Below are 72,089 nucleotides of genomic sequence, written 5' to 3' on the forward strand. Positions count from 1 at the left end.
AAATGAAAATTTATTTGAAATCTCAACTTTTTATTTGGTTATATCTCGAAAGCGGAAAATCCGCAAATTAAATTTCGAATGGAGGTATTATCCTCAAATCAGGAGGAATTATTTTAGATATGGTGGATAATACTTTTGCTAATACAGTGTAGGCCCACCAAAATGGAAATCTTTTTTCTTCGGAAAATTCTTAATTTTTATGATTTTTAGTAAAAACTTAAAAATTTTAGTTTAGTAAAAAGGTATATTCATAATCCTCAAACGAGGAGGAATTAAAGATATGATTATATAGTGGTTTTATAGCTTTTGATATTTACAAAAAGGAAATAAACACTTTGGTGCGGCGCCGAAAATTTTTATTTTTTATAACTCTAAAACGGAAAATCCGCAAATGAAATTTCGAATGGAGGGATTTTCTTACGTCGGAAGCAATCATTTTAGATATACATTACAATACAGATAATACTTTTGCAAATACAGTTTAGGACCACCAAAATGGAAAATTTTTTTCTTCGGAAAATTTTTAAGCTTTATGATTTTTAGTTTAAACCAGGTCTATTCGTAATCCTCAAACCAGAAGAAATTAAATGATATGGTTATTGTTATTTTTACAGCTTTTAATAAATATCCCGATAATGGAAATATATACTTTGGCGCTGTCCCGAGAAATTTCATTTTGATATAACTTAAAAATGGAATATACGCAAATGAAATTTCAAAGGAGGAGTTATTTAAGGAGGAAATTTCAAAGGAGGACCTTTAAGTAAGGAGGAGTAATTTTGACTATGGTACATACTACTTTTAGCCTTACAGTTTAGGTTTACCAAAAGTGAAAATTATTCTGGCATTCTTTTGCCCCTACAGTATAGGCAACCAACATTAAAAACGTTTTTCCTTTATAACATTTTCAATTTTCACAATTTTCAATTAAAACCAGTTTATTCATATTCCGCAAACGAGGTGCAATTTTTTGATATGGTTATTTAGTGACTTTACGGCATTTTATACCCTGAAAATCGACATTTATTTTTAGCGCTGCGCCGAAATCTCCACTTTTGATTTGCTTATATCTCGAAAACGGAAACTCCGCAAATGAAATTTTGAATGGTGCAATTATCCGCAAACGAGGTGCAATTTTTTGAGCTATGGTAGAAGTCAAAATAACGACTTTGAAAAAACCGTTTCGCTAACTTTATGACGCTCTTTGATCGACTAAAAGCACACAAGCTGTCACCAACAAAAATGACAAATATATGATTACCGTCATGGGACGATAACTGGGCGATACAATTACGAACATGCGCACAACAAACGGTACAAGTAGTTTCGTGACGGTTTGAACAAACCTATAGTGACAGCCTTTACAAGGTTCCATCAGTCCATCCCAAAAATTTGGCAACACTGAGCGGATATGTCAATGTCAAATTTAAATTGATTGACTGTTGACTTTTGACTTTCTATAAATAAATAAATATTTATGTATGAATTTGTAACAAAACAAACATGTAATAAGTCCTTTTGTTTATTATACATATATAATAATTATTACCAATGAATATAAACGCACGAAATTGGTGATATTACTAAAGTAAACAAAATAAAGTTTAATCAAATGGATGTAAAACAAGAAATTAGCGAGGGTGCTTGTAAAACAGAAACCGATAATCATGAGCTGTGTGGTTTTTCTTTGGACACCTGCAAAATTGAAATTAAACAGGAACCCAAGAAAGAAAATACGTACGATGATACCTTTGATTATTTAGACTTAAAGGAATACCCTATAAAGACGGAAATAGATGATGCTGATGAGTTTAAACTTACACCCCATGAAGAAAAAGAAAGATATGAAAAAGGTAAATACAAAAAAGAGTGGTGTGTTCTATCAACGAATAAGGACAGCTTTTAAGTATCTAAATTCGTTGGTTTCATTTTATATTAAGTATTTACTAGGCCAGTGATGGGCAAACTTTATTAATGGGGGATTAAAGAAATTCTATAGGAGGGCCAGAATTAAAACAAATGCATTTTGTATTAAGGCGGGTTGACATTACTAGTGAATAACGAACGTGCCTCACGCTTACGTATTTTAACCCTGCTATTGTTAGATATTTTATTATCTATTTTCAAACTCGAGCAGTGCATTTGTATCTATGCATTGCATAAATACAAATGTACTGCTCGAGTTTGAAAATAGATAATAAAATATCTAACAATAGCAGGGTTAAAATATGTAAGCGTGAGGCACGTTCGTTATTGTTAGATATTTTATTATCTATTTTCAAACTCGAGCAGTGCATTTGTATCTATGCATTGCATAAATACAAATGTACTGCTCGAGTTTGAAAATAGATAATAAAATATCTAACAATAGCATGGGCAAAATACGTAAGCGTGAGCCACGTTCGTTATTCACTAGTAATGTCAACCCGCCTTTAAAGCTGTATGTATACTATCCATGTGGATGGACCCACGGCGGGCCAGAATAAATAATTTTACAGGAGTTGGCTCGTGGGCTGTACTTTGCCCATCACTGTAGTAGGCTGTTCAATAAGTTTTGCAGTTTGATAAGAAAAACACAGTTTTATTGTGCGAAATACATTTTATTATTCAGTAGGTATATGTAGTCTCCTTACATATACACTTCTTCCTACAAGATTCCAATTTATAAATTCCATCCCTCAAGTGAGAATCTGGAAGGGTCACAAAATATGCTTCCTCAACTGTTATGACCTCATCATTTGATGAAAAACCCTTTCCATACATGATTTTTTTAGGTATTGAAATCGTCTGGTGAATACAGTTGATGCTCCAACATTTCGAACTTTAATTCATAGACTTTAGCCATTGTCAAAATGCTCATATAACATGGTGCATTGTCCTGATGAGAAAGGATTCTTTTTATGATCTTTTCTTTTGAGATATTGTGCTTACCATGTTCACACTGCCATTAGAAATCATGATTATTACCAGTGCTGTTTTTGTAACAATAGAGGTTCCGGTACGCAATGTTTTGGGGGTCTGGGGAGGGTTCATAAAGGGGGTCTGCCTCCGGGAAAACTTTTTAAATTTAGCCTCAATAAGGGCGTTTTAAAACTATTTGGTAGCGAGGAAGAAATTCAGGAATTTGTTTATAATTTGGTTGTTTTTTAGGTTTTTGTCCCAAGAGGTGCCGGTACGGCGTACCGGTGCGTACCGTCACAAAAACAGCACTGATTATTCCTATACTGAACAACAATTATCTTTACCCCCACTTAAGAACCGTCGCGATATGTCAGGTGCTATATTTATATATAAGATCATACATGGATTTATTGATTGTCCAAACCTGTTAAATCACATTAACTTTAATGTTCCAAACCAAGTTCTACGTTACCACAATGTTTTCAACATTCCTTTCCACAGAACAACATATGGCATTCATAACCCATTGGATAGATACATGGGGCTATTAAATGAATTTGATTATGATATTTTCAATTTAACTTTATCTCGGTTCAAAAGATCTCTTGCTTTGTGATATATATGTATGGTATTGTTGAATTTTGTTTTTTTTTTTTTTTATTTATTTATACGGGCAAGCCCAATTCGGTAATACATTAATAAGATATTGATAATTACAGTGTTGAATATATAAGAATAAAATGAGAGAGTACAAAACATTTAAAAAGACATGACAAAGTAAAATAATTACAAAACATTAATTACTAACAAATAACAAGGTTATGACATTGCTAAATATTTAATTTGGTTAAATGGTTCTTAAAAACATCAACAGAGTTACCAAAAAGTAAAAGGTCACCTAGGGAGTTAGCAAGTCTTAGTGTTCTAGGAACAAAAGTAAAATATGAGTAATTATATCTATGAAAAGAAATATGAAAGGTTTGAATTTGTCTTGTTGATCGTGGTGGAACAAACAACAATATTTTAGCAAGGAGTTCAGGGCAGTAATATATGCCATTGATAATATTAAACAATACTGTAAGATCTTTACGCTTCCTACGGACATCCAGAGAAGAGATATTCAAAAATCGTTCCATATCTGTATAATTATAATTATAATAATAATTGTTATTATATTTTGTATGTTTTTAGTATGTAGTGAACTTTTTAAATGTAACTTTTGTTATTGTTTTTACACTATAGGTAATTTATGTTTTGAAACCTAACTGATATTGTATTGTAATTTAACTGTCAATGGGGTATCCCGCGTTTTAAATAAATAAATAAATAAATATAAAGATGGAAGGGTTAAAATTCTGTGATCTTTGAAGTAACTTCTGCAATGTGTTGTTCTTCTGAGGCCAAACAGATACCTTATTGCTCTTTTTTGTAATTTAAAAATAACATCTAATTGGGCAGCTGTACTAGAACCCCAAAAAGGAAGACCATATCGAAGATGATACTCGAACAAGGAAAAATATGTTAGTTTAGAAGATGCTAAATTGAGTTCTTTCGAAACAGATCTTATAGCACAGCAGGCTGAGACGAATTTTATGAAGAAAATTTTTTGGGCAGGAGGGTTGCAAAAGGACTAAGGGAGTATATAGATATACAAACATGTAATGAAAATAATGAAATTTTCATAATTTTCTGAGGCCTGCCAACTTAATCTATATATACAATAGCACTAAAGGCCTTAGAGGCCCATGGCTTGAAAAGTTTGTTTTTTTCTTTCTTCATTTTCACGTTTCTTTATGTGCTGAGCTCTTCTCTGGCTTGATATGTGATTTTCCTCCATTCCTTCCTGTCACTCATTTTTCTTTTTTGGCCCTCTAGCCCCATTCTTTCCAAATCTTTTTCGACGTCTTGCTTCCATCTATTTTTCGGCCTTCCTCTTCTCTTTCTTGAAGTTATAGTGTAGTTTAGTACCTTTTTTTGGAGTCCTCGTGTTTGGCATCCTTTCAATGTGACCTCGCCATCTAAGTCTCTGAGCCTTTATCACTCCTATTATATTAGGTTGGTTGTATAATTGCTTTAACTCATCATTTGATCTTCTTATCCATAAACCGTCCCTTATTTTTCCTCCATATATCTTCCTTAGTATTTTCCTTTCCCAGATCTCCAGTAAATTTTGTTCATTTTTTGTCATTGTCCATGTCTCACTGCAGTATGTTACTATTGGCTGTATAGTTGTTTTGTATAGCTGTACTTTTGCCCTTCTTGATAGAAACTTGCTTTTCAACATTACATTAAGCGCATGTACACTTCTATTGCCTGCCATTATTCTAGCTTGTATTTCTTCTTTAATGATAGGTTTACGTGATATTATTGCCCCTAGGTATGTAAATCTTTCTACCATTTCGAATTCGTATGATGTTCCTTCTTCTACTTCTACTTTAAACTTTTGACCATTCCTAAACTGACCATCTGTCCACTCCATACATTTTGTTTTAGTTGAATTTATATATAGTCCCATTTTCTTCGCTGCTGTTACTATTCTCTGTACCATCTCCTGTAGCTCTTTTTTTCCTCTTGCCAGTAACACCACATCATCCGCAAACGCCAAAACTTGGTGTCTTCTTTGATATATGAGTCCTTCTCTATTGATTTTTGCTTCTCGCATTATTTTTTCTAGGCATAAGTTGAAGAGTAAAGATGACAGAGGATCGCCCTGTCTTAATCCTTCGTTTACTATAAATTTTTCTGATGATGGATTGTTTATTTTGATTCTGTTTTCTGTATTCTTCAGAGTGAGATGTATCATGTTACGTAGCTTTCTGCTAACTCCCAATTCCTCAAGCGCCTCTTTTAATTTCTTCCTCTTTATTCTATCGTATGCTTGTTGGAAGTCGATGAATAGTGCTATCGTTGGTAGGTTGTGTTCATAGCTTTCTGCTTGTAATTCTCTGATTACGAATACTTGGTCCGTTGTGCTTCTCCCTCTTCTAAATCCGCACTGATATTCGCCTATTATATTTTCAGCTTCTTTTTCAAGTTTGTCTTTTATTGATTTTCCTAGGATTTTGTATACGGTATTTAGTAAAGCTATTCCTCTGTAATTACTGCATTCTGTTTTGTCGCCTTTTTTATGTAATGGGCAGATAATTGCTTCCTTCCAGTCCTCTGGTATTCATTCTTTTAACCATATATCTTTTATGATTTTGTGTATCCAATCATTCAGCAATTTTCCACCATATTTCATCATCTCTGCTGTTATGTTATCGCTTCCAGGGCATTTGTTGTTTTTAAGATTTCTAATTATTTCCTCGATTTGTTCTTTGCTCGGTGGATTATCTTCTATGTCTTCTAACTGTTCATTTTCTGTCTCTGCTTCTATGGATTCATTTTGGTTTGGCTTATTCTTGCCATTTAGTAATTCGTCAAAATACTCTTTCCATCTCTCTACTATTTCTGCTTCGCCGCTTATATTATCTCCAGCTTTGTTTTTAACGAATATGGGTTTTTGCTGGTATCCTCTTTTCTCGTTTCTGGCACCTTGATACAGGTTTTTTATTTCTTTATTTCTGTAGTTCTCTTCTATTTCTTTTAGCTTATTATCTAAGTGTTTTCTCTTCTTTTCTCTCAACAACCTCTTTACTTTTTGTCTTTGTTCTATATATCTATCATGCGTCTCTGTTGTTTCTTTCTTGATCATTTCCATCCTTAATGATTGTCTTAGTTCTATTTCTTTTTGGCACTCTATGTCGAACCACTCCTTCCTCTTTTTAATCTCTTGTTTATTACATTCTTTTGCTGCTTTGTTCATTACTTGCTTTATGATTTCCCAGTTGTTCTCCGTTTGTTCTTCTATTTGTATCTTTTTTAGTTCCCTTTCCATTGTTTCTCTGTATGTTTCTTGCTCTTTTTTTGTTGCAAACCGAATTGGTTTATTTATACATTTCTTTTCTTTTATTTTGTTTTTGTTTTCAGGTATCAGTTGCTTCATTTTGATACCCACCATGTAATGGTCGGAGTCGGCATCTGGTCCTCTGTATGTTCTAATCTTCTTTATACATTGCTGCTCTTCTTTTTCGATCAGCACGTGATCTATTTGGTTTTTGGTCTTTCTATCTGGCGATATCCATGTTTCCTTGTGTATTTCTTTTCTTTCGAAATATGTGCTCATTATGATCATATTTTTTTCTCTTGCAAAATCTATGAGGAACTGTCCGTTTTCATTAGTTTCATTGTGTTTGCTATGTTTTCCTATTGTCGGTCTAAATACTTCTTCCTTCCCTATTTTGGCATTTGCGTCGCCTAAAATAATTTTCATGTCGTATCTGGGTATACTTTCGATTGTTCTATTTAGTTCACTGTAAAAAGATTCTTTGACATCATTATCTTTTTCTTCAGATGGTGCGTGAATATTTATGAGAGTGATTTTTTGGTATTTTCCCTTGATCCTGATACTACATATTCGATCTGATATTGGTTTGAATTCTACTATTGCTTCCTTTAGTTCTTTTCGTAGCATAAAACCTGTGCCTAGTGTTCTATTCTTTCCGCCGCTATTAAAAAACACTGTATCTTCTATTTCTAATATATCATTTCCCAGCTGTTTCGTCTCCTGCAAGGCTACTATGTCAAATTGGAACTTTTCGGTTTCTCTCGCTAGATGTTTAAGTTTACCTTCTCTATATGTGCCTCTTACATTCCATGTTCCTAAAAGTAAGTGTTCTTTTCGACATGTTCTCTTGTGTTTTTGTCCGGTTTTCATTTTTTTTCTCTTTTGTCCTTTTTTTGAATTATCGTTATCCTTTTTCTGTACTTGTGTCGTCATCGTTATTCCCATGGTACAATTGTCTGCTAGTTTTTTGATGTTGTTTTGATCATTTTTCCTTCTTTGTCGTTCCACTTCCATTCGTTGTTGTTTACCCATATTTTTTTTACTCCAATCTTGACTTCATTTCCTTTGTTTCTTTCTTCCTGAGCAATGTTTCTAATTGTTTTCTGTATTTCTCGTTCTCTTATGGTTGCATCTTCGTTAATATATACCTTCAGCCCTCTTATTTCTTTTAACTTATACTTTTTTTCCATTATTTTTCTTTTTTTTTCTTGGTTTTCTAATTCAATGAGGCATGTTTTTTCTCCTAGCTTGTGAGCATTCCTTATTTTAACCTCTACTCCTAAGTGTTGTTTGATGAAATTGTTAGTTGTTTCTTTTAACCCTGCTTGTTCATATGTGTCTATCCTTAGACCGTTCATGACTACGTTATTTATTCGTCGGTGTTTTTCCATAACTTCCATGTGGTTTGTTATTTCTCTGAGTTCCTCCTTGATTTCTATATTCTCTTGTTTTAGTTCCGCATTTTCTTTTCTCAGCGCTCTGTTTTCTATAATGAGCTTTTCTATTGCTTCCTTGCTTTCTTTTTGATTTCTTTTTATTTCCTTAATGTCATCGGTGAGGTGGCTCATCATTATTAATAATTGATCAATTTTTGTTTCTTCATTTCTTTTCTCTTGATTTTTTGTTGGTGTTCTCGAGAACTTTTTGCTCTTTCTAAAAATATCATCTTCCTCGTTATCCATATATCTGTCCTTCCTTTTTGACCCTCCTTCTGACTGTGTGTCATCACTGTCTAAAGTTTCCAGATACCTTTCCATTTTCCGGCGCCAAACACTGTCTTCCACCTCAAAAGTGCAGAGAAGACAGCGTTTACCGTATTTATTTTGTATATTTATTATCGGTTGTTATTTTCTGTGGTTACCTGGAAAATCTACTCACAACGGCAACGTCGCAATTTCATCGGCCAGAGTTTCGTGTCTACGTTTTGTTGTTAAACAGGCTTAACAATTTTAGCGATCTTACTTTTTGTATGTCCTTGGTTCTATTTTGATGTTATTTCACCGATTTTAATGTTTTTAATTATCACTAACCTTAACTTAATGTCTTATATTGTTCACTGGATACTTTTAATAACTTATTTCCCGTTACAACTCTCAAAAATTGAGTTTATTGCAGACGGTAAATACAATATTTGTTTTCGTTTTGACTGCCGTGTTGCCAATCCGCCAACTTAATCAATTAAACATAATTATTTGAAAATGATTGAAAAAAATGTTGGCATGACGTCTCCTAATGTTTAACTTTAAAATTCTGTGGAAAATTTTCACCCTGGTTCCGTGATTTTCTGAGTCATAAAATAAATTTTATTATAAAATAAATAATTTAAGTAGACATTGATTAAAATGGCAGCATGTTTAGTTACACCTTTTTTCCTATACATAGTTAAAAAATGTGTAAGAAAATTCTTGGCAAGTTACACGATTTTCTAAGTCATGCCATTTTGCACATATCTCAAGAATGTTACTATAAAGCTCTTTACAAAGAGGCAGGATGGTTGTGTAGTTATTTCATATATAAAAATAAAATTAGTCTGTAAAATTATTGCTGGTTGTTATACAAACATATTCATATCACCACAATTTTCTGAGTCATGACATATCAAGTATGCTTAAAAAACACTAATCTAAAACCGTTTACAACGTGACAAGATAATCGCAAAGATATTTAATACATAAAAATTAATTTTTATATCGTTAAAACAATCGTACGGTATTAAATATTATTTTCCCTAGTAATGTCTCGGATTTTTACACACCTTTCAAATCTAATACCAAACTGTAAGATCTTTATTTTAAGCGATTAGATCATATATTTAAGTAAACGTAATAAAGGTAATAGGAAGAAAATCAATAATTTTACAATTAATTGGTTGTAGTAGGGATTGTACCTATTATACAGGGTGTCCAGAAACTCTTCTAACAAACGAAGCCCGGAGATTCCTCAGATAATTTTAAGAAAATTTAACTCAATTCACCTAGTCCGAAAATGCTTCCTAGAGAAGCTAAAACTCTTTAAAGATGGCGTATTGTAATTAGTTTCTTTAAAATAGCCCCAGAACACTTGGTACAATTGGTACACCTATTTATCTTTCAGAGATAAATCGATTCCATCAATTGTCAATTTTTAGTACCGGTTATAGGCGTCCGTTTAAGGTAGGGAAACGGATATTTTATCGCATAACTTTTCTGTGTTTAACTTTTAAGCATTTTTGACACTTGATTATTAAACTATGGGGTATTCTTGTACTAAAAGGTACTCTTGCTTTAAGTCGGTAGGATACGCCAGGTTCTAGCAAAAACGATTTGAAAAGTTTTGCGGTTTTTGAATTTGAAAAAAAAAATAAAAAAACTATATAGAAAAACTAAAACTGGTACGTTTATTTATCTTCCAGAGATGAATCGATTTTATCAATTGTGAATTTCTAGTATCGGTCATAGGCGTCCGTCATGGGTAGATCAACGAAATCTCATAACTTGCTTTAATTTTTAAGCATTTTTGACAGTAGAATATTAAATTACGAGGTATCCTAGTACTAAAAGTTACTCTTGCTTTAAGTCGATAAATACACCGTTTTTTTATTTTTTTTATTAAAATTTTTCGCATTTATTAAAATAACTTTTATTTATTAAAAGTTATGCGATAAAATAACCGTTGTCCTGCCCAAAACGGACTCCTATGACCGGTACTAGAGATTCGCAATTGATGGAATCGATTTATCTCTGGAAGATAAAAAGGCGGACCAGTTTTTGTGTATCGAAATGGAAGCGTTCTGGAGATATAAAAAACTAATTAAGGCGCCATCTTCAAAGAGCTCTAGCTCCCTTAGGAAACATTTTTGGATTAGGTGAATTGTGTTAAATTGTCTTAAAATGATCTTAGGAATCTTAAAATTATATACAGAGTGTTCCATTAAAAAAACATAAGTTTGTGTCGCCCTGTATGTTAGAAAATATTTTTAAATTATGATCCTATCTTTGCCCCACGTTTTACCTAAATAACTTTTTTTCGTATCTTACGACAAACGAGCAATTGGACTTTGTCACACTAATGCCCCACCCTGTATGCGAAATAACTATAAAACCATCCTGCCTCTTTCTAAATAGACTTATATTAAGATTCTTGAAACATATGCAAAATGGCATGACTCAGAGCATCGTGGAATTTTTCCCGAGTTTTCTTATAAATCTAGGACTCCTGCCGTCTTACTAGAACCGTTTAACCTTCCTGGCTAGTACCGAAAAAGTATTGATTGTATTTGAGTATTAAAACTTTTTAAAGGCAGGACTCGAAAATCACGGAATCAGGGTGAAAATTTTCCGCAGAATTTTCCAAGCGACAAGTATACTTAAACATTAGGAGACGTCATGCCAATATTTTTTTGATCGTTTTGAAATAAATATGTTTAATTTATTTAGTTGACAGGACCGAGAAAATCATGAAAATTTCATTATTTTCCTTACATGTTTGTATACATATATACTCCGTTAGCCCGTTTGCAACCCTCCTCAAAAAATTTTCTTCATAAAATCGATAGTATCCTGTCATTCTACGGATATGGCAGGACTCAGGAATTCATCGCAAAACCCTATTTTTATTTTTTGGGAAAATCTAGTTTTTACAGGAAAATGTCACAGGAAATTTGTGGATGTTTCCACAGATTGTAAGTACTTCGTCTACCCTTCCAGTATTGCAAAAGGCAGGACTGAGAAAATCGTGGCTGAACTTCTGTATAATATCTCCCGGTCTATTTGTTATCCAAAGTACCTATACAAAATGTAATATGAAATATCTTTACGTCTGGCCCCCCTAAATAAAAATTTTTATATGGGCGCCCGGGGGTCCAGAAGATGACGTGCTATAGCAGACCTACCCCCCGGGCACCAGGTGCTCCGGAGGTTCTGATGGCGTAATCGTTTTCGGCGACTCCATAAACCTCCAAGTAAACTGTTTGCATGAATTTAGCGCTGATAGCCCTCGAACCTTCAGATGACTTGCCTTAGCAGTGGCCATGGGCACCAGGTGCTCCGGGGGTAGAATTAGGGGAAGAAATTATTTAGAAATTAAACACTGCTACTTTGCTAAATTTGTATAAGTGTTGATCGCAAAATGAAACTTTTATAATGAAATTCAAACTATTCATTGATCATATAACAAAGAAAGAATTAGTTCAATTATTTCCCAATAATTTTGTTTAGTCCGGATCTAGATTATTCTTGTGATTAGAAGTTGGGTGGTTTGGATTTTAAATGAGAGATATCTATGTCAAATATCAAAAAATATACAAGGTGGTTCTAAAGTTATACTTCCAGAAAGACATGGTCAAAATCGATAAAACACCCTGTAACTCAGTTATAAAAATCATTAAGGCAATAAATGTTGTATATCTAGAACCGCCTTAGTGACCTCTATTTACAATTTAAGTATTCCCGTTTCTCAATGAAACACCCTGTATATTTGCGGCAAATACCGTGCTTAAATAAGTGCGAATGTGGTATAGGGGGGTAGGAATATGGTTTGAAAATTTTGAATTTTCGATTTTTTTTATTATTTTGTATGAAAATACATAATTTCAAAAATATTCTCTGAAAATTTCAGTTTGACCGTAGAAAAACTACTAGAAATATAGCATGTTTAATATCCCTACCTTTCAGAGAAACGTTCAACAGCTGTTCCATTTTCTTTTGTAAATTACTCTGCGATTTAAAAATATATTCCAATGTGCATCACTTTACGATTTGACAGACAGAAGAAATTGAAAATAAAAGTTGTCAAAACTAAACGTGTTTTTCTCAAAACTGCTCAACTGCTTTTTATAGGCGGTGGACATTCTAACTCAAAAGCTACTTGACAGATCCACCTGAAATTTTTCATATATTTTCTTTAGAGGTAACAATAACAAATGTGTTGATTTTCACTATTTCGGTATTTTCACTTCTGAGTGATATCAAAAACGCAAAAATCGTCAAAACTAAAAAAAAACTCGACAGTGTTATTTCGGAAAACTCATAAGCTAATAAAATATTTTTGAATTTTTTGTTTCATATGATCCAATAACGAGTTCTGATGTCTACTGAAAAATACATTTTGTTTAGGTGCCGATAAAAATTTGCCACCGTTGGCTTATTTTTCAATAGTTCGTCTTGAAACATTTTTTTCGGATATTCTTTGAATTGTACTGAATATGTTTATTTAATTTAAAAATAAAATAATTCTACCATAGTTTCAAACAAATTAAAAAAAAATTACTTAACATCACACCCCCCCCCCCCCTAAATCTCTTTTAGTCACGACGATTTTCCAATACCATATCCTATATTTTTTCTACGATTTCTGGTGTTATTGCTGTTTTTGGACATCCTTGACGTAGACCGTCTTCAAGACTTGTATGACCAAGTTTAAATTCAGCAACCCATCTTTCTATTGTACTAATTGGAGGCAAAGAGTCCTTATACAGTTTCAACATTCGTTCATGAAGTACCCCGCACAACCCTTATGTAAATTAGGTCCCAGTGGATTTAATTAATATTTTGGGAAAATACCCTTTGAAGCATTCTGATAAAAAGTTCTCATGGGCACATCTCGATCGTATGGAGGATTTTCAAGATATAGAGGCACAAACTCGGAAAGTCTGGCGTTTCGAGAGTTTTCGGTACTAAATTGATGCAAGCGGATTACTCTTGCGTTTTTGGAGTTGCTGAACACGAATATGACTTAGATAAAATACTCTGGAGTATCTAGTAACCACGATGAATAACACTATCAAAATATAATATAGTATACCGATCTTAAAATAAATGAAGGAAAAACATTGTCAGATATAAATTGAGTTTATGTTTAAATAATTAAAACAATTGAATAGCATAACATAGTTATTTTAATAAAAATATACAAATAGCAAAAAAAACTTTTCACCAATTTGGACGCTTTCTTTGAACAGCAACTCAGAAAACCTCCGAGTCCTCGGTGTGTACCAATCCTTTTGCGTCAAGTTAGTACCAAAAACTCTCGAAACTCCAGAAGATGACGTGCCTTAGGCGATAGGTGCTCTGGTGTCTGTTCTGATGGCGTATTCATGTTCAGCAACTCCAAAAAGCCATGAGTAATCCATTTGTATCAATTTAATGCCAAAAACTCTCGAAACTCGAGAAGATGAATAACCTTAGGCACCAGGTGCTCTGTGGGTCGGATCTTATGGCGTATTAGCGTTCAGCGACCACAAAAAGCCATGAGTAATCCGTTTTTATCAATTTAATGCCGAAAACCCTCGAAACTCCAAAAGATGACGTGCCGTAGGCACAATGTGATTCGTGGGTCGGATCTGAGAGTGTATGCATGTTCAGCAACCCCAAAAACCTAAGAGTAATCCACTTGATTCCTCCGAAACTCCAGACGATAACATGTCTTGGGCACCAGGTGCAACTGTGTCTGTGCTGATTACATATTCGTGTTCAGCAACCCCTAAACCTTTAACTAATCCGTTTGCATTAATGTAATACCGAAGACCCTCGAAACTCCAGGACCTTGGAACCATGGTTTCATTGACCTTGGAAACCAGGTGCTCCGGGGAGTCGGTTCTGGTGGCATACTCGTGTTTCTTCTTCTTAAAGTTCCCTCTCCTATCGGAGGTTGGATATCATAAATGCTATGGTCACTTTGTGACCACGAAAAAAAAAAGCACGAAACAGATCAGAATAGAGAAGAATCCTGGAACATGCCAAGACCCAGAAAGGGTTGTCGAGCCAGTGATGATGATGATGGTCACTTTGTTGGCTGCTGCTCTGAATAGTTGTAAGGAACTACAGTTAAACCATTCTCTAAGGTTCCTCAGCCAGGAGATGCGTCTTCTTCCTATGCTTCTTCTTCCTTGGATCCTTCCTTGCATAATAATTCTCAGCAACTCATATTTTTCTCCTCTTAGCCCAGTAAATGAACGGAAAATTCGGCGATACCGTGTAATTTTCAGGGGCAACTCCGAATTGCATGAAAATTTGGATTTAGGTTCTACTTACCCTCCACTTCAAAGTTGAAATTGTGCCGTTGGTTGCTTTTACTTGTAGGCTATTGATTATGTAGGTACTATAGAAAGGAACTACAACGTTAACGGGGTTTTATTATTTCATATGGTCAATGAATCTCTATATATGAAAAAACCTCGGAGTGCTACCATTTAAAGGGGTGCGTTTTTGAGAAATGGGTGAATTAGTCCCTGGGCACAGGTTACATTAGGGTGAGTTCTATGCACTTTTGGTACAAACACGTCTACATAAAAATTGTTCCTGGTTAAATTTCCTATCTAAATATAACCTTTTAAAGTCAAAGATACTTTTTTTTACAAAAATATATTCAAAAGAAAAAGCACAAAGAATCCCAAAAGAAAGAAATTTTGTTTTTTGTCCCATAACTTTTGTCCACGGGGATATAGGTATAGACATTGCTTCACAGAAAAAAAACTTACATATTTTGTCTTTAAAATGATGTTTAGAAGAGGTGATTAGGATTTACAGTTTTCGAAATATGATGTTTCAAAGTTCGCCACTCACAGCAATTTTGGGCAATTTTCCTTGTTATTTCGCAAATATTGTTCTGTAACTTTTTTCTACGTAACTTTAGGCATATGCAATGGTACATGTAAGAGGAATAGAAATCAATTACCTTTAAAATGTTCTACTGTATAATGTTGTACGACTTCTTTTAAAGAGGTGTTCTTTTTCAAGACATACTTTTAACGAGTTTTTATATTTTTTACGATTATTTTTTAAATTTGCCATTATAACTTATCCTTTCTACATTTAGGTATATATTATATAATAAAAAAGAAAGATTATTCTGTTTACTTTAAAATGGTGTATTATAAAAAATTCTAGGATTATTTTTGAATAAGATATGCTTTTTCAAAATGTAATAAGTACTTGCAACGATTTTTGATTTTATGATTATTTTTTAAATTCCTCATTATAACTTTTTTATGTGATTGTATGTAATGATTGAATCATATTTTTTATAGGTAATACTTTGGATTCACTTGACTCGGCCGGGCAAACTTCAAAATATGGATTAATTTCAATATTTACTGTCAAAACTCCTGCACCACAAGCTTTGCTTGAATAAATAGCATGTAAATGTACCAAGGATGTACAAAAAACTGCGGTTGTAGGAAGATAGGAATTAGTTGTTCAATATTCTGCAAAGGGTGCATGTGCATGGGTACTAATTGTGGAAACTCTAAGATAACTGAGGTGTCAGAGGAAGATATTGAAGCTAATGCTAACGAAGAGATGGACTTTGATTTTGAAAATTTTTTAAAAGTCAACGTTTAAATAATTTTAACTAAAGTGATGTTTTCTAAGACTAAGTTTATGTAATTTTTGTAAAAGAAATAATTTTAAATAATAGAGGTACAAAAATATCAAAGAATAACTCGGTTTCCATTACATATTTAAATACAGATGATACACCATTTTAAAGAACAGAAAGTAAGCCCTCTTTATTGAGCAATATATAGTATATTCATGTACAAGAAAAAAAAAGTTATAATGAGAAATTTCAAAAATAATCGTAAAAAATGTAAAAAATAATATTTTTTTTATTAGGTATTATATAATATATAATATAATTAATATAATATATGATATATACTATATATAATATAATATTATATAATATGTAATATATTATACATTAATATTATTTTATTTTTATATTATATTATGAAAAATCGTTAAAAGTATAAAACCTTGAAAAACCATAATATCTTTTAAAAAAGTCGTACAACGTTATACAGTAGACCATTTTAAAGGAAATTGATTTCTATTCCTATTACGTGTACCATTACATATACCTAAAGTTACGTAGAAAAAAGTTACAGAACAATATTTGCGAAATAACAAGGAAAATTGCCCAAAATTGCTGTGAGTGGCGAACTTTGAAAAATCATATTTCAAAAACTATAAATCCTAATTACCTCTACTGAACAAAATTTTAAAGAATAAATATGTAGGTTTTTTTCTGTAAACCAATGTATATACCTATATCCTCGTGGACAAAAGTTATGGGACAAAAACAAAATTTCTTTCTTTTGGGTTTCTTTGTGCTTTTTCTTTTGAATATATTTTTGTAAAAAAAAGTATCATTGACTTTGAAAAGTGATATTTAGATAGGAAATTTAACCAGGAACAATTTTTATGTAGATAAATTTGTACCAAAAGTGCATAGAACTCTCCCTAATGTAACCTGTGCCCAGGGACTAATTCGCCCATTTCTCAAAAACGCACCACTTTAAATGGTAGCACTCCGCGGTTTTTTAATATATAGATGTCCATTGACCATATGAAATAATAAAACTGCGTTAACGTTGTAGTTCCTTTTAGCTATCTTATTTTGAATATAATCAATAGCCTATTGGGGGGCGACAGTCACCCCTTCTCGGGGGTGAACAAACATACGTTCAAGATAAGACCGGAAATGGATAAATTGACTGATTTTAAGCAAATTTTGTTCTATAGAGTTTTTTGCGTAAGCCAATACTTTTTGAGTTATTTACCATTGAAAATGTTGATTTTTCGACAAAAAAAACTACGTTTTCAGACAGTTTTTCGCAAATAACTCAAAAAGTAAATATTTTATCGAAAAAAATATCCTCAGCAAAAGTGTAGCTTATAAAAAACCCAAAAAAATGGTGTATCAGTAAAGTCTATCAATCAAATAAAAACAACGATGTAGCTCATGAAAAATACGTTCTTATTCGTCTAATTCCAAATCGAATATTTCAAGGTGAAATCACCGAAAAATTAAGCACTTTTCGGGAAAAACCCATTTAAACTTTTTTAAAGTGTTTACAAAAAGCTTTGTTTTAATTGTTAACAACAGTTTTAGCATTAAAAATAAGCGAGTTACGCTCAAAATAAAGTTGGCCCTCTTTTTTTGTAAAAAATCATGAAAATCTCGCCGTGTTTAGCTCCCCAAATGAAATTAATCGCTACCGCTTTACAAACAATTTACTTACCTATCTATTTTTTATATGATCTGTCAGTCTCACCGGTTTAAAGTGTTTATTTTTGAAAGGGTTATAATTGAGAAAGCTTGAATGGGTCACTAATCACGAGTGTATGCAAATTTTGAACAGAAATATCTTAACCAATTTTTGTCTTACTGAGAAACAAAATGAAAGTAGCATATTTATAATAGCAAAACCTACATTTTTTTACTCTTTAAGATTTTTCTTATCACTAATACTTTTTAAGTTATTTTGAAAAAATTAAATTTTTCAAAAATTTTTAGGAATTTTTTTTTTATTATAAAACCAAATGTTTTTAAAAATAAGCACTTCAAACCAATCAATAGAGTTTTTTTTTTTTTGTGACTTTAGCACTTAGCTATTTAGCCAGATACAACTTGATAATAATTAATACTAATACAAAAAAAAACTATTAAACCTAATACAAATTATTAAAAAGAAAAACATATTATTCTAATTTACTTAATACTAAATAAAAAAGTGTCTATCTATACCTACTATTGCAAACAGATCAAAATTGTCAAAAGAAAAAAAAAACCTCTTAAAAATTACTAAAAGACATTACTATAAATAGGGAAAAGGAGGGAAAATAAACAATTGGGTAAAAAAAAGGTTAACGAAATTGGCTAAAATTGATTACAGACATACATTTGTACTATGTATAAATTTGATTAGACAATCATATACTCTTTTGTCATTAGTAGCCAATAGGTTATTTATTTGGTACGGAGGAAATATTTGCAGCGTTTGCAAGCTGCTTAAAAGAGTTCCTGTATGCTGAATATATTTGGAACAGTTAAAAAAGATATGATTAAGATCTCCTTGTTCTTGACATGTTTCACATAAGTCTGAATTGTAAATTTTGATTTTAGCAAGATGAGTAGGATAACAAGCATGACCAAATCTCAATCTTATTAAGGTTGTTATATATTTACGGATGTTACTAAATTTCTTAAACCATCTCGAATTTGGGATTTGTGGTTGTATATAAATATATTGTGTTGTTGAGTGGTTACAAAAAGTTTGCCAATAAGTTTTCCAACGATCTATTTGATTTCTTTTAGAGATACAAAAAGTGTCAGGAATACAAATTCTCTCCTCTGGTACAATTTCAGCTGAAGAGGTTATTGCAGCTTTAGCTAAAGAATCAACATGCTCATTATATTTTATACCAACATGAGCTTTTACCCAAATAAAATTAGTAGATTTATTTTTATTTTTAAGCTTGACAAGCATGTTCTTAATTTGGTAAATGAAAGGATTAGAATTATAATTGGGTAATTTTGAATTTTTGAGAGATAATAAAACTGACAATGAATCGGATATTATTAACACTGAATTATTGTTTAAACTATCGAAATATATCAAGGATTCAAGAATTGCAATTGCTTCTGCACTAAAAATTGAGCAATTAGAAGGTAATTTGAACATTTTTTCTGTTGACTTAGATGGAATGTAGAAAGCACATCCGGTCCCTTCCGATGTTTTGGATGCATCTGTATAGATTACAGTTGCTTTGGGCCATTTGTCTATACAGGAATTCAAGATGCATGAATCTAATAATGAACTATTATAATATGTAGGTATACGTATATCAGGTTCATAAAAAAATGCGAAATAGTCGTTAGTATCAAGGTTGTTGATATTGTTGATATACTTATTGTTGCACATGGTTCTAAAGGCTGTACACAGGGTTGGTGTATTTTTATGAGTCCAGTAACTGTTTGTTAGATCATCTGTGTTTAGTGAGCTTATGCTAGAATATAATGAATTATTGATACATGCAATTTTCACAACAAATTTTTCACTCAGATAATCTCTTCTAAAATTCAAGGGAGGTTCTAAAGCTTCAACATGCAATGGTGCTATTGGAGTAGACTTCATTGCTCCCATACAGATACGTAGAACAGTACGTTGAAATACATCAATTTTATTTAAAATTTGTTTACTTGCTGATCCATAAAGTATACATCCATAGTCCAGAATAGATCTGATGTAAGATTTGTAAAATAGTAAAGCTGTTTCTACATCAGCTCCCCACCAAGTTTTAGAAATGGATTTTAAAAAGTTTAGACCTTTATTGCTTTTGTCAAGCATATACTCGATGTGTAATTTCCAAGTTAGCTTTTGATCTAGAAACATGCCTAGATACTTTATTGACTTGCAGAAATTTAAAGTTTGGCCATTTAATAAAATAGTATTTGTGTTAGGAATATTATGTTGTGAAAAAATACACAATTAGATTTACTAGTGGATAAATTAAAACCATTTTCACAAAACCATTTTGAGAAATATTCATGTAATTTTCTTAAGATTGTAAGGGAGGATTCATATTTTGTCCTTTCTGTATATATGAGGAAGTCATCCGCATATTGGATTGTTTTGTAAGTAATACTTGGTGCATTAAGGCTATGAAAATCAGCCGTATACAAATTAAAAAGAAAAGGGCTTAAGACTGATCCCTGAGGTAATCCCCAACTATTATAACGTGGTCCAAGAAGTTCATTTTTATGGTTTCTAACGTATAGGCGTCTATCAGTGTAGAAATTAAGAATAGTTTGTGCTAGTTTTATGGGTATTTGAAACTGATTGATCATTTTGTCTTTTAATCGAGGTAAACACACACTGTCATAAGCGCCTTCTATATCTAGTGATAAAGTAGGCAAATAATTATTTCTAGAAAAATTACCCTGTATGTCCGCTACAAGTGTAGCTAAAGCATCTAAAGCTCCACATCCTCGTCTGTATCCAAATTGATTGTTTGGTAGTAACTTTTTAGTATGGACCCACAAAATCAATAGAGTTAAAATAGATGGTAAAGCCAAACGATTAATTTCATTCAGGGTGCTAAATAGAGGGAGGTTTTCACAATTTTTTTTTACCAAAAAAAAGGGGCCAACTTTTTTTTCAGTGTAACTCGTTTATTTTTGATGCTGTAAACTTTTGTAAAAAAACAAATAAGATTTTTTTCGATACTTTAAAAATGTTAATAAGGTTTTCCCGAAAAACGCTTCTGTCTTCGGTGATTTCGCGTTGAATTATTCGATTTGGAATTAGACGAATAAGAACGCTTCTACTCAATTTGTAGACTTTACTGGTACACCATTTTTTTCGATTTTTTATAGGCTACACTTTTGCTAAAATATTTTTTTTCGATAAAATATTTACTTTTTGAGTTATTTGGGAAAAACGGTCTGAAAACGTAGTTTTTTTGTCGAAAAATCAACATTTTAAATCGCGAATAACTCGAAAAGTATTGACTTACGTAAAAAACTTTATGGAACAAAAGGTGCTTAAAATAAGTAAATTTATCCATTTTCTGCCCTATTTTAAACAGGCGTTTTTCACCCACCGAGAAGGGGTAAATGTCACCCCCCAAGTAAAAGCAACCAACGGCACAATTTCATCTTTGAAGTGGAGAGTAAGTAGAACCTAAATCCAAATTTTCATGCAATTCGGAGTTGCCCCTGGAAATTACACTCCAAAACGGTCATTTATTGGGCTATTTGGTAATGTGACCCAAATATTCCAGTTTTCTAGTTTTTATACTCGTGTTTGGCGACCTCAAAAAGCCTCCAGTAATTCATTTACATCAATTAAATACCGAAAACCATCGAAACTCTAGAAGATGACGGCGCTTGCAGTGACCCTGACCACCACGTGCTCCGGAGGTCAATTCTAATGACATATTCGTGTTTAGCGATCCCAAAAACGCATGAGTAATCTGTTTATATCAATTTAATGCCGAAAACCCTCGAAACTCTAGAAGATGACGTCCGTTGAAGGTCAAGGTCAAAGTAAAGGTCGCCATTGGATAGCCAGGAAAAAATCCTAGACTACTAGTACTTTTCTTGGATCCAAACTTCTACATGTTGCCAGATAACCAGTAACTCAGGGAATTGGTATACCCAGTAAATCTTATAGTTTTCCGAGCTTGTGCCTCTATATCTTGAAAATCTTCTATACGATCGAGTTATGCCCTTGAGAACTTTTCATCACAATGCTTCAAATAGTATTTTCCCAAAGTATGAACTAAATTCACTGGGACCTAATTTCCATAAGGTTTGTGCGGGGTACTTTCCTTTGCTTTTGAACCTTTCAAAAATAAAAATTCGATCACTGCATGACACTTGATTGTTTTCCATTGTAAAAAAATACTGTGACACGTCAATACTAAATGGCTTGTAAATAAAGAATGAATTGACAGATTGAAATGAAACTTCACATATGTTCTTATGAAGAGTATACCAACATAAAATAAAATTAGGGTAGTAGCAATGTCCTCTATTATTGAACCACGAAACTTATTAAACAGCCTAGGAGTTGCACGATTTTCAATAAATTATTAAAAAGGACACATTTTTCAGTACTAAGTAGTTGAATAAAAGGGTAGGGTGTTTATTGATATGAAATTTATATCAATGAAATCTGTTTTATTTCCTTATGATTGTACAATGGATTTTTATTGGGGGCAAACATTATTTTTCATGTAATTTCCACTTAAAATGTCTTATTTTTAAAAGCGACTCCTATTTTATACCACTAAACAACAAAAATGAAACTAATGTTTCAGATGCTCAAGAAGGGCAATTCTAACCAGACCAGTGTTGCCATAGTTATTCTAATATGATTTGTTATGAAAAAGAAAATTAGCAGATTTTTAGTTAAATATTTTAACATTTTATTCTTAAGCTTGTCATGCATGGCGAGCTATCTGGGCATGGGGAACGAGCCTGCATACACGCAATTATAATATATATTATAGAGCGATATTTATGTAATGATTTAATATAATACATCTATAATATTAAGAGATTTAATATAATACTCTAAACAGCAAAATTAACGCACCACCTTAAAAATGGGACCTTTTGATGTCTTGAATTTTCTAAAGCTGTCCTTCGATTTTAGTGATTAGTATGTTACAGCCTTATTTTTTAAGAATATCGTTGTAGTAATACTGTTGCTGGACAGGTAAATGTCATTCTAAACCGGATGTAACAATCATACTCTGTTTTTTCCTCAAAGTTCGGAACACCCTGTGGAATATTCTAGCATATATAAAATATCGAAATTAAAACTAAATTGTAGCCTTAAGGCGGGTATACATATGCGCTCTGCTCGGTGTGCGAGCCGCTCGCGCGCAGCATATTTGTTAGATTAGTACGTGTTTTCAGGTGGCACACAAACGGCTCGCACACGGCGCACCACGATCTAACTTCTGTCGGCTTTTCAACAAATGCTTTGATGGTTCGCAATACGTATTTGGACGGGTTTGCGAGTGGTTTGTTGGTTTTGGGGCGCCTGAGTTGAATATTTGTTAGTAATGGAGTGTTAGGAAGGAAATATCAAACTTATTGATGTTTACCGTGGAAAGTGAAAATGAGATGATGACATTGAATATATTTAAACATGTTAGCTTGGACGTATTTGGACGGGTTTGCGAGTGGTTTGTTGGTTTTGGGGCGCCTGAGTTGAATATTTGTTAGTAATGGAGTGTTAGGAAGGAAATATCAAACTTATTGATGTTTACCGTGGAAAGTGAAAATGAGATGATGACATTGAATATATTTAAACATGTTAGCTTGCAACCCCCAACTTGTAACCAACTTGCAACCATCTTGCAACCAATTTGCATCCAACTTGCAACCAATTTGCAACCAACTTGCAACCAATTTGCAACCATCTTGCAACCAATTTCCAACCAACTTGCAACCAATTTGCAACCAACTTGCAACCAACTTGCAACCAACTTGCAACCAACTTGCAACCAACTTGCAACTCAACTTGCAACCAATCGGAATGAAACCAAACACTTCTCGATGAGAATCGGAGAAGCTACTCCCGACGTCGGCCGATATCGGATCTGATCAGATCGGAGAAAAACGGATCCAATAGGGCTTTTCATCGATTGTCATTTGTTTCGAGCTTCTGTCATGTGTCACATAATATTAATATATCTACGCCATACGTCTTTGGTTTCTATCATTGTTATTACCAATAACGTATGACGTAGATATATTAATATTATGTGACACATGACAGAAGCTCGAAACAAATGACTGTGAATGAAAAGCCCTATGTAGGCACCCACAATTAATACTAATTATCTACAATTACTAAATGTTCGTAAGTTTCCTCTGGATCGCGGAAGGTTCGTCAAAATGAAAAATTTTAACGAACATTAACCGCGCCACGAACGCGCGACGCTCACACGGCGCGGATATGTATTTCCGCCTTTAGGCTTTCTTAACATTTTGTTTTTTGATTTATTCGCTTATGTTGGAGAATAAAAATTAGGTACACGTCGCGTCATAAAAACTGGTACAACTCTTATAACCGAAAATCGTGTTTTTCAAGTTGTGTAAGTTGATCTTGTCAAATATGTCATTCTAATTTCTAGGGCAACGTTGCCAATTCAACGAAAATATTATATCAAACTAGGTAAAAACAGGGCTGTGCGACAGACCGCAAGTGACAGTCAGTCACATTTATTTAAATATGCATCCTAAAAAAATTTTCTCCTAAAGAATTTGTTCATTTTTAACAAAAAAAAAAAGAATGTGTGTACTTTGTACGCACGTAAGAAGTTATACTTCTATTATTATTAAAGAGTTTACTTATATTTTATTTAAATATTAAACTAATTTTAATACTACTTCCCAAAATTTTTTATTAAAACAATACCAAAAATAAAAAAAATAAAAGAATAAAACACACACAAACACATTGAAAAATGCCGCAAAGAAATGATTTCTGAACAATAATTGTTGGCAACATTTTAACTAAATACGCATTTTCTGAAAAAAAAATATATAACAAATATACTTACAATCATAACATGTATTAAAAAAATAAAAAAAATAAGAACTTGCACTGGGATTCGAACCCGCGTTTATTCGGGTGCTTAGGATTTGAAGTCGAAGCCTCTACTCATTTAGCCACTTACACGTACTGTCATGTGCGAAGATAGACCAACCGAATGTTTTACTGTTTGACAGTAAGAGGGGAGCAGTGTAACGAAAGAGAACTCTTGACCGACCTCCGTATAACGGTACACAACTCGAGACGTGTAAGAATGACGCTATCGAATGTTCAAGGCGGCGGCGGAGGGGTATAGAGTGTTCGAGAACGTACCTCAAGTAGGCGTGACGAGCTGATAGCTAGAGATGAGCGTGGATTGTTCCAGAATAATGGCTGGGCTATAAATAGGAACGGATTTTGTAAATAAGTTTAGTTTAAACTAGAGTTTGTAAAAGAAAACTTGTATAAATAAATTAATAAAGTCGTATATAAATACGAATAGCTCGTTTGATTATTACAATATATTAGATGAGGATTGGTAGAAAATTTGTTGGTAATCAATTTATGTAAATCAAAGCATTACCTACTAGATAGGTACATACATTTTCCAAATAGGTAAGTACTTATGTAATTTTTTATTACAATACTGAAACATTTACAATAATTACTTACCTGTTGCTTTTAAAAACTATTTAAAAAGTCACTACAATTCAAGTTTTTTTCTCTGTCCTCACAACAATAAAAACTAATATACACAACATTTGTCTACCCATAACCGACATATTGAACACTTGTTGACAGTTCATTGTAATTACCCAATCAGAGCCCGTATAACGTTTGAGCTGCGCTCAGGACCAAGACTTTTGATGAATTCGCGCACATAAATTTACTCCCAACGCGCCTAAAGAAGTATAACTTAAAAAAATGTTTTTGGACGGTTTTTCGCAAATAACTCAAAAAGTTAATACACTAAGCGTCAAAATTATCGCATCACCTTAAAAATGGGACATTTTTAATGTCTCATATTTCCTAAACCTGTTGTTCGAATTTAGTGATTTTTTTAATATGTTATAGCTTTATTCTTCAAGAATATCGACGTAATAATATTGTTGCTAAACAGATAAGTGTCATTATAGGTATACCGGGTGTAACAATGATAGTGTGTTAGTTAGGCCATCCTAACATTTTGCTTTTTGATTCATTCGCTTATGTTGGATAATAAAAAAAGTTAGGTACTTTAACAACTAGCAACGTTCTTCATCAATACAGAGTGTTTCTAAGTGCGACAAACTTTAACGGGTAATTCTGCATGAAAAATAATGACCGTTTACTTTATAAACATGTGTCCGCAAATGCTTCGTTTCCGAGATACGGGATGTTGAATTTTTCTTACAAACTGACGATTTATTTATTGCTCTAAAACCGGTTGATATATGCAAATTAAATTTGGTAGCTTTTAAGAGGTAGTTATTGCGCATTTTTTGAGGTACAATTAAGAATTTTATATTCACCATTAGCGTGCATACGGGTCATATTACCCGTATGCACGCCAATGGTGAATATAAAATTCTTAATTGTATGCCAAAAAATGGGCAATAACTACCTCTTAAAACCTACCAAATTTCAGTTGCATATCTCAACCGGTTTTAGAGCAATAAATAAATCGTCAGTTTGTAAGAAAAAATTCAACATCCCGTATTTCGGAAACGAAGCATTTGCGGACATATGTGTATAAAGCAAACTGTCATTATTTTTTCATGCAGAATTACCCCTTAAAGTTTGTCGCACTTATTTAGAAACACCCTGTATTGATGAAAAACGTTGCTAGTTGTTAAAGTACCTAACTTTTTTATTATCCAACATAAGCGAATGAATCAAAAAGCAAAATGTTTAGATGGCCTAAGGATACAGTTGAGTTTTAATTTCAATATTTTATATACGCTAGAATATTCCACAGGGTGTTCCAAACTTTGAGGAAAAAACACACTATCATTGTTACACCCGGCATACAATGAAACTTATCTGTTTAGCAACAATATTATTACATCGATATTCTTGAAGAATAAAGCTATAACATATTAAAACAATCACTAAAATCGAACAACAGGTTTAGGAAATATGAGACATTACAAATGTCCCATTTTTAAGGTGATGCGATAATTTTGACGCTGAGTGTATTTTATCGAAAAAAATATTCTTGTTTATGTTGTTTAAACGGTGAAGTTTTATTAAAAAACAAAAATAAACCTATTTTTAAGCACTTTAAAAAAGTTGTAATGAGTTTTCCACGAAAAGTGCTTCGTTTTTTGGGTATTTCACGTTGAAATATTCGATTTGGAATTTGACGAAGAACCTAAATTTCATTAGCTACAACTCTGCTTCTACTGGGTGGACAGACTTCTTACATACACCATTTTTTTTACTTTTTTTATATGCTATATTTTTGACATTTTGATATTTTGATATTTTTTCGATAAAATACTTACTTTTTGAGTTATTTGCGAAAATCCATCCAAAAACATGTTTTGTTTTTTGTTAAAAATGAATATCTTCACTCGAAAAGTATTGACTTGGTGAAAAAACTCTATAAAACAAAAGTAGCTTATAATTAGTCATTTTATCCAATTCCGGACTTATTTTGAATGTATAGGTATTTTTCACCCCCGAGAAGTGGGTATTCCCCTCCATTTTTGTAAATTGTAGAATTGTAAACTTTTTCTTACATAATAATAGACAATTTCAACTACAGTCGGAAAAATGAAAGATTACCCATTAACGATCACATCAATCACTTATTTTGTATTTGCCGTCTTTTTCTATAACAAACGTTTGTTATTTATAGAAAAAGACAGCAAATAAAAAATAAGTGATTGATGTGATCGTTCATGGGTATTATATATTCCCAAATTTTCATTATTTTTTTATTTTTGAGGTTTTCGTAAAGTTTTGTGTACTTTGATCGGGCTATACGCTCTGAGCTTTGCTGGTGTCGCTCCTAGCGGTTACTAATTCAACTTTCACCGGTAATTTTTAAATTTATTATTTAATTGTTATCGCTTAATATTTACAACGCAAAAAAGTAATTAAATCGTAATCGATTTTTTTAAGACGTTGCTAATCATTTTGACGTTCTATTGATAAAATATGAATTTCTTAGTTCGGATACTTTCACAGTTATCGTGTAGATGGCGCTAAGATTAATTTATAATTAATATTATGGAACATTAAAAAAACTTAAATTCAGTATTTAAAACGTAAGTATATTTAAGGTAAAAATATATATCACAACTTTGACCAACTAATATTTTTTATAATTATTGTTTTTAATTTTAAATTAATCACTTTGACATATATGTCAAATTTCCGGTAAACGTCTACAGACTTGTCACTACTGGCGCTCGCGACTTTGTAAATATCCCCTCTACGTACGAGCTCACAGCGTATACGCCCTACATGTAACTTTTCAATGAACTAATGTTAATAGTGATTTAATATATAATCATAATTTCAGGTTTCTTTTACGAAGATTCACAAGTAGATGTCTACGATGTACTAAAAGAAGAACACCTTATAGCTAACCACTTAAAGCAATATTTGGCTGAGACTATGAAGTTAAGCCCTACAGAGAAACTTTTCGCTTGCAAAATTTGCCCTAAACAATATTCTACAAAGAATGATTTGAAACTACATAAGAGACTGCACTCTGGCGAAAAAATCATTACGTGTACACTGTGCTCTAAACAGTTTTTAAACGATTCACTATTGAAAGTTCATATGAGAGTTCACACTGGAGAAAAACCTTATGCATGTGAAATCTGCTCAAAACGATTTTCATCAAGTTATTCAGTACAACAACATAATATGATTCACACCGGCGAAAAACCGTTCGTTTGTAAATGTTGCAGCAAAGAGTTCGCAAGAAACACGGCCCTAAAAAGACACATGGGAGTACACACGGCAGAAAAACCGTTCATGTGTGAAATATGTTGCAAACAATTCTCACAGCGCTCCTACCTAAAAGACCACATAAGAGTTCACACTAGAGAAAAACGTTTTACGTGTGCAATCTGCAGCAAACGATTTACCACCAGTTTTTATTTAAAATTACACACGAGGATTCACTCCGAAGAAAAAGGCTTTAAATGTAACATTTGCTCCAAACACTGTATAACAAAAACTGTTTTAAAAGTCCACGAAAGGATACATACTGGTGAAAGAACCTTCACGTGCAAGATATGTAGTAAACAGTTTGGACAAAATTGCAATCTACAATCACATCTAAGAGTGCACACCGGAGAAAAACCTTATCGGTGTGAAGTTTGCTTGAAACAGCTTTCACACAGTTTTAGTCTAACAAAACATATGAGAATACACAATGGGAAAATATCGCCTGTGTGTGAAATTTGCAACAAAGAATTTTCATCAAAGAAGCATTTAAAAGAACATATGAAAACGCATACTGAAAAAAAAACCTTTTGCTTGTGAAATATGCCCCAAACAGTTTTCACGGAAGTTTCATTTGAAAAAGAACGCCAAAACGCATACTGGGCAAAGTGTTGACATCTAAAGCCGGACTGAAATGACTCATGTACTTGGCGAATAATCGTCACTTGCGTATACTTGCCATGCCGTGTGAGTGTGTTACTCGTACAATTATTTGTCACTCGTTGGTTTTCCATTTCTTGTCGGTAAAAATGACCCGAGTCAAAGGGATCACTATGAGTCGTACACTTCCCACGTACATACTTGTCTATACTTGCAAAGTCACTAAAACGAAATGTATAAATAATTTGCATTTACAAATAAATGATTTTCAAATACACCACCTAGAAAGTTGATAGTTTTTGCATTGTGTTTAGGATGATCTCAGGAAAAAGTCTACAATAGAAAAATGAGTGAAAATGCATAATTAATAATTGCATTTTAAAGTGCATAACATGCATGCAGAAGTGCCTAAACATATCAAAATAAGCATATTAAGAGGCAACTTTTATTACTCCTATTTACTGTTTTCGGAGTCGCTGAACCTGACTACGCCATCAGAACCTACCCCCGGAGCACCTGGTGCCCATGGTCACTGCTAAGGCAAGTCATCTGAAGGTTCAAGGGCTATCAGCGCTAAATTCATGCAAACAGTTTACTTAGAGGTTTATGGAGTCGCCGAAAACGAATACGCCATCAGAACCTATCCCCCGGAGCACCTGGTGCCCGGGGGGGTAGGTCTGCTATAGCACGTCATCTTCTGGACCCCCGGGCGCCCATATAAAAATTTTTATTTAGGAGGGGCTAGACGTAAAGATATTTCATATTACATTTTGTATAGGTACTTTGGATAACAAATAGACCGGGAGATATTATACAGAAGTTCAGCCACGATTTTCTCAGTCCTGCCTTTTGCAATACTGGAAGGGTAGACGAAGTACTTACAATCTGTGGAAACATCCACAAATTTCCTTTGACATTTTCCTGTAAAAACTAGATTTTCCCAAATATAAAAATAGGGTTTTGCGATGAATTTCTGAGTCCTGCCATATCCGTAGAATGACAGGATACTATCGATTTTATGAAGAAAATTTTTTGGGCAGGAGGGTTGCAAACGGGCTAACGGAGTATATATGTATACAAATATGTAAGGAAAATAATGAAATTTTCATGATTTTCTCGGTCCTGTCAACTAAATAAATTAAACATATTTATTTCAAAACGATCAAAAAAATATTGGCATGACGTCTCCTAATGTTTCGCTTGGAAAATTCTGCGGAAAATTTTCACCCTGATTGCGTGACTTCTGAGTCCTGCCTTTAAAAAGTTTTAATACTCAAATGCAATCAATACTTTTTCGGTACTCGGCAGGAAGGTTAAACGGTTCTAGTAAGACGTCAAGAGTCCTAAATTTATAAGAAAACTCGGGAAAAATTCCACGATGTTCTGAGTCATGCCATTTTGCATATGTTTCAAGAATCTTAATATAAGTCTATTTAGAAAGAGGCAGGATGGTTTTATAGTTATTTCGCATACAGGGTGGGGCATTAGTGTGACAAAGTCCAATTGCTCGTTTGTCGTAAGATACGAAAAAAGTTATTTAGGTAAAACGTGGGGCAAAGATAGGATCATAATTTAAAAATATTTTCTAACATACAGGGCGACACAAACTTATGTTTTTTTAATGGAACACTCTGTATATAATTTTAAGATTCCTAAGATCATTTTAAGACAATTTAACACAATTCACCTAATCCAAAAATGTTTCCTAAGGGAGCTAGAGCTCTTTGAAGATGGCGCCTTAATTAGTTTTTTATATCTCCAGAACGCTTCCATTTCGATACACAAAAACTGGTCCGCCTTTTTATCTTCCAGAGATAAATCGATTCCATCAATTGCGAATCTCTAGTACCGGTCATAGGAGTCCGTTTTGGGTAGGACAACGGCTATTTTATCGCATAACTTTTAATAAATGCGAAAAATTTTATTTATCGACTTAAAGCAAGAGTAACTTTTAGTACTAGGATACCTCGTAATTTAATATTCTACTGTTAAAAATGCTTAAAAATTAAAGCAAGTTATGAGATTTCGTTGATCTACCCACAACGGACGCCTATGACCGATACTAGAAATTCACAATTGATAAAATCGATTCATCTCTGGAAGAGAAATAAACGTACCAGTTTTAGTTTTTCTATATAGTTTTTTTTATTTTTTTTTTTTTTTCAAATTCAAAAACCGCAAAACTTTTCAAATCGTTTTTTGCTAGAACCTGGCGTATCCTACCGACTTAAAGCAAGAGTACCTTTTAGTACAAGAATACCCCATAGTTTAATAATCAAGTGTCAAAAATGCTTAAAAGTTAAACACAGAAAAGTTATGCGATAAAATATCCGTTTCCCTACCTTAAACGGACGCCTATGACCGGTACTAAAAATTGACAATTGATGGAATCGATTTATCTCTGAAAGATAAATAGGTGTACCAATTTTCGTTTTTCTAAATAGAAGTGTTCTGGGGCTATTTTAAAAAAACTAATTACAATACGCCATCTTTAAATGGTTTTAGCTTCCTTAGGAAGCATTTTCGGACTAGGTGAATTGAGTTAAATTTTCTTAAAATTATTTGAGGAATCTCCGGGCTTCGTTTGTTAGAAGAGTTTCTGGACACCCTGTATAATAGGTACAATCCCTACTATAACTAATTAATTGTAAAATTATTGATTTTCTTCCTATTACCTTTATTACGTTTATTTAGATACAAATATATGATCTAATCGCTTAAAATAAAGATCTTACAGTTTGGTATTAGATTTGAAAGGTGTGTAAAAATCCGAGACATTACTCGGGAAAATAATATTTAATACCGTACGATTGTTTTAACGATATAAAAATTAATTTTTGTGTATTAAATATCTTTGCGATTATCTTGCCACGTTGTAAACGGTTTTAGATTAGTGTTTTTTAAGCATACTTGACATGCCATGACTCAGAAAATTGTGGTGATATGAATATGTTTGTATAACAACCAGTAATAATTTTACAGACTTAAAATTTTATTTTTATATACGAAATAACTACACAACCATCCTGCCTCTTTATAAAGAGCTTTATAGTAATATTCTTGAGATATGTGCAAAATGGCATGACTTAGAAAAACGTGTAACTTGCCACGAATTTTCTTACACATTTTTTAACTATGTATAGGAAAAAAGGTGTAACTAAACATCCTGCCATTTTAATCAATGTCTACTTAAATTATTTATTTTATAATAAAATTTATTTTATGACTCAGAAAATCACGGAACCAGGGTGAAAATTTTCCATAGAATTTTAAAAGGGACAAGTGCAGTTAAACATTCGGAGACGTCATGCCAACATTTTTTTCAATCATTTTCAAATAATTATGTTTAATTGATTAAGTTGGCAGGACTCAGAAAATTATGAAAATTTCATTATTTTCATTACATGTTTGTATATCTATATACTCCCTTAGTCCTTTTGCAACCCTCCTTCCCAAAAAAATTTCTTCATAAAATTGATAGTATCCTGTCATTCTATGGATATGGCAGGACTTAGAAATTCATCGCAACTCCCCATTTTTTTCCTCATGAAAAATCTAATTTTCACAGGAAAATGTCACAGGAAACCCGTGGATTTTTCCATAAATTGTAAGTATTTTTTCTAACCTTCCAGTATTGCAAAGGGCAGGACTTAGAAAATCGTGGTTGAAGTTCTGTTAATATCTCCCGGTTTAATAGTTTAAAGCACCCTAAAAGCTAAGGGGCAACGCCTCCCCGGGCGCCCATGCTCCAACCACCTGATAGGCCTGGTACACAAGGTCACACCAGAGTTTGGAGGATTTTTGGGCACCGGGGTGTCGGTTTTGATGGCGTATTCTTGTTCAGCGACCCCAAAAAACCCCCGAGTAATCTGTTTGCATCAATTTAGTGTCGAAAACTCTCGAACCTCCAGATGACGTGTGAAATTTGCAATAAATAATTTTCATCAAAGAGGCATTCAAAAGAACATATGAAAATGCATACTAAAAAAAAGATCTTTTGCTTGTGAAATATGCCACAAACAGTTTTCACGGAAGTTTCATTTGAAAAAACACATCAAAACGCATACTTTCCAAAGTGTTGATATCTAAAGCCGGACTCAAACGACACATACTTATCTATACTTGCAAAGTCGTTCAAACGTTCAAATGTATAAATAAGAGTGGTGGGAAAGATAGGATGCTGGGAACAGGTTTCGCAGTTGGAAAATATTTTATAGAGAAAGTTATGTCCTTCGGGAAAAAGGGAATATAAGTATAATTAACATACACGCCCCATCCGAGGAAAAAGATGATGAAACAAAAGACCTATTATACGAGAAACTAATGGATCAATATGAGCATATACCAAAATATGATATAAAAATTGTAATCGGCGATTGCAATGCAAAAGTGACAACTGATGATGGCCAAAGAATAATCAGTTTTGCGATGGAAGAAAGATGAGGAGCACCCAGTTAGAACGGAAGGAAATACATTAGGGAACCTGGGTATCTCCTGATGGAAGGACGGTTAACCAGATTGATCACGTATTGGTAGAAAGAAACCACATGAAATTTATCAAAAATATAAGAAGTATGAGGGGCCGAAATGGATTCGGACCACTTTCTGGTTAGAGCTATAAGATGTAGAATGGTGCAAAAAAATAAAGAACTGGGAAGAGAAATAATCAATATGATATACAAAAACTAAGCGAAGAGAGCCTAGGAATAGAGCAAGTGTGGCAAATTACAAGAGAGGCGATAACTAGAGCAAATGATAAAATTATTCCACAAAAACGAAAAATGAAAGAAGGGAAGAATTGGTTTGATGAAGAATGCCTTTAAATAGCAGAGGAAAAGAAAATATTAAGGCAATTGGCATTAACAAATAATTGTGAGGGTATAGACCAGAGTTACAAAGATCAAAGACGAATAATGGGAATGGTATGTAGACGAAAGAAAAGAGAATACAACGAAAAAATAATACAAGAAATAGAGGAAAAATTTCAGAAAAAAGAAATACGATCGTTTTACAGCGGAACCCGCTTATTGGAATACCGGGAATAGGAATATCCCGGTTTAAGGAATAGAAATTTGATGATCGGAATCGTTTTAATCGAGCACTAATGCTCGGTTATTAGAATATTCCGGTTATAGGAATATTTTTGCATGGCACAAAGGCTGTTCCAATAAGCGGGTTCGACTGTATTAAGAAATTAAAAAAACTGAAAGGGGATACCAGAATTGCAATTCATACATGAAAAACGAAGATAGAACACTCATGAGTGAAACAGAATCAGTGATGGGTATATGGGAGAGACATTTTAGTGAACTACTGAATATGGAAAATACAGATGAGAATGAAATTTCCTTTCACAGGATGATGGCAAAATAATAGAATTGTCTAGGGAAGGAGAAATTAGAAGTATAATCAATGAACTACAAAATTCAAAGAACTACAAAAATGGATGTATAGCCTTGTCAAGAGGATATGGGAAGAGGAAAATATGCCCAAAGATTGGACCAAAGCTCTATTATGCCCCATATACAAAAAAGGGAGATAGATTGACATGTGAAAATTACAGAGGTGTTGCTCTGTTGTATACTTGTTACAAGATATTAGCCAGGATGCTAAAAGAGAGACAACAGTTTTGCTGAAGATACACTAGGTGAATATCAGCACGGTTTTAGAGTTAATACTAAACTGCTAGATACACTAAAAGAAATCCAGACTGCCTGCTATATGAACATAAAGTATCCCTACATGCATTGTTCCTAGATTTTAAACAAGCCTATGATAGGATAGGAAGGAATAAAATGTATGAAGCACTAAGCTCTTTGGGTATACCCGCAAAACTGATTAGGTTAGTAAGAATGACTTTGAATAGCACACGAAATCATGTAGTATGGAGAGGTTTCTCATCGGTGGAATTTGAAGTGAACAGAGTTCTTAGACAAGGAGATCCGTTGTCCACAGTGTTTTTTAACTTAATATTGGAAACAATAATCAGAAATAGCCGAGTGAAAACGACCGGATCCATCTTCAACAATGAGCACCAATGTCTGGCCTTCACTGATGATCTTACTATTCTAGCGAAAACAAGAAAATAATTAAAAAACGTTATAGAAAGATTAGAAAAGGAGGCAAGATACTTTGATTTAAAAATAAACCAGGAAAAGTCAAAATACATGATGCTCGGAAATACAGACCAAAACGAAAAGGGACAGTTTACTTTCGTATCTAATGAAGCAAGGGAATATAATTTCGAGGGAGTGGTCCATTTTACGTATCTGGGGGTTATTATAGAGGAAAACGGTCAGGAAGAATGGGAACTGAATGCCAGATTAGCAAAGGGAAATAAAAAGATGGGAAGCCTAAGACCACTGATAAAATCCAAATATGTATCGAGAAAAACAAAGCTAAGGATATATAAAACGCTAATAAGACCCACAGTGACGTATAGTAGCGAAGTATGGACAATGAAAAATGCAAATACGGAGAAATTATAAAGATGAGAAAGGAAAATACTCAGAGGCAAAAACACGGAGGAAGGTTTGATACGACGAGCAAACAGGGAATTAGAAGAACTGTATAACGAACCAAGCATCAGTCGCTTCATAAAAGTACAGAGAGTGAGATGGATAGGACACGTGATGAGAACGGTAAGGAAGAGGATGCCAAAGATGATCCTAAAACGGGGCCCAATCACGAAAAGGAGGTAAGGAAGGCCCAGAAATAGATGGTTTAATAGTGTACAGGAAGATCTCAGAAATGAGAGTTATTAGTTGGGAAGAAAGTTACAAACAGGGACGAATGGATGAGAATTGTAAGTCGATTTAGTAGGCAAGGACTATGACTGGACAAGAAGCCACCCCACTTGATACAAGTGTTGTAATATATATATAGTACATAGTATATCATTGTATTTTTTTTAGTCCTAGGCCGCTACGGCTTGTTGAGCTTTTTGAATAAATAAATAAGAGACTGCACTCTGGCGAAAAAATCTTTTTCTACGAGCGTGCAAAAAAGTCTACTTTTCCGCATGCGTTTCAGTTTGGAAAGTTTTACTTTTCCGCACTGAATTTACATACATATTGTTTGCTGATTTTCCGGTAACAGATCATGATTATTGACAACGTCGAGAATAGATGGGGGTAGTTCTTCATCCCTTGATGTCATCTAAATCACTGAATTATGTATTTTAAAATTCGTAATAACCCGGGAGGTAGGGTCACATTTAACCGGAGCATTTTAGCATGGCTGTTTTCTTTTTATTTAGTTAGGTAGCTCATTATTAGGTAAGCCAAAGCTTATTAACAAATAATGTGTCGGCTGGCCCAAAACCGGGGATTTTAGACAAGAAAAGGTAAAATATGAAACTTGATGGAAAAACGCTACAACTTATGTCAAATATTTATCTACGTAACTTACAACTATTAATAGCCTTGATTACTTATTGGCTCCTAGCTTTCACTTAGGCAATCCGGGTTAAAATCCTGGCGTTGATTTTTTTTGTTTTTAAAATTGACATTTTATTTTGAAAAATATTTTTTATAATACCACGTTTGTATTATTTATACGAGACAATATAATAAAATTTGTAGGTATGTCTTTTATAGAATCGCTAACTATGTATTTGGTTAATATAGGTACATATGATACATACATACTGACATACAGATTTGTTTATATTGTCTCTTATAAACAATACAAACGTGGTATTATAAAAATAATTATTTTTCAAAATAAAATGTCAATTTTAAAAACAAAAGAAATTTTCAACGCCAGGACTTGAACCCATATTGCCTAAGTGAAAGCTAGGAGCTAAGTAATCAAGGCTATTAGTGGTTGTAAGTCACGTAGATAAATATTTGACACAAGTTTTAGCGTTTTTCCATCAAGTTTCATATTTTACCTTGTCTAAAATCCTCGGTTTTGGGCCAGCTGACACATCATTTGTTAATAAGCTTTGGAACACCTAATTAACTAAATAAAAAGAAAACAGTCATGCTAAAATGCTCCGGTCAAATTTGACACTACCTCCCGGGCTATAAGTAAAGATGCGTGGAAATTTAAAAGTGTGTGACGTGCTTTTTGACAATAATTGCTTTGTTTGACATCGTTGCTATAACTTTAAAATATTAAAACCTGTATTGATATACACCATTCATTACTACATAACAGGAATTTAGACACCGCATTGATTTTAATTCGGGATTATTATAACTTATTAGCGATATTTTTTAATTCAATTAATTGATTAAGATTTTATCAGTTTTTAAACGCTCTAGAAAAAATATTCTTCCTAACTTTTGCGGAAAGTCTATTTTCCGCACTCGACTGCTTGCCGAACTCCGTTTCGCATCTTTCCGCACTAGTTAGGAAAATAACTATTACGTGTACCGTGTGCATATTTACAGATGCTCCTATACTACGGCATCAGAGTGCTGAAATCGGTTAGCCTTTGATATACACTGTTACGCTGCAAACCCTCATTGATTTCGGCACCTATTAAATTATAAGACATCTATTAAATTTTGGTGTCATAAGTTTTTATTGCAATTAATATTATTGTACGTATTGTATTTTTATATTTCAATTTATTGCTTGAAAAATAGGAATATAAATGTCTTTTCTTTTCTGAAAAATGTCTTTGGGAGAGCCAATTGGCCAGACTTGTTTGTGATTGATTGCAGATTCATAGTCGTAAATTTCTTATTTCATAGCATAAGTATAGTATAATATTATTTTTATAGATACATAGGTACATATATTTTGTTGCTTTACTTTTATTTTTTTTTTATAGAAATGTTTAAGCTTCAATAAACCTAGCATATTTAAGAATGTGTTTTTTGGCCCTAATTCGAGAAACAAATAAAACAAAAGTTATAAAAATAACGCCATTGAATAAAAAAGAAATAAATATTTTTTATTTTTATTTATTTATAGGTATAGATATAATTTCTCGTATACAGTGCGTCCATAAAGTATCGCATAAAATCATTATAATTAGCCAAATAAACAACATTATTAGAAATTACCGAAACAGGTCGATTTTTGATTTTAATTTATGATATTTGGCATAAACATCATATACTAGTGACGTCATCCGTCTGGACGTGATGACCTAATCGATGATTTTTTAAAGGAAAATAATAGGGGTCGTGTGCTAGCTCATTTTTTGAAAGGCAATTCAATTCTCTATTCAATAATATAAACATTAAAATAATTATCTATACAGGGTATCCAATTTTTTTATATTAAATTAATTGACACAAAAAGACGAATGTGCGTAATTTATTTAATTCAAAATGCATTTTACTGCTGTCATAAAACAGAAATAAAATTTTTATTTGGCAAATAAACATTGCTTTTTACGCAGGTTGGTGGCAGCTTAAACATTGAATTTAAGCAAAAAGTACCTAATGTTTTTATTTGAAATAAACATTTTTCTTCACACAAAATTGACACAAAATGTCTTCTTTTTGTGTCAATCAATTTAACTAAAAAATTATTTTTGGGCACCCTGTATAAATAATTATGTTAATGTTTATATTACTGAATAGAGAATTGAATTGCCTTTGAAATGAGTTATCACACGATCCCTATAGGGCTTTTCATTCACAGTCATTTGTTTCGAGCTTCTGTCATGTGTCACATAATATTAATATATCTACGTTATTGGTATATATCAATGATACAAACCAAAGACGTATGACGTAGATATATTAATAATATGTGATACATGACAGAAGCTCGAAACAAATGACAATCGATGAAAAGCCCTATTCTTATTGAAAAAATCATCGATTAAGTCATCACGTCCACTAGTATGATATATATGCCAAAAAAATCATAAATTAAAATCAAAAATCGACCTGTTTCGGTAATTTCTGATAATGCTGTTTATTTAGTTAATAATGAATTTATGCGTTACTTTATGGACGCACTGTATACGAGTAACTATATCTGTAATTATAAATAAATAAAAAATATTTATTTATTTTTTATTCATTGGCTTTTTTTTAATTTTTGTTTTATTTGTTTTTCGGGTTAGGGTCAAAAAACACATTCTTAAGTATGCTAAGTTTATTGCAGTTTAGACATTTCTATTTGAATACAATAAATTGAAATATACAATACTTACAATAATATTAATTGCAATAAAAACTTAGGCACCATAATTTAATAGGTGCCTAAATCAATGAGGGTTTGTCAAGGGCGGATCCAGGACCGATTTTCGGGAGGGGCCATGAACTTTTTGGGGAGGGGTACCAGGTGGTCTGGGAGTAATTTTTAAAAATTAGGGTTACAAGGGTGAATTTTAAGGTAATTTTCACACACTTTTGAGTGCCATAAAGACATTCAAACCTTATCGTTATTAAGTCAATGCCGATTCCTACACATTTCTTCGGATCAAAGGGCAGTTCCTTCAACAAGTTTAATACTATTTGTTTCTCCTGTCCGGCATTGTTTCCCTCTGTCTTGATTTTTGTGTGATTATGTTCTCATAAGCGTCACACTCCTTGTGGTATGATGTTTTTTCATGGGTTTGTATGGCTCCGTCATTGCCCATGAGTTTGGCGAAAAGGTTTCGTAATAAGGCTTTGGGCTGTTACCCCTTTATTGTGACCATATTTTTCATTAGAAAAATAAAACGCAATAAGTAACTTCATTTTGTAACTTCGAAGGACTGTAACTTTTTTTGTGTGCACTATTGTATATAGGTAAGTGAGGTTCAATCAACCTATTTTTGACCCCAGAATCTGTGGTATAATTTATGACCAATCTTTTCGGGACACCCTGTATATCGACGCTGCCAAGCCAAAACGGCATAAACGCCAAAATGGCCAGTTTTGAGGTAGATGCACGAAAAAATAGGATTTTAATTTCCGCACCAGACAGTCACCGCGGCATAACCGAAAACAAAGTGAAATAGGTGTAATATTGGTGTAAAGTTTTTATAAACGCCAGTCTAGTCACGCACGTGAAAGTCGACGTGAACACTGATTGACACAAACGCCAATGCCCGTAAGATTATCATTGTGTACAGTTCGGTCCAGTAATAATAGTAAAGGTATTTAATATATGTATTTTTACAATTTTTATGGATAAGTAACATGATATTACTTACCTCTGCAATATTTTCAATTTGTATTGATTTTTGAAGCGTAAACACCCTGAATTTCTTTAAAAACTATGAGGCGTTTATGCCAAAACCAAATATTTACATCGTGGTTGACACAAGCGCCATTCCTCAATGGTATTCTTATGCAGGTTTCTTTTTTAAAAATTGCGCAAATAAAAAGTTTATTTTAAAATTTTTTATTGTAACTTTGTACTAGTGTGATGAACAATTCTTTTTGTACTACAGCATATAGTTCAAATCAATTTTATATAGCTAAAAATGGCGATCGATTTTTGGCGTTTATGCCATATTTTTGTTGCAGATGAATAGCAGAAGTAAAAAAATAATGGTCTTACTAAATGAAAATAAACCATATACCCAAGCAGCACAAAATGATATACAGACTGGCAATAATTCCCCTATATTCCCCTTAGAGGTTTATGACATTTATAATGCCAACATTGCAGAAGCTTTTAGCAATGGCATTATCATCTTTGAGGAACCACCAGACGTTGCAGCAGAAGAAGAAATATTTAGTCACGATCTCACATCATGTTTCAACTTAGCAGCAGATAATGGTTTGGGTGCCGGTATAAGTAGTGATCAAAATAAGGAAAATACAAGCAATCAAATCAATACGGATGTTGAACCAAATACTGACAGTGATTATGAATTAGAATCCGCCGATTCAGAAACAACTGATGATTCTGATGAGGACATAAATCCCGATAAGAAAAGAAAAAGAAAGGCAAATAATAAAAATAAAAGCGAAATAGAAAACCATGGAAGTGAAGATTGTGATAATAATAATGAAGAAGATGGTATTGTTTATAAAACAGACAAGAACAAAAAACGAAAGTTTTTAAAAGATTCTGGAAGAGAATACATTAACGTCCGCGGAAAAATAGTTACTGCAAAGCAAATTAGTCCTAATCCATGTCTAAAAAAGCAATGTGTAAATAATTGTAATTCATTTTCAGAAGAAGACCGTCAACAAATATTTGATTTTTTTTGGAATTTAAAAGACAGCATCAAGCAAAAATCATACTTAAGTGAATGTGTGATTGTCGGCGAAGTAAAGCGTAGACGTAAATCAAAAAATTTGAAACAACGCAAATTTACAAATGAATATTTTTTGAAAAAAGAGGGCAATAGAAAGAAAGTTTGCAAACAATTTTTAATAAATACTATGGCTATAACTAATAGGCTCTTAAGAACTATCTTAGCCAATAAAGAAGAAAATAAATTCCCTACTCCAGATGAAAGAGGTCATCATAGACCCTATAATAAAATCTCTGACGACCAGACACATAGATTTAAGGAATTTGTTAATGCGTTACCACTAGTACCTTCACATTATTGTAGAAGTTCAAGCTCAAGAAAATATTTACCAGCCGATTTTTAAGAGTTTTCCATTGTTAAGAGTTTTAACAATGTTTATAGAATGTATCAAAACACCCTTAAAATTGAAAACAATAATTCACTTATACTAAAAAAAAACTAAATTTATGCAACTTTTAAAAAAATATTTTAACATTGGAATACATGTACCAAAAAAAGACAAATGCTCAAAATGTGAGAGATTTAAAAATTTATCTGATAATTTAAAAACTAGTGAAGAACAAGAAAATTATAACCAGCATTTAGCGGAAAAAGAAGCAGTAAAAAATGTTCCTGCAAGAACAAATACAGGCCAGTAAAGAGAACGATACTTTGGTCGCTAGCTTTGATCTTCAAAAGGTCTTGCGACGCCTCACGGATACAGCATGACAATTGGATTTTCCAGAAAGTACGCTGTGTATAATTATACAATATATGAAACAGGTTCAAAAAAAGGATACTGTTATCTGTGGGGTGAAAAAGCTGGTAAGCGAGGAAGTAATGAAATTTGTTCCAATTTATTACAATATTTGATAGAAGTTGATCAAAGCGAAAAGTACAAAAAGATATCGCTATTCTGTGATAATTGTACGGGACAAAATAAAAATAAATATTTGTTTAGCATGCTGCGATACTTTCTAGATAGTGCAAAGATTATTAGTGAAATTAGTATTACTTATCTTATTGTTGGACATACGTACATGCCAGTTGATTCGATGCACGGCGTCATTGAAAAAAGCATAAAAAATAAAATTATTCAATCTCCTTCTGAATGGCCTACTATAGTAAGAAATGCCAGAATAAATCCTGAACCTTATATTGTCAAGCAGTTAATGTTTTCAGATTTCTTAGATTTTCGATCTTTAGCTATTGAGAAAACTAGTAAAATTAAAATTGCTTCTATAAAACAGGTGACTTCCAAAAACTTTTTTGGATACAAAAACAGAAACTGTCAATTTCAAAATTAAAGAAGGATCAAAGCCGCGACCAGCATATTCAGGTGAACAGCCAATTTCTAGGGCTAAATATGAAAATTTAAAAACTCTTTGTCAGAAGTTTATTATTAAACCAGAGTATCATGCAGAATATTTATCTCTTAAAATAAACAACATAGTTCCAGATCAACTGGATGAAACAGATGTAGAAGATGAAACGGAGTGATTTTTTTTTAAATTGTTTAAAAGTTAAAAGTTGTTAAATATGTTTCTGTTATTTTTCTGTTTCTTTTACTAACTTTTATTTTGAACGATAGAAAAGAAGTAAATCTAATGTTATTTTTGTGAATAATTATTTTCTTATTTGTTTTAGAAATTAAAAATTAACTATTTTTATGTACATACCCTTAATTTGGTTTTTTCTTAGTTTTTAAGTTGTTGTTCTTTGAAAGTGTTTTTTGAGTTTTATTTTTATACCAATTTTTGTATAGCTCTTCTATTTGAGTATTATTTACTTTTAAGTATTTCATCCTAGCACCAAAAACATGTTTAAAGAATTTAGGGTTTTGTTTTTAACTTAGAATGTATTTTTGATTAATAAAAAATAAAACCTATCAAAAATCTTCGTAATTTCATAATTTTTCTTGTTGGCATAAACGACAATTTTTAATTTTCGTTTTTTTTTTTTTCATTAATGGCATATATCCCTTTTAAGCGCCATTTTGGCTAACCTTACAACAATGCGATCGACACAAACGCCAGAGGTAAGTTTGGCATATTCACCAATGTTATATCTTGATTGGACATAAGTGCCATTTTCTAGTTTTTAGTTTATTTCACATAGTATTTTCAGCCACATTTATATTTACAAGATATTAAAATTTGAAAAAAAAATCAATTTTTTTGAGTCATTTTGCAGATAAGCGGAATTGGTAAAAATAAAAATAATCAGTTTTTTGTGTTTCCTGAAAAATCAAGTTAATGTCGTTTATGCCGTTTTGGCTTGACAGCGTCGATATATCAAACAACTCTTCATTTGTATCCTAATACTATATATTGGTTTCTCCTGGCTTTAATTTTTTTTAACATCCAATGTTTATTGCAATCTGTCTCATTACAAACAATAAGCAATACATAATAATTATTGAAAAATAACATAAATGGAAGCCGCCCAGTGGCGAGCACCCGCACCCAGGAAGACATATAAGATTATAATTTTAAAATAAGACATAACAATTACTTGGACATAATACATAGATACAATTTTGTATAGTGGACAGTTTAGACAACAAATATGATTATTAAAATTAAAAGTCTAAGAAACATGAATAAAAATACGAAAGAAGTTTAAAAAATCACTGAAGCTAAAACAAGATTATTTCACTGCACTCTGTTGTTGCTCTGATGTTCAGATGTGCTAGAAGTCCAAAGGGTCAGGTCTTTTTAAATGGCACAATTAACTTGTCATCTTCATTAACCTTAACCTTAAGTTTTTGATAATAAAATCAAGAGGGAAAGAATCGCTTTACTTTTAAACCCTTCACTTTGGCGCATCATGGACAGCTCACTTTTACAATAATCGTTTTGATTTTTTTTTGTATAAACATGATCTTTCAGTCGTTTAAATGTTGCTTTTTAAATTTTCTAATGTTTATAGACAAAGCCCCGGTGAATTTTTGAAAAAAGTGGCTAACTCGAGTTTTAAGGATCGTAGGGCATTATATTTTTGTTTCAGTTTGTATAAGAATACCGACATGCCAAATAAAAAAATTAACTTCCTACCTGTTAACGCGTCCGAGTTATTTTAATTGTTTATAAGCTTAAAATAACACTACTATTTCAAAATTATTTTAAACATTTATTATATAAACTTTAATCCAAAACTGATCTAAGATAAAATGTGCCTTTCTCTTTGATTTGATGTCTTCAGAATTTATGTAGACCTAATAGTTTACGCACTATAACGCCATAGATAAAAGCTTTTTGGGATAAACAATTTCAATTGTGCAATAAATATTACGTGAAACTTCTTGAAAGTTTAACAGCTGAATACTTCTGATATTGTTGCTAAGCTCACGCGACATTAAAGTTTCTTGTGAATTTTTAGAAAAGTTATTAATGATGTTCAAAAAATCGACCTTTGAAGCTATTTTCACAATAATTAAGCAAAAAATTAACAAAAATAACTTTTCAAACACTCATTTTAAAGAATTTTCTATGCTTCTTTAGTAAAATTTTATCACCTTTCCATATAGCTTACCGGTCTCCACATTTAATATTTAAAATCAAATAGTGATTTTTAATTGTTTATATATTGTTTATAAGTTAAAAAGTACGTTTGACCTTTTGCATAATTTTTATATTGGATACTGTATTTAACTAAATTTACCCAAAGCAGTTCTTAGATACCTGTATCAAAGGATGTCACGGGAAAATCTTTAGTTCTCTGGTCTACATGGTAAAAGCACCTTTCGACATCTTATAGATTTTGATCCTTATCTATCCAATACTTATTCTCAAATTTTCAAGCAAATCGATCCATTCAGTAAAAATTGCGAGGTTTTGTCCTATTTTAAGCTTCGTTACTTGGACTACTAGTCTAAAGAGTATATTACAGTGGCGACGGGTGACTTTTTCCAAAGTGTTAACAAAACCAGATGCAAAAAATCTTATATAAAAAATGAAGATATGGCTAAATGTATATATAGCTTTAATAACATTATTTTGTATATCACTTGAAACTCTCGAAAGAAAAAACAGTTGATGTTTCTAGATGTTGGCAAAATTTTTCATCTTTTTTGGCAATTAATGTTAACAATTCCCTGTAATTGCCTCGATTGTCAGAGTCGCCGCCATCAAAATGACCTTCTTCTTCTTCAGGTGCCGTCCTCGTTCCGAAGTTTGGCTATCATCAAGGCTATGCGTATTTTTGATACCGTAGATCTAAATAACGATAGGTCTTTTTTAAAAAACCGGTGTTTTTATTGTGATAGGTTTCGAATTCGAAATTACCTTATCGCCAATACACCTGCCACACGACCTCTCGCCTCGCTTGCCAAACTCGAACGAGAAGAAGGGATTGACATTGGAAAGTGCAAGAAACCTAGCGCAAGATCGGAAAGCATGGAGACTAAAATGCCAAACTCAACTCCACCAGCCTTACACCTAAAGGTAGAAAGGCTTAGGACTAAGTAAGTATAAGTAAGATCTAAATAATTGGCAGCTGCTGCACTTGTACCAATCTCTTAAATTCTGCTTGAATGGATGGTAAAACCATGAATGTTTTCTTCTGCCAATGGATCTTTTACCTATTATTTTTCCCTGAATAATTAATTGAATTAGCTGGTACTTTTGTCCCCTCATTATATGTCCCAAGTATTGCAGTTTGCGCTTTTTAATAGTAAGCGCAAGTTCTTTTTCTTTCTGCATCCTTCGCAACACTTCCTTGTTTGTCATTCTCTCTGTCCACGATATTCTCAGTATCCTGCGGTACATCCACATCTCGAATGCTTCTATTTTCCTTGTATCGATCTTTTTCAGTGTCCAAGCTTCCATTCCATAGAAAAGAACTGACAGCACGTAACATCTCATGAGGCGAATTTTAAGATTTAAACTTAGCTCTCTTCCGCATAAAACTGTTTTCATTTTGGTAAAAGTAGCTCTAGCTTTTTCTATTCTGATCTTGATTTCTTCAGAGTTGTCGTTGTTTTCATTAATAACAGTTCCCAGGTAATTATATTTTCTAACACGCTCATTTCTTTGATCATGTACGGTTATGTCAGAAAAATTTTGTGGAGATTTCGACACCATCATTATTTTTGTTTTTTTGATGTTAAGTGATAAACCGAACTTTTCGCTGCACTCTACTATTCTGTTTATCAGTGTTTGGAGATCTTCCGGGGTTTCTGCTATTAATACTGTGTCATCAGCATATCTCAAATTGTTTATTAAAGTGCCATTTATTTTAACTCCTATATCTTGGTCAGCAAGGGCTCTGTTTATAATATCTAATGAATATAAGTTAAACAAGGTTGGTGAAAGTATGCATCCCTGTCTTACGCCTTTTTTGATCTCGAGTTCCTCGGTTGTTTCCCGTTCTACTCTAATATTCGCCTTCTGGTTATAGTAAATATTGAAGATAATTCTGAGATCCCTTTTATCCAAGTTTTTCTCTACCAACAGTCTCATCAGGTGTTCGTGGCGAACTTTATCGAACGCCTTGTTGTAGTCAATAAAGCACATATATATATATATATATATATATATATATATATATATATATATATATATATATATATATATATATATATATATATATATATATATATATATATATATATATATATATCCTGGTTAACATCCAAGCATCTTTGGCACATGATATTAAGTGCAAATAGTGCTTCCCTTGTTCCAAGCCCGTTTCGAAACCCGAACTGAGTATCACTCAAAATGACCACGAAACGCTAATTCTTGTTTGGCCAAAAAACATACGGTATCTATTATAAGTGTGCTAAAGATATACCTATCTATTTTTTAACAAACTCATTATGTTTAGCAATATTTGCTTTAAAAGCTTGGTTAAGAGAACTTTCGATTCTTGTTTTGCCAAACTGAATCAAATTGGATATACATCTTACATGTAGGTAACGGAGAAATTTCATGTCTCCTTTTTAAAACTCTAAAACTATTTAAATCGTGAACCTGGTCCACCTATTTTTCTGTAGAAACCAGAAGACATGGCCAACAATACAGTCTATTTTTCTTGCAACCACATAACCAAGGATTTTCACTGTACCGAAGTACCAACTAAATTTAAAATATCGAACTACTTTTTTTGATTCCTTTTTAAAAATTTTTAAAATAGGTCTTCCATTTTCTATAATCTCATTTTTTTCTTCAAAATTATACAAGAATTACTTTTCAAGTAGTTGATCGATTACGCAGCGACACTCATCCATGGTTAACTGCACGCACACTTTTTGTAGGTACTGTAACCAAATTCAAATCTGGTAACAGGGATACTGATATACACAGCGCGCTAACGCCGTTGCTCCTTTAAAATTTTCAGACCTAGCCGGCCCCGAGCGACAGTGAGGATGTAACCATTGTAACCACAAATGACTCTGGTAACGAGAGTATAATAAAGTGCAACTGAGCCACATAAACTCGCCAATATTTTCGTGTGTCTACGAGTAGTTGGCTATTTACTGAATTAGGTACTATTAACACATAATATAATAATATATTTCTATTGGTAAAAATATAGGTAAATGGAATTATATTTCACATTAGTCATAAAATATTTATTTGAAATATTTTTAACTGTTACCAATGGTAACAGTGGTTACATGGACGCTTCGCCAGTGAGTATATTAGAGAACAGCGGGAATGATTTTATAGTATAACATGCTGGTTTATAAATAAACATTAATAATGCAAGTTTGATTTATTGGCTTACATATTTCGCTTAAATAATGCCCCACTGTGAAATTATTTTTAAAGAATTCCAATCTAGGTCTTTGGATGCCGTTAAAATGAGCCAATTTTTTTTGTTCCTTCAGACATTTTTATATTATTTTTCAAGTTCAAATTTTGTTTCTAAGTCGCATTGATTTAATGTATTGTATACGACAATAAAACTTATCGCATAATTCTTTCATGTTTTATTTATATAGGCAGAACAGTATTAAATAATATCAAATTTAGATAAAAAAAGCGAGGCTCCTAAAAATTTTTCGCCTTCGGCGCCCATTCATACCGTTTCTATAATTACATTCCTTAATTGAATACCCTCTTTAAATTACCACGAGCCTCCACTGGTTATAGAGTCAATAATAATGATAAAGGTGTTCCTTCAGTGTGCAGTTTCATATGACGATTCAAGCACTTGACTGAGAAAAATGATTCAAACAAATTTCATACTTGTAAGGTGTTTCTCCAGTATGTGTCATTAAATGTGGTTTCAATTGACCTTTTTGATTGAACTGCTTAAAACAGATTTCACACTTGTAAGGTTTTTCACCAGTATGCAATCTCATATGTCGTTTCAAAGTATATGTTGAGAAAAATCACTCAAACACATTTCACACTTGTAAGGTTTTTCTCCATCATGCACTGCATATGTTGTGTCAAACCACATGCTTCGGAAAATTGCTTCAAACAAATTTCATATTTGTAAGGTTTTTCTCCAGTGTGCAATCTCGAATGTGTCTTTTCCAGATTAGCAAAAATAACTAGCATGCTAGACGACATAGTGAAAAAAGGATTCCGGCAGCACCCGTAATGAGATGGAATTTTAACACACCAACTGTCAGAACAATTTTTGAAAACTAAAGGCTGCAATAGATATGCAATCTCATATATCGTTTCAAAGTATATGTTGAGAAAAATCACTCAAACAAATTTCACACTTGTAAGGTTTTTCTGCATCATGCACTGCTATATAGGTATGTTGTTTCAAACCACATGCTTCGGAAAATTGATTCAAACAAATTTCACATTTGTAAGGTTTTCCCCATTGTGCAATCTCAAATTAATGTCGTTTCAAAGCACCTATTTGAGGATAATGATTCCATAGGCGTAACCAGGGGGGTGGTTTTGGGGGTTATAACACCCCTTTTGGATGTACTTTGAGGTCTATATGCTTAACACCATTATTATTCCATACCCCCAGAGACCTTCAAGTAGATGTAACCCCCCCTTAGGATCATCCTGGTTACACCTCAGAATGATTCACACAAATTTCATATTTCTAAGGCTTTCCCCAGTGTGCACTCTCAAATGTGTTTTTTCAAGATCAGCAAAAATAACTAGCATGCTAGACGACATATAGACCAGGGTAATAAGCTAGAAATAGACCATGTTCGGGACACTCAAAGATCCAGGTAGCTGACTACTTTTTTAGTTATTGTATACCTATAGGATGAAAACCTACCTATTTCCTGCCTAGAGTTCGCTTCCGTTTTTTAATTATTAACAATTTAGTGCAAAAATCGCGATTTTTTCGATTTTTTGCACCCCTTTCAAAAGCTAAATAGTTGACATAAAATTACAAAACTTAATTTTTTACAACATTAAAAAACCTTCAAAATGTCGATTTTTGGAAGTTAAAATGTTAATTTGTGGCTACGCAAACTGCAAAATAAGTGGAAATCGTTATTTGTTAATAACTTTTACTAAAACTACCTTAGAACTTTAGTGTTTCACCCAAAGTTGGGTATTGGGGTTCTTAACAAATCCTCAAAATTTGAGACCGATCCTTTAATTTGTTTAAGAGTTATTCTAATTGTTTATCCCAGATACCTTTATTTTGCAATAACATAAGACAGAAAATGATGAAGATAGGGCAATTCTGAGTATGCCAAATGAAAGTAGAAAAGTGATACTATCAAAATGTACTAAAAAAACGATAAAAGGATTATCTAATATAGTCAAAAATCCTAATGCCAAATTTGTAGTGTCATCGAGGCCTATGCTCTCGATGTGCATCGCCCCGCCTTCTCTCTTCTGACGCGAGTCAGAAGCTCCACCCGTCGAGGCTTTGGAATTTCCAGCTGTCGTGCACGTCACAGTCGACGTTTCTATAAAAGCTGGCGATTCCAATCCTCGGCATCTTGCCTTACTGATGAAGATGTCCTGGCGGTTGATATACACCTAAACAACAACACTACGCTGACAATAGTCTCTTATTACAAACACCCACCACAACCACTGTCAGAAACACTTCTGGAGTATGTCTCTGGGCTGGACAAGGCGATTATCACAGAATCAGAAACACAGATCCTACGTTATTTAATCACAATGGTACCTCTATCGTCGATCATATCATATGTACGTATGATATGATAGACGAATTGGATGATGTTTGCATCGTTGGTGATTCTATAACGTCGGATCATCTACCTATACTAATAAAAGAACAAATACTAAACCCAAACCCACAAGCACCACTACGAGTAATGAGAGACTATAAACACGCCAACTGGAACCTATACAGACATTTTCTAAATAATAATATTCCTCAGTTAGGCAATTTAAACACCCAAGCTGACATCGATAACGATATCACGGTCCTTCAAACACTGATAGGTCAAGCAATTGACTTATCAGTCCCCATTATCAACCCAAAGAGACCACCACTACCACCATACATAGTCCATCAAATCAAACATAAAAGACGTCTCCTTCGTCAATTCCAACGCACACGTGACCCACTTCTCAAGACAGAGTATAACCGTATCTCGGCTAGAATCAAGCTCGAGGTGAATAACATGCAAGCCGCACAATGGCGCGATGTCACCTCTGGCCTGAACTATCGGGATGGCGCTAAATTCTGGCACAAATTTAAAGTGCTAACTAAACAAACACAAAGCAATCCATCTCATCTATTGGTAAACAACCAAGTAATAAATTCAAACAAAGAGAAAGCCGAAGCTTTCAAGACACACCTACAAAACACATTAGTCACCCCTCACGACCAGAGATTTGACCGCAACTTTTATTTACGGGTCGAGAGAGATACGATACGACGGCTCGCAGCCCCAATCGAACAGATTCGTCACGAGCATCCGCTTATGGCACCCGTGAGTCAACAAACATTGGAGGATTACTGTCAAATTGACAACTCCAATGCACCAGGTCCTGAGAACATCAACAGGAACTGCGTAAAACATCTTCCACCGAGCGTCACGCAGTACATGACGCATTGTCAACGCCTCTCTAACACTCTGCTACTTTCCAAAAGCTTGGAAAATAGCTCATACCATCATGCTCCCTAAAAAGGGCAAACCCAGGACAAACTTAAACTCTTGCAGGCCGATTTCTCTACTAAGCGTTCTTGGTAAAGTCTTCGAAAGGATCCTCAAGGAGAGAATCGTCGACTTTACCACCGAAAACAATATTCCATCTTATCAATTCGGCTTTAGAGAAGGTCTCTCCACTAACACGGCGTTGACAGAAATCGTCACACATATTTCACAAAATTTAAATGACAATAAATTAGCACTTGGCATTTTCCTAGACGTACAAAAAGCCTTTGACCAGGTCTGGCACGCCGGCCTGACAAAGAAACTTTGCGACGTCGCTATGCCCACTCCTTTTATCAAACTCATGCACTCGTATCTCTCAGATCGCACGTTATAGTTAAGGTTAAAGATCGGTTGTCTATACCTTTTACTCCCTCAGCAGGAGTACCTCAAGGTTCTGTGTTGGTACCTATACTTTACACGATATACAACAGTGACTTCCCTAACCCTAGAAACACTAGCACATTAACACTATTATACGCAGACGACACTGCGCTAGTAACCACAGCACGAGATATACACGTTTTGAATGAGCGTGCTCAAAATCACCTTAACACCGTCGAAAGATGGTGTGGAAGATGGCGAGTAACACTCAATCCAAACAAAACACAAACAATACTTTTTAGACACCCAAACCTCAGTGGACACACTATACGCAACGCAGAAGGGTCGTCCCTGTGAAAAGATCTGTGGGGTGAAAAACTACAACTCCGTGATCAAGTCGAGTACCTCGGCGTCACTTTTGATAGGAAACTTAAATGGGACGAAGATCTGATAAATACCCGTAACAGTCTCAAACGGAGGGTTGGTCTACTCAACAGCCTCTGTGGAAGATTCGGTCGGACTCAAAAACAGACATTAATTCACACATACAAAACATTCATTCGACCAGTAATAGAATACAAATCAAACATCTACACACTACTAAATAAACTTTACACAGAAAGACTTGTGGCTACTGAGCGCAGCATACTTCGCAAACTAAATTACAAACGACGGTACTACCCATCACGACTAAAACATCGTCTATCAAGGATCCAGCCCCTAAACGAGAGACTCTCCTTTCTGAGCAGGAGTTTTACCACAAAAATCATCAACGGCCAAAACGTCAGAGCCAAAAACGTCCTCGAAACTGCCTGCTCATCCCGTGGCAACGTATTCACCAGAAAACCCAAACGCAAACTACCACACCTACCGACAAAATTGCTGACACTTGCCAGCACAAACGACATCCCTGGTGAATACACTGATATCCTGGAGGCAACTCCGCTTTATTTTAGAACAAATCGTTAGCTAAATAGCTCACTTAGAGCTTTGCCTCGGACAGGGAGAGTTCGGTTTTCTGTGGTTTCCCGTTCTCACTTGTAAATTATACCTGTCCCCAGGGGGATACAGCCACAGCTGCCCTCAACGCGAATTATCTATTCACTAAATTAAATTCAACAAACTCAAAATTAATTTATAAAATCAGTAAAAATACGTAAACTCTTAACAAATTCATATAATCAACTACTTCCAATTTTTCATAAACTTGCACACATAATAATTTTGTTTTAGAAAAAAAAAATCTGAAAAGAACCGAATCAACAATCAACAACCTTTTCTCCTCTGATGAATCTGGTCAACCCAACAGCCTCCAGAGCAGCACCACCAACGGCACAGACTACCACTAGTGGCAAACTCTTAACAAATTCATATAATCAACTACTTCCAATTTTTCATAAACTTGCACACATAATAATTTTGTTTTAGAAAAAAAAAATCTGAAAAGAACCGAATCGACAATCAACAACCTTTTCTCCTCTGATGAATCTGGTCAACCCAACAGCCTCCAGAGCAGCACCACCAACGGCACAGACTACCACTAGTGGTTCCAAGGACGATCCAACCGTACATCGAGATAAGATACGTCCTGAAGAGGTGTTAAATCACCTAAAACAGGACAAACCCAATCCAGAAAATAATATACAAAAGAAAAGCATCCAAACGACACACATCCTCGGCATCTCAGTCCGCAGTTGTCCTCCGGCCTGCACGGGCTTGCCCGTCAGCCTGGGGCGCTGCACTTGCCTTACCCTGACTCTGTGGTCTGGGGTCGTTCTACCTCAAGAAGTTGTTTCATTTCATTAGTTTAGTTCTAGGATAGTGTCCTCTCTTTTAGGTTTTCGTTTTATAATGTAAGAAAGTAATAGCTTTGGCCTGGTTCTTTTCAGAACCAGCCAAATGCTACCAGAGAAGCAGTAGCAGATTAAGCAGTAGTTCTTAAGTGTAAGAACTGTACTGAGTTCTGATTCTTGGCAGAACTCAGTACAACTCTTCAGCAGCGTAGCAGATAGTTTTATTTTAGGTATTTTAATGTAAGAATCCCTTTGTATCGAGTTCATATTAGAACTCGGTACATCTTTTGCACTCGCCTTTGTCGTCGAGGCGAGGTGCAATCCCCCACATGGCAAGTTGCCATAGCCTTAGCCCAAGAGGGCTAAGGCACAGCAGAGGACCTGCGATGCCGTTCACCAGAGGACATGGACGAGGACCCAATATAGGCCGGGGGTGAACTGAGTAGACCCTTGTATGTTGTAAGTCGGAGGCCCTTCTGGGGGACTTACGACTCCGACTTATTTCCCCTATTGTGGACAGTAGTTTAAAAACATTTAGAATAACTTTAAAAATATTGTCTGTAGAAAAAGTCATTTTACATATTACAAAAGCTGGTATTTTACACAAATTTTTAAAAATGTAGTTTAACTGGTGACTAGTCGTGGTAAGTGAAGGGGGAGCTGGGAGCCGACAAATGCACAAGTTCAAAAACTAAAAAAAGCAACTTAAAACTACTATCATTTTCTACATCTCGGGATCTACTGAATATATTTTGATCGTTCTTTTTTTAATTTGTATGTAATTTTTTCTGTACAACAAATATGCAATTTGTCTAGACATTTATTAATTAATAAACAGTCTAATTTGTCTAAACAATTTTTGAAAAAATAATTTTTCCCGAAAATCCATGATTTTAATCATACTGTCCCTATTAATCATAGAAAAATTAAGGTATAATTTAATAAATAATTATCTAATAAAAACCATTTATTTATTAAAGTGTACTTTAACTTTTTCTGTGATCAGTAATGATACTATGATTCAAAAATAGATTTTTGTAAAAATAATATTTTTTCAAGAATTTCGCTGGATTTGTAGGATCCCCCTAGTAATCGTTTGCACTACATTTTTGAAAAATCGTAGAGGGTGCTGTGAAGGTATAATGTTTGTGCAAATTTTTTAATGCTTTTTTCTATATATATATATATATATATATATATATATATATATATATATATATATATATATATATATATATATATATATATAATCATATCCCTTCTACCATACAATGGTGTAGGGTTGCAACATTAATCTACCAAATTAACATATCTAGTTTTACATAGGTACTTACAAATATACAAATTACACTTTTACATCTAATTCTACATTTCTAAAATTAATTTCATTAATTCTATAATAGTATCAGTTATCTATATACAAATTTTTTCCACTCTTTTCTGTCTTGTGCTATCGCTTTGGCATCTGTCCAGTTTGATCTTTTCTTTTGCAGAATGGCTCCTATTGCTTTATCCCATGTTTGTCTGGGTCTTCCTCTCTTCCTATTTTTTGATATTTTTGCTTCCCATACTCTTCGAACTGGTCTAGTTTCTTTCATTCGTTGTAGATGTCCCCACCAACATAATTGTCTTTGCTCTATATACTCCAATGTGGATGGCATTTTTAACTCTCTTCTTATGTCTACATTCCGTAGTCGGTATAATTTAGTGACGCCTTTTACTCTTCTCAGGAACTTCATTTCCATGGCTTGGATCTTGCTTTTTTGTCGGTTTGTTAAGACCCAAGATTCGCTGCCGAAGGTTAGTACTGGTCTATAGATTGATTTGAACACTTTTATTTTTGTTTCTCTTGAAATTTCTTTTCTACTGATAAATTTTTTATTCATTGTATGGTACAGCTTTATTGTTTTGTCTATTCTATTGTTTACTTCAGCATCTTGAGTGCCTGCCTGGTCAATTATTACACCTAGATAAGAGAAAGTTTTCACTTGTTCAATTTGTGTTCCTTCAATTTCTATTCTTAGCTCCTGTCTCTCTTCACCGATCTGTAGTACTTTGGTCTTGCTTTTGTTTATTACCATTTCATTTTCGATGAATACTCTGTTCCATATTTCAATGTTGTGTTGTAAATCTTTTTCACTTCTTGCAATTAACACCAAGTCGTCTGCAAACACTCCTTCTGATATTTCTACTCTACGAAGATATCTGTGTCCAACATTTAATTTTCTGCTTTCTATTGTGCATCTTTTAATTATTTGGTCCATAAACAATATAAACAGCGTTGGGCTAAGAGCTCCGTTTTGTCTTAGTCCTCCTGTTACTGTGAAAGTGTTTGATCTATTGTTGTTACTAATCACCGAGTTCACATTCTGACTATATATTTTCTGGATGATTCGTATCATTTTATGTCCTACACCTTTCTCTCTTAGCACTTTCCACACTCTCTGTCTGGGTACTTTGTCGAAGGCCTTTTCTAGGTCTAAGAAGGCTAAGTATATGTTCTTTTTCTCTTGAAGCGCTTTTTCGCCTATTTGTTTTAGCGTGAATATATGATCTTGTATATGCTCCTTCCGCTTCTGAAACCACTTTGTGACTCGTCTAGTGTATCTTCCGCGATTATTCTTATTCGTTTATCTATGATTTTCTCTAATATTTTCATGGATACACATAGCAATGTCAATCCTCTGTAGTTATTACATTCTCTTTTGTCACCTTTCTTATGTATGGGAACTATCAATGCGGTTTTCCAGTCCTCTGGTAATATTTCATCTTTCCATACTTTATTCATTATTTCTAGTAGTATTTCAGTACCTTGTTGTCCCATGTTTCTTATTATTTCCACCGTTACTTTGTCAATTCCCGGAGCTTTTCCATATTTTAGCTGTTTTATGGCTTCTTGTAGTTCTTCTAATGTTATTGGTTCTTCTACATTTTCTTCAGGTGTTTCTTCTGGTTCAGTATTGGTTTCTATATTGTTGTCATGGTTCAATAGTTCTTCAAAGTATTCTTGCCATCTATTCATTATTTGAGTTGGTTCTGCTAATAAGTTTCCATTTTTACTCTTAATATTGTGTACTTTTTGTTTGTTCTCTGTTCTTAATGTTTTTAGTGTTCTATAGAAGAGCTTTTGATTACTTTTACTGTCTTGTTCCATTTTATCACCAAATTTTGTCCATGTTTCCTTTTTAGCTGCAGTTACTAGTAGCTTTACTTTTTTTCTTTCATTTTTATAAATGTTGTAGTATTCGTTTGTCTTGTTTTGCAGATATTGTTTCCATGCTTTTTTCTTAGCTTTTACTTGTGTTTTTATTTGTTCTGTCCACCAAGCTGTCTGTTTTTTCGTGGGATTTGTTTTACTTATTCCGCATACTTCTTTAGCTGAGTCTAGTAATAGGTGTTTAAACCAATTCCACGCTTGGTTTATATTCTCTTCGTTCGTTTCTATTTTATTATTGAGTTTTGTGTTTACTTTCTTCTCATAGTCTCTTGCTGTTTCTTTATTTCTGAGTTTATAAGTATTAATTGTCTCCACCGTTACCATTGTTTGATTATCTGGTCGATTAACTTTTATGTCTATTGTTTTCTCTCTTATCTTTGCAACAACCATATAGTGATCACTACCTATTTCTGGGCCTCTATGTACTTTAGTATTCATAACTTTTTTTCTGTCGTTGCTTTCAACTAGTACATAGTCAATTATGGATTTTTCGTTACGGCTCTTTACTTCTCTTGTGTACATATGGATATCTTTGTGCTTAAAAAATGTGTTAGTTATAATCAAGTTGTGGATAGTGCAAAATTCAAGCATTCTTCTCCCATTATTATTTCTAGTCTGCTCTCCATACTGTCCTATGCATCTTGTGTATAACTCATCTCTTGTTCCAACTCTACTATTGAAGTCGCCTATTATGTATATCTCTCCTTTAGCGCTTTCTGTTATCAGTGTCAACTCATGCCAAAATTCATCTTTGTTGTATGCTGTGTCGTCTTCGTTTGGGCCATAAACTACTATTACAGTTTTTATGCGATTATTCTCTGTATTATTAATTTCGATACTCAATATTCTTTCGGACCATGCTTTCCAATCACCTATTTGTTTCTCCATACTTTTATGTATTATACATCCTACTCCTGCAGCTGCTCTTTGATCTTCTCGGACTCCACTATATATCATTGTGTGTTCATTCTCTAATTTTATTTCACCTTTACCTTTTTTCTTAGTCTCAGTTATTGCTAGTATGTCTAATTCCGTTGTTTCAAATTCTTCTATTAGTTCTATTTCTTTCCCAGTTATACTTTTAATATTCCATGTTCCAATTTTCCAATATTCACCTTTATTTCTTCTTTGCTTTGATGTTTTGGTTATGTTTGTATTACTGCATGCATTTACCATTTTCTTGTCCTTGTTCATAGCCAGTTCCGTTCCTTTATTTTCGGTCCGGCAGTTAGTTAGTTTTAAAGTTAGTTAGTCCTCTCGTTATTTCGCCTTGTTGTGTCAGTTTTGACTTCAAGGTCACTGTCTTTTACGGGATGGTTCGTTGTCTTTAGAAATGCCCATTTTGCCGAGTGGATTTGAATAGTGTAGAAGCTTTTGTGGTAACTTTTAATACCTTTTTTATAAATTTTACTACTATCAACTTTTAATAATGTTACCTAGAGTCAAAATCAAACTAAATTAATATGCTTTTGTTGGAAGGTTGATCTTGTGATCTTACTTAGTTTCTCGGCGAATACAAGTTTTTTACATAATTTTTTTTAATCACATGTATGATAACCACATGCTGCTTTTGCTGTTCAAAGTCTTTGTTAAACTGTAAACTGTACTTGTTATTGATTGTTTCTACAACCTAACGATTCAATGGTTCATTGTTTCAAGCTTTTTTTACAATCTTATACCTTTGACTGCTACATGTCTTTTTGAGGTAACACTGTTGTATTAACTTCTCTTTGGATGTTTGGTTTTTCATATTGTTCTTTTTAGATGAACCGATGATGCTCTTTGATTAGAGAGCGAAACGTCTTCGAATAAATAGATGAAGTAGCCACCTTCTTTGTCTTATTTCTCCACCTATTGACCGAAAAAACCCACCACTCTTCGAGTGATCCTTAATTTATATTGGATTAACGGTCGTACTCCTTTTCTCGATATATATATATATATATATATATATATATATATATATATATATATATATATATATACAGAGTGGGCCAAATAAAAGGAGCCACCTCGATTTTTGGCAGTATTTATTAGATTTTAAGGAAATGCCGAAACAGGTCGATTTTTGATCTAAGGGGGACACATTTTTAAGGTACATACATCTGTCATTTATCAACCCCCTCCCTTCCACATCCCCCTCCCCTTATTTTTAAATAGGGAATAGGGGTCGTGTGCTAGCTCGTTTGAAAGGTTATTAAATTCTCTATTCAGTAATATTAACATTAACATAATTATTTATACAGGGTGTCCAAGAAAAATGTGGTCCAAAGAAAACAGTCCACCTCGATATTTGTCAGTATTTAACACGTTCAATGCCAATAACGCGCTGGCGCGTCGATACATGACTTTAGCTAGGTGCCGACGACGCTCTCGCGCGTTCAGACTTTCATCGATTATTATCTTGGATTATTTCACTGGCGCTACAACAGGGCTTTTTATATTTTAAAGGCAGGTAACTAGAGGTATCAATTCTCTAATTTTGTTCTTGGTTTTTCGATTTACGACTTTTTGTCCCGATAGGATGTGTATATCTGTTGGCTTTGTATTAAGTGTAAATATCAGTAATAGCACATATAATTCTGCAAATGCTTATTAATTTATCGGATTACTAACCGTGTAAAAATTAAACATTCCCAGATTTCGGTATTTCCCCTATTTTCTAGAGTCGCTAATCGTAAAGCTTGGTAATACCCGGATAATTTCGGTGTTTCCCCTAAATGTTATTTGAGTTCTTTTACATCTCCTTTGGTTATTTTATATTTGAATGGCATAGGGTAAGCATACGGAAGTGCAAAAATGAATAACACTGACGATATTTTACAAAGTGGCTCAAATTCAAATAAAAAAATAAAATTAGATATGAAAAAAAAATTAACAGAGGAAGAACTTTTGAGATTATTAGAAACAAGCGATGAAGAATTTAGTGACTTTCTTGATTCAGACAGTGAATATTTACCAGAATCTGAGGATGAAATTGAAAATACTTTACCTACAGCACTTATTGAGGATACGGAAGATACGGTATGTTACAAAATTAAATGCAAATATTAACTTTTTATTAAAACATATTATTTAATTGTAGCCTAATCTACTCGTTGATGTTGATGAAAGCGATAAATGGAAAGAAAATTTTGATGGTATGAAAAATTTTCCTTTTTTAAAACACCAAGAGTTACTAGTAGAAGTTTCCGATAATAATCCAGTTGACTTTTTTCGGATGCAACTTACAGATGAATGTTTGCAGCAAGTATGTGATGAGACAAACAGGTATGCCGAGCACATTTTCTTATCTAATGCAGGGGCGACACATTCTAGGATTTTCGATTGGAAAATTTTGACTTCCGAAGAACTGCTAGTCTTTTTAGGATTAGTTCTACACATGGGTCATATTTCGTTGCCTAGGATTGAGGATTATTGGAAAAAGAAAGATCCTCTTTTTGCTAATGCAATTTTTTCCACTTTTATGGGCCGGAACAGATTTATGGTCATAATGCGATGTTTGCATTTTAATAATAATCCAGAAGAGGGAGAACAAGTACCTGAAGACAGAATTTATAAAATTAGACCGATGATAAACTTTTTCAATAAGAGAATGGAAGAAGTTTATTATCCTGATCGTAATTTGAGCTTAGATGAGTCAATGGTATTACACAGAGGACGACTTAATTTTAGACAATACTTAAAAAACAAAAAACATAAATATGGGATTAAGTTGTATATGTTGACCGAACCAAATGGTCTAATTTTAAAATTTTTAGTTTATTCTGGAATGTTTGACGATTCAGGTGGAAAAGGACATGTTAATAAAGTGGTTTTGCACCTTTTAGAAGGGAAACTAAATGTAGGCCATTGCGTTTACATGGACAATTTTTACAACAGCTTTGATTTAGCTAAAAATTTACTTGAATTTTCCACTTACTGCACAGGAACTCTTAGAATTGACCGTAAAAATAATCCGGCAGAAGTAAGGCAAGAAAAACTTGCTAAAGGTGCAACAATTGCCCGTTGCCGAAAAGGGGTATTAGTTGGCAAATGGAAGGATAAAAGGGACGTTTACTATATAACAACAGAATGTCAAAACACTTTACAAGAAGTTACAACAAGAAGAGGTCAACATGTAATAAAACCAGAGCCTATTATCAGATATAATAAAAATATGTCTGGTATTGACCGGCAAGACCAGATGCTTGCCTATTATCCGAGTCAACGAAAAACTGTACGATGGCCAACAAAAATATTTATACATGTTATACAGATGATGGCTATAAATGCCCACATACTATACAACAAGTACTCTGGAAAAAAGATTGGTCTTTACGAATTTCGTTTACAACTCGTTAGATCCCTTTTAAAAGTTATTAATTCTGAAGAAAAACTTGTTCCAAAAGATCATTCAGTAACAAAACGAGAGGTAAAGGATGTAAAGGGAAAAGTTATGAGAAAACGCTGTAAAACAAAATATTCGTAAAGATACAATTTACGAATGCAAAGCCTGTCCCGATACCCCTGGATTTTGTCTGGATTGCTGTCAAATATCCCACAAAGTTTAATGTTGTTTTATTTACTTATAATTTATGTTATTTTGTATTTCTTGTTTTGTTTTGTATTAGTAAATAAATGTTCCTACTGATTTTTATCAATATTATTTACAAAACGCACCAGCGCGTCGAACGGCGTATGTATACAAATGCTAGAGTCGAGCGCCACTGACGCTCTGGCGCGTTCACCACCAACCCCTCTTGTATATATGTGCATTTAGTTTAAAAATACTTACTTTATTCGGACTTTTCCAGAAACTAATAAATAAACGTCTTTGTATCAAAAACAGTAAGCGGCTCCTGGTGAAAGCCTACCCAGAATGGACCGGCAGTTAACGTGTTAATAGATTTTAAGGAAATGCCGAAACAGGTCGATTTTTGATCTAAGGGGGACACATTTTGACGGTACATATATCTGTCATTTGTCAACCCCCTCCCTTCCACATCCCCCACCCCTTATTTTTAAATAGGGAATAGGGGTCGTGTGCTAGCTCATTTGAAAGGTTATTTAATTCTATATTCATTAATATTAACACTAACATAATTTTTTATACAGGGTGGCCAAGGAAAATGTGGTCCAAAGAAAAGAGTCCACCTCGATAATTGGCAGTATTTATTCGATTTTAAGAAAATGCCGAAATAGGTCGATTTTTGATCAAGGGAGGACATATTTTTATGATACATACATCTGTCATTTGCCAACCCCCTCCCTTACACATCCCCCAGCCCTTATTTTTAAATAGGGAATAGGGGTCGTGTGCTAGCTCATTTGAAAGGTTATTTAATTATCTATTCAGTAATATAAACATTAAAATAACTATTTATACAGGGTGTTCAAGAAAAATGTGGTCCAAAGAAAACAGTTCACCTCGATAATTGGCAGTATTTATTAGATTTTAAGAAAATGCCGAAACAGGTCGATTTTTGATCAAGGGGGTACACATTTTTATGATACATACATCTGTCATTTGTCAATCCTCTTCCTTCCACTTCTCCCCAACACCTTATTTTTAAATATCTAGAAAGTATAGCATGCACGGCACATCATGAGAAAGGCATTTAGATGGAGTATTCAGACATAACGATTGTTCTCAACTTTTTTCAATGTTTGCACCGTCTGTCGCGTCTTTGCAAAAAAGTTTCAATTCATTTTAAATAAAACACCTCATAAAAATGAAACGTAACGCCTGTGGTTATGCCATTTTTTCTGTTATAACAAAAATAAATTAAAAAAAAACTAGTAATTTGACACTGACAGTTTGTTTAATTGTTGTGAGTTAATAAATTTACGTATTTTCAATACTTACAAAATGGTATATTCTCTTGCAGAACGAACTGAGATTATCTCCATATTTTTTGAAAACGGAAAGTGTGCAAGAAGAACAGCTAATTTGTTTAATCAGCTTCATGAAGACAAGCAATTGCGTCACAAATATGTATTAAAGCTAGTGAGAAAATTTCGCCGAACAGGGTTAGTAGTTAATCAAAAAAGGAACTATGAAACTAGGGTTAGAACTGAAGCGGCAGAAGTAGCAATTTTAGGTCATATTAATTTAGATCCTACAACAAGTACAAGAAAATTGTATGAGGAGTCTGGTTTTTCGCGCACTACAGTTCGCAGGGTTTTGAAACATTATAAATTTCATCCCTACAAGATAAAATTATTACAAGAAATAAATGAAGATGACTATGACAGACGACTACGGTTTTGTGAGATTATGACTGCGAAAATAAATACTAATCCAAACTTTTTATTCAATATTTGTTTTTCGGATGAATGTACTTTTTTTTAAATGGTACCGTAAATAGGCACAATTGTCGTTACTGGGCTGACGAAAATCCTAAAATATTCCACGAAACACATACCCAACATCCTCTTAAATTAAACGTGTGGGCAGGAATTTATGGGAATCGCATTGTGGGGCCATTTTTTTGCCACAGAATTTGAACGGAGAAACATATCTCGAATTATTAGAAGACACTATTGATCCCGCTCTCACAGATATAATTGAAAATGACAATGGGTACTCTGAAGATGATCTCTTTTTTCAACAAGACGGTGCACCTCCACATTACAGTAGAGCTGTAAGGCAATATCTTAATGAAAGATTTCCTAGGCAATGGATTGGAAGGAGAGGTCATATTGAATGGCCTGCAAGATCCCCCGATTTAACACCCCTGGATTTCTTTTTGTGGGGTTATTTAAAGAGCAAAATTTATAAAACCGAACCCGATTCGTTGGAAGAACTAAGACGACGAATAATACATGAATTCAGGCTAATAACCCCTCAAATGCTTCAAAACGTTCGACGTAATTTCGAACAGCGGCTCTACAATTGTATGGAAGTCGATGGACACCATTTTGAACATCTAATTAAGTAACTTAAGTATATTTTTTAATGTATTATATTATAAGTTTTAATTTGTTTAATTTTCGTTACATTACAATTAATTTATTGCTCTTGCAGCGTTTCTTTTAATTTACTTATGATGTGACAGAAAAAAATGATATATTAGCAAACCAGAGACGTTACGTTTTATTTTTAAGAGGTGTTGTACTTTAAATAAATTAGGTAAGACTTTTTTTGCAAAGATGGTGCTAATATTGAAAAAAAATCGTGGACAATCATCATATTTGAATACTCCATCTAAATGCCTATTAGTGATGTGCCGCACATGGCATATTACCTATTCAAAAGAAGCGGTTGGGGAAGTGGAAAAAGGGGACTGCCAAATGACAGATGTAGGTATCATAAAAATGTGTGCCACCTTGATCAAAAATCGACCTGTTTCAGCATTTTCTTAAAATCTAATAAATACTGCCAATTATCGAGGTGGACTGTTTTCTTTGGACTACATTTTTCTTGGACACCCTCTATAAATAATTATGTTAATGTTAATATTAGTGAATAGAGAATTAAATAATCTTTCAAATGAGCTAGCACACGACCCCTATTCCCTATTTAAAAATAAGGGGTGGGGATGTGGAAGGAAGGGGGTTGACAAATGACAGAAGTATGTACCGTAAAAATGTGTCCCTCTTAGATCAAAAATCGACCTGTTTCGGCATTTTCTTAAAATCTAATAAATACTGCCAATTATCGAGGTGGACTGTTTTCTTTGGACCACATTTTTCTTGGACACCCTGTATAAATAATTATGTTAATGTTAATATTAATGAATAGAGAATTAAATAATCTTTCAAATGAGCTAGCACACGACCCCTATTCCCTATTTAAAAATAAAGGGGTGGGGGATGTAGAAGGGAGGGGGTTGACAAATGACAGAAGTATGTACCGTAAAAATGTGTCCCCCTTAGATCAAAAATCGATATCTTTCGGCATTTCCTTAAAATCTATTAAATACTGACAAATATCGAGGTGGACTCTTTTCTTTGGACCACATTTTTCTTGGACACCCTGTATAAATAATTATGTTAATGTTAATACTAGTGAATAGAGAATTAAATAACCTTTCAAATAAGCTAGCACACGACCCCTATTCCCTATTTAAAAATAAGGGGTGGGGGATGTGGAAAGAAGGGGGTTGACAAATGAGAGAAGTATGTACCGTAAAAATGTGTCCCTCTTAGATCAAAAATCGACCTGTTTCGGCATTTTGTTAAAATCTAATAAATACTGCCAATTATCGAGGTGGACTGTTTTCTTTGGACCACATTTTTCTTGGACACCCTGTATAAATAATTATGTTAATGTTAATATTAATGAATAGAGAATTAAATAATCTTTCAAATGAGCTAGCACACGACCCCTATTCCCTATTTAAAAATAAGGGGTGGGGGATGTGGAAGAGAGGGGGTTGACAAATGACAGATGTCTGTACCGTAAAAATGTGTCCCCCTTAGATCAAAAATTGACCTGTTTCGGCATTTCCTTAAAATCCAATAAATACTGCCAAAAATCGAGGTGGCTCCTTTTATTTGGCCCACTCTGTATATATATATATATATATATATATATATATATATATATATATATAAAATGATGTTGGATAATCGAGTACAAATATAAAAATAAATAAGCAAAATCATTGGCTAATACTCGTAAAGTGAATGTGAATTTAGTTGGAAATATATAAAATGATGAAGGGTCATCATTCCATACATTTCTGTGCAACTATATACAACGGTGTTTCGGCCTATTTGGGCTTCGTCAGTATAGTGTAGTATATATATATATATATATATATATATATATATATATATATATATATATATATATATATATATATATATATATATTGATAAGGGGTACCTTGTCGCCTCAGAAACGGTGAATCGGTAGACGTTGTCGCCTCATATATGACGCTGTCGCCTCACTTTGGTGAGGCGACAACGTTTTGGGCTGAAAATTTCAGGACAGCTTTCCAACCACCTTATGAGTCGATGTGCAAAAAATAGTTTTGAGGTGACAACGTACCCCTTTTCACTATTTTTTGGTTCGTTAGTTCGGCAGTATATCACTGGCGCTAGTATCGGCATTGCAGCAGTGACTGGCTGTATGTTATCGCCTCAGCATATAAATTCTACTTTTTGGTTAACAACCGGTACCTTGTCGCCTCAGATTTTGGCAACGTCGCTTTCAGTTTGCATTGGGTATTAGGTCGTGAAATATAAAAAATGCGCCGTCGGTACCGTAACAAGGCAGCTAAAAAGTTTATGATATAAGTTGCAGCTTACGATTTAAAATTGTTGCCTTATACAGGGTGTCCAGAAACTCTACCGACAAACGAAAAAAGGAGATTCCTCAGATAATTTTAAGATAATTTAACCCAATTCACATACATAGTTCGAAAATGCTTCCTAAGGGAGCTGGAGCTCTTTGAAGATGGCGTCTTGTAATTAGTTTTTCTTAAATACCGCCAGAACGCTTATATTTAGAAAAACGAAAATTATTACGCATATTTATCATCCAGATATAAATCGATTCCATTCATTGTGAATTCCCAGTACCGGTCATAGCCGCCCGTTTTGGGTACGGCAACGGTTATTTTATCCCATACCTTTTTTGTATTTACTTTTTAAGCATTTTTGACTATGGATTATTAAATTGTGAATTATTCTAGTGCTAAAAGGTACTCTTGCTTTAAGTGCATAAAATATACCATTTTCTAGAAAAATCGATTTGAAAATTATTCGTTTCTTGAATTAAAAAAGAATTAAAAAAAAACTATTTAGAAAACAAAAACTGGTACGTTTGTTTATATTCCAGAGATGAATCGGTTTCATTAATTGCAAATTTTTAGTATCGGTCATATGCGTCCGTTTTGGGTAGGTCAACGGTTATTTTATCGCATAACTTTTTGTCTTTAATTTTTAAGCATTTTGACACTAGATTATTAAATTATGAGGTATTCTGGTACTAAAAGTTACTCTTGCTTCAAGTTGGTAAAATACACCGTTTTTTTAAATTCTTTTCAAATTCAAAAAACGAAAAGTTTTCAAATAAATTTTTCTAGAAATCGATGTGTACTACCGACTTAAAGCAAGAGTACCTTTTAATTCTAGAATACCTCACAATTTAAAAATCCAGAGTCAAAAATACTTAAACGCTAAAGACAGAAAAGTTATCCTATAAAATAACCGTTGCCCTACCCAAAATGGACGCCTATGACCGGTACTTAAAATTCACAATGGATGGAATCGATTTATCCCTGGAAGATGAATAGGCATACCAAATTTCGTTTTTCTAAATAGAAGCATTCTGGAGGTACTTAAGAAAAACTAATTACTAGATGCCATCTTCCAAGAGCCCTAGCTCCCTTAGGAAGCATTTTCGGACTAGGTGAATTGGGTTAAATTGTCTTAGGAAAATATCTGAGAAATCGCCTGTCTTCGTTTGTAGGTAGAGTTTCTGGACACCCTGTATAAACAAATTCTATAAGAGAGAGAGCATGCCGGAATAAAAATATGTTAGCTGGTCGCATAGGAATTAATAAAAATTACAAACAGAATATTAGTAATCATGGAGCGTATGTAATACTTAAGTAGTTATTATAATATGGAACTGAACAAGTCTATGCCCCAAAGGATCATGAAGACGAAAAGATAGGTAAATTCTAACCAGTCATTAATTTAATCCTAAAAATAAAAAATTCATTATATTATGTGACTTTTTTACAAAAGTAAGAACATAAATGATTTTTTCTGTAACCGCAGTAGGAAAAAAAATAACAGTTATGACAGAGGATAAACACTGATATACTATCGAAATTACAGAAAGTTGAAAAACACAAAAATGAACCTGAATGGCTTAACTCAAATAAAAAAAACTAAAACCAAAATAAATATCTTTATTTGAGTGACATGCAAACGGGAGTCAATCTAAGTAAATTTTGTATAGGAATTTATCATTGAACAGTATAGCAACAGTTTCACAAATCTCAAAAATGAAACAACAAAACACTATCCAACATCAGAAGTTTACTACTTCTGCTCTGAAAGAAAAACCCGTATTCGGACATTAAAATGTTTGAATAGAAATGACAACAGTAATATTTCAAGCAAAAAAAATATAGGACGATAAAATGAGAAACTAACAAAAATAAATTGACAAGACATCCAAAAAACGTTGTCCCCAAATTAAATGTTAGGGAACAAGAATCTTCGACAAATCGAAAGATGTATAGCATTTACATTTACGTTAATTTTGGTAATTCTTACTTAAAAAACCATAAGAGAGAGGAAGGGCATAAACTATGCATGTAGTGGAAGAATGCGAACCCTCTCTATATTTCTTATTAAGTAGAGAACGATGCATGGTACATAATAATACGATTGCTTTAAAGCATATTTTAAGACCCAAAAATTTTGACGATCTCAAGTGTTCCAAGAGTTTTATAAGTCAAAAATGAATAACCATTTTCAATTTCGTTGCAACGCGAAACTACAGGCGCATCATATTCTAGTCCAATCAGAGAGCGCTGCAAGCGCCTCTACAGGTTTCGAAACTTATTAGTCTCTCATCAGGAGGCGCATATGCTGCTCTCTCTGACCCAACTAGGACAAACCCCGGCGTGCAGTCACGAATTGCAACGAACGAAATGGCAGGGATGCCCTAGCGGCAACTGCTAGCAAAAGACTAAATTTTCAACCTAATAGCACATAAAACAATACCAAAAATGTTGCTCCACATCCTACCAGATTGAAAACAATGGGAACCTTCTCTGGTTACACCTTTGAGGCTTCTAAAATTTCCAAGCCATAACGGATGCTGAGACTAAGGAAGATGAGGGAATTTTACAATTTATAATTCAGTCTCATCTGCCCAGCGCGGTAAAGTTCCAACGAGAATGGTTTCCTTCGTACTCCAATCAGAGTAAACATGTAAATCAAAAATGAATAACCATTTTCAATTTCGTTGCAACACGAAACTACTTAGTCTTTAGTTTTATATGTATATAATAGTTTTAAAAAGACCTTCAGTTCTCCTACTCGTATTATCGCGTTGCACTTGGGTACGTATCTAAAACTATGTTGCTATGAACACCTCCATTTAATACTAAAAGAATCAGCTGATTTTACGTGTTCAACAGAAAGACAAATACAGGAATTGGCCAAGGGCTATAAATACATAATTTGAAAACGTTGCTGATAATTCGTTGGAGTTTGGAAATTGCTTCTCTCGCTAACAAAGATATTCAAGAACAAAAATTGCCAAAGCCAGTACCACTTGTAACTGATATTACAATATTCTGAGAAGAAAGTATTAAAATTGGTGTGAAGTGTCAGAAGACGTTTGAGAGTAATATTGATAATTTTGAAACATAAAAATTTAGTTAACTATGCTCTAGCATTAGCCATTATTTTTAACAGAAGACGAATAGGTAATGTTCAGTATTTAAAAATTCAGCACTAGTAACGAAAGATAAACAGAAGAAGAAAAGGCACTTACGAGAGGAGAAAAAATTCCAGTGTGTTTTGGTAAAGGTTCTGAAGCTGTTGTTATTTTACTTCCAAAAATGTTGCAAGGTTTAATAGAAACTTTAATAAAACATAGACATAAATACATGACTGACGTCGTCCGACGTTAATAACTATATGTTTGCAGTTCCAGGCAGTAAGCTAAAATGGGACAAAGGGGATGTTTCGATCCGTAAATTGACAAGCAAAATGAATTTAACAAACCCTGAAGCTATATCAAGCAACAAATTACGCAAAAATATTGCAACAGTAGCACACATTTTAAGTATGTCCAAAAATTAAACTAAAGAATTTGTCAAGTTTATGGGGCATGACGAAAAAATGCATATGAATTACATGCTGACATTTATCAAACCGTAAAATTGTCAAAATTTTTAATAGTAATGGAAAGGGATTCTCTTCATTTAGAATATAAAGGAAAATCGCTTGAAGAACTAGATTTTCACCACGATTTAGAAATGCGGAAGAAAATAAAAAAAATAAATCTTCAAAATACGAATATTAATTTTCCAAATATTGCAGGTATGCAAGAAGTTAAAAAAAGTAAAGCGTTGGTTGCAAAAGATAACGTTCTGGCTCAAACAAGTAAATAATTTAAAACGGACATTGACGATAACTACTATGCAAATAAAAAACTACTCAAAGCATCAAAAAACCAAGCAAGGAGATTCCGAAGAAGATTCATATGAGATTCACATATGTGCCTTATTCATGTGTGCCAACACTTTTCAAATTATATTGAATATGGCGTATATCCATCTAGATAAAAAGGTGAATTCCAATATTATAAAATCAAAAATTCAACATCTTATAAAAATAAAATATTTATGGCATATGTAAGTTTTTTATATGACGCTTAAGTGAAAATATAGAAATCTTTTATTTTACTTTTTGTTGCTATTTTTATAATTTTTTTTTATTCTTAGATATAATAAACATCTAACCAACGCCTCAATTAATGGGTTTGACATTTAAACAAAACATAATGAAATCATTTTTGTAGAAGAAAAAAATTAAATAGGTACCTAAAACCTACCTTTGAGTTTTTCTCAAAATTTTTTGAGATTAGGATAAAAAGACCACTACACAAATTGTAGATTTTTTTATCGCCCACAGCTTTTGCGTTGAATTTTTTAAACGATGCAATGTTTAGCCAGAAATTTCAGAAAACCATTTTCGCCCTTAAAACCACCCCACCTTCACCGCCTTATAGATTATTTTCGTACACTTTGCTGTAAGAATACGTTTTGTTGAAACATTTTTACAGCTATGTATACTGGTTCACTAGTTTTTAATTAAAATTTTTAAATAAACCGTTAACACTTTTTTCTGTGAGATAGGTAATAATATGTTTACTGCAAATAATAAATTATATCGTTAAGATCCTTTATAATTTTACTGTATAAGAGCAATAATTCACACAAAATAATTTGGCTTAGCTTAATTTATTGCAAAATACTAGCTTTGGAATATCTGCTAATAAAAAAATTTTAAACATATAATCCAAACAAACCATGTTCATATCTTAAGCTTATTTAACCTTCCGATGGCCAACAACCTTTTTCTGTTACATGGAAGACCAAGGGGGGGGGGGGGGAGGAAATGACCCAGGTCAAAAATGTCACAAATGACAATTAACAAAAAAATAAAGTTTTTTTTTTGGCATGGACTTTATGTCATTCAGCCAGTCACGACATAAGTATTAGTGTCATGTGTAGTATGTATGTTGAGTAAGTGTCTTGTTACTTTGCAAAGTCGACGTCATTAGCGTAAAACTACTTGTAATTACACATAATAGAAGCCATTTTACTAAACATCAACTTCAGAATATATTTTTATTCGTAAAATATAGGGATTTTTTTTTTATTTCAAAATATGAGGATATCTAGAATGATATTAGAGTCAAATAAAAAAATAATGAGTTAAAAATTGAAAATACTTTTGAATTTATTAAAGAAAAACATACGCTGGGGTAACAATTTCCCCCACTTGGTCATCCGAAGGTTAAAATATCAAAAATAACCATCCTTTATTTTTAATGTAAACAACAATGGAACATGTGAACAAATTCCCACTATTTCTTTACCTATATCCGTAACAAATACCTACACTACTTCTCGCTGTGCAACAAAGTTCGACCCACTCAATCCTTTATTCATTTTCGAATATTTGGCAACGCCGTCTGAGGCAACAACGTACCGGCTTTCATTCTTAGTCATATATAGTTGTGAGGCGACAGCGCATTGGATTTAATCGTAAATTTATATATAAAAAAAACATTTAAAATCGTTTCCCCTCTTTAGAGATTCTTAATTAGAAAGTTCCCCTCATTGTATATATGCATATATTTTTTGAAAAAAAGAACTACACAAGGATGAGGCGAGGTCGTCATAGTTTTCACCGCGAGGCGACAAAGTACCTTTTATCGATATATATATATATATATATATATATATATATATATATATATATATATATACAGCGTGTCTACTTAAGTTGGAAACATATGGGAAACTTTTTTGTTATGCATTTTACGAAAAAAAGTTATTCTTTACAAAAAGTTCTGCATGCTCTAAAACCTAAGATTCAATTATCAGATATCAAATTTTTTAAATATTATACGAGGTATGTCAAAAAATATGAACTTCGTTCAAGAGTAAAGTACCTTTATTTCTCTCAATATTGAAAATTCTTATTATGAAAAGTTGTTTGGAAATATAAACTAAGATCAAATATGCAATTACATGCTTCTAATTGGAAAACAATATTTTCCAAATTTTTCTCAAATATATTGATACTAACTTTGCTTTTATTTATTTCATATACGATAACTCTTTTATTATTACTTTTACGAAAAAATGGTATTCTTTATAAAAGCTCTGTATGTCCTAAGACC

General features: G+C 33.2%; 1 protein-coding gene across 2 annotated transcripts; it reads left to right on the plus strand.

Annotated features, from left to right (window-relative positions):
* Positions 1–1,483: 1,483 nt before the first annotated feature.
* Positions 1,484–43,202, plus strand: LOC126886886 (zinc finger protein OZF-like). 2 transcript variants are annotated; one of them, XM_050654023.1, is made up of 2 exons: positions 1,484–1,853; positions 28,117–31,074. In XM_050654023.1, the coding sequence occupies exons 1-2, from the start codon at positions 1,613–1,615 to the stop codon at positions 29,088–29,090; spliced, it is 1,215 nt and encodes a 404-aa protein (XP_050509980.1). In that variant the 5' UTR covers positions 1,484–1,612; the 3' UTR covers positions 29,091–31,074. The 2 variants fall into 2 exon arrangements, with proteins under 2 accessions (XP_050509980.1, XP_050509981.1); XM_050654024.1 differs by lacking the exon at positions 28,117–31,074 and adding an exon at positions 40,580–43,202 and having other exon boundaries at positions 1,632–1,853.
* Positions 43,203–72,089: the final 28,887 nt, after the last annotated feature.

The sequence above is a fragment of the Diabrotica virgifera genome, chromosome 6, assembly GCF_917563875.1.
Source record: "Diabrotica virgifera virgifera chromosome 6, PGI_DIABVI_V3a".
Taxonomy (NCBI): Eukaryota; Metazoa; Arthropoda; class Insecta; order Coleoptera; family Chrysomelidae; genus Diabrotica; species Diabrotica virgifera.

Excerpts from the sequence above, each read along its gene's own strand:
- LOC126886886 (XM_050654023.1), top strand. The coding sequence starts at position 1,613 with ATGGATGTAAAACAAGAAATTAGCGAGGGTGCTTGTAAAACAGAAACC. Across the intron at positions 1,854-28,116 it reads AAAAGAAAGATATGAAAAAG|GTTTCTTTTACGAAGATTCA; the intron begins GTAAATACAAAA and ends TCATAATTTCAG.